The sequence below is a fragment of the Vanessa tameamea genome, chromosome 29, assembly GCF_037043105.1.
Source record: "Vanessa tameamea isolate UH-Manoa-2023 chromosome 29, ilVanTame1 primary haplotype, whole genome shotgun sequence".
In the NCBI taxonomy this organism is placed as follows: domain Eukaryota; kingdom Metazoa; phylum Arthropoda; class Insecta; order Lepidoptera; family Nymphalidae; genus Vanessa; species Vanessa tameamea.
The window spans coordinates 2,762,399-2,834,487 of record NC_087337.1 but is presented as its reverse complement, the minus strand read 5'-3'; the positions used below and the strand labels follow the sequence as shown (position 1 = coordinate 2,834,487).

The 72,089-nt window shown below is 35.6% G+C and overlaps 5 protein-coding genes across 6 annotated transcripts in view; 3 read left to right on the top strand and 2 right to left on the bottom strand.

The window, feature by feature from the left end:
- Positions 1-6,980: 6,980 nt before the first annotated feature.
- Positions 6,981-9,729, bottom strand: LOC113395268 (uncharacterized). Its single transcript, XM_026632835.2, has 2 exons — positions 9,572-9,729; positions 6,981-9,314 (listed from the first exon to the last, which is right to left on the bottom strand). The coding sequence occupies exon 2, from the start codon at positions 9,312-9,314 to the stop codon at positions 7,629-7,631; it is 1,686 nt and encodes a 561-aa protein (XP_026488620.2). The 5' UTR covers positions 9,572-9,729; the 3' UTR covers positions 6,981-7,628.
- A 21,525-nt stretch (positions 9,730-31,254) lies between these two features.
- LOC113395252 (uncharacterized) lies at positions 31,255-32,923 on the top strand. The gene has a single exon (XM_064219877.1). The coding sequence runs from the start codon at positions 31,817-31,819 to the stop codon at positions 32,891-32,893; it is 1,077 nt and encodes a 358-aa protein (XP_064075947.1). The 5' UTR covers positions 31,255-31,816; the 3' UTR covers positions 32,894-32,923.
- Positions 32,924-46,596: 13,673 nt separating this feature from the next.
- LOC113395250 (phosphate carrier protein, mitochondrial-like) lies at positions 46,597-58,045 on the bottom strand. The gene is made up of 9 exons (XM_026632816.2): positions 57,915-58,045; positions 55,899-56,001; positions 54,763-54,859; positions 50,606-50,775; positions 49,932-50,093; positions 49,332-49,511; positions 48,602-48,739; positions 47,743-47,874; positions 46,597-47,199 (listed from the first exon to the last, which is right to left on the bottom strand). The coding sequence occupies exons 2-9, from the start codon at positions 55,995-55,997 to the stop codon at positions 47,110-47,112; spliced, it is 1,068 nt and encodes a 355-aa protein (XP_026488601.1). The 5' UTR covers positions 55,998-56,001; positions 57,915-58,045; the 3' UTR covers positions 46,597-47,109.
- An 11,398-nt stretch (positions 58,046-69,443) lies between these two features.
- Positions 69,444-71,368, top strand: LOC113395271 (peroxynitrite isomerase THAP4-like). Of its 2 annotated transcripts, none has more exons than XM_026632842.2 (3): positions 69,444-69,471; positions 69,790-69,949; positions 70,591-71,368. In XM_026632842.2, exons 2-3 carry the CDS (start codon positions 69,805-69,807, stop codon positions 70,944-70,946), a joined length of 501 nt encoding a protein of 166 aa, XP_026488627.1. In that variant the 5' UTR covers positions 69,444-69,471; positions 69,790-69,804; the 3' UTR covers positions 70,947-71,368. The 2 variants fall into 2 exon arrangements, with proteins under 2 accessions (XP_026488627.1, XP_026488626.1); XM_026632841.2 differs by lacking the exon at positions 69,444-69,471 and adding an exon at positions 69,552-69,575.
- Positions 69,754-72,089, top strand: part of LOC113395270 (ADP,ATP carrier protein) — a 6,119-nt gene continuing 3,783 nt past the window's right edge. The window contains exon 1 of the mRNA XM_026632839.2: positions 69,754-69,765. Coding sequence (XP_026488624.1) covers positions 69,754-69,765 — 12 coding nt within the window. The remainder of the gene's footprint in view (positions 69,766-72,089) is intronic.

Here is a 72,089-nt window from a genome sequence, read left to right as displayed (position 1 = left end):
ATCATACTGTCCAGGTGAATAAGGCACCAACAAAGAGCTATACATACGTCGGAATGGAGAATCTACATTCCAAACCGGTGGTAGCTTCACTTCATATAGTTTGTTAAGGCCAGAAATCCCTTTGGAAGCGTGAAAAAAAGGTCTCTAGGATAGCATAGGTAGGTGGATAGGTTACGAGGATTTTTTTAGAGGGTAAAAAATTTAATAATTTTCAAATTTTAAAATAATTTTATTAAAGCATTCAAGGTGAGAAACTTTTTGTTGCGATCATACACAAAATGGCGGCATCATTAAGGGTCTTCGGACGCCCGTTTTTCGTGACATCGAAAAGTGCTGCGGTTGTCACTCTTTTGCTGTTGATCTGAAAAAGATTTAACAAGTGTTACTCGTTTACTGATAGTCCGTTCAAATTAGACATTCGAAGTTACATAAATTCCCAATAAGCTGAAAATCGGTGAAACTGTTCAAAATATAATTATAAGTAAAATTAGAAAGTTCCCCATCCCTCCCCTGTTTGGAAAAAATAATTATTTAAGGCGATTTTCAGCAAAACGGTAAGTTTTATCATAAAAATACCGCAGACAAAAATCTATAAAAAAAGGTATAAATACTTTTTTTCATACGAGCCACCGTTTCTGAGACAACGATTCAAAGAGTTGTAATCGTCATAATATGCATGAGTACGCCACGTATATACATCTCCAGAGTTGTAATATATGTTTAAATATTTTTCTATCGATTATTATAACTTACACTTAAAACAAAATGTGCAAATTAAAAATCAGTGAAATCTAAAAACCGTGAACAGGTTGGTTCGTCGCTAATTGGGTTAGGGAACTGTGTCGACTGTTCGGTTTCTTGAAGTTCACTTATATCTGGTTCTTGTGACTCCTCAGAAGTTTGCATGATTTTTCTATCTTCTTTCTTTTTTATAGTCTCTAAAATATACGGGGGATCTCTAATTGGCATATTTCGGGTATGACGTGGATCCAGCAGTTCTGGCAAAACACAGTTTAAATAAAAATTACTTAATTTTACTTTCATTTTATTTTCAAAAAAGTCATCATCTCTATTGAAGTATGCAACTTTTAAGGGCTTCAACTAATTGGCCCATACTCCAAATAAACATTAGCCATTCGAGTCACATGTAATTGACCTTGAACCTGGTAATACCAATTGTGGGTTTTATTGATCTGTAAAGCACCCGATTTATCTGCTACCCAAAAATTAACATTTTTTTTTGAATATGGCTTCAAGCCCTATCTTGAACGCCGATAGTGGACATTTCACTTCCAGTATCATATTTTCGCCAATAAGGCCATCTGGTGTAGTACCCAGGTACGGAATTTCGGGGTCAATAAAAAGTCAGCATAATCAACTTTTTCTTGTCTGGACAACTGATCCAGCGCTTTCTTTTCGCTTTCTCTGCCGTGCTGTAAAGGTGCAGCATCTATATTAATTTTATATAGCAGTTGTTTGACCAAAGTGGCACAACTAGAATCCGGCCTCATTTTAATTATCCTGCCAAAATTAGAGGCCGTCAATAAGGAGCATCGAAGTTCAAGCCACTCACTTGACTCGCTCTGCAAAATGGTCCGCCTTTCAATTTGTCTTCGTTGTTCAGTCGTTTTTTGTAAGTTAGCCAAAAACGTTTTCTCCATTTCTTATAAAATATCATCGCTCACATCTGGCTTAACACTGTGTTCGCCATAATCTTGTTCCGAATCTTTCGTAACGGCGTCTGCAAGTTTCTGCCGTTTTGAATAATGGAGACTTTTCACGCTTCTCCTCTTTTTCCGATATTTTCTGGTGTTCATTTTGCCCTTGGGACTTTCGCCAACTATTGTTTTGTATAATATGGTCATAGGTTTCCTTTTTGTGTTAAAACTAACAGCTGACGCTGAACATCGAGTGTTGTATCCACGCCGGCACGAGTAATTTACCCTTTTACCACCAACAAATTTCGCTACACCGCTGTGAAAACTTTCCACAATATTACTATCTACATCATGTACGAGACTTCTGGAATGTCCTGCAATAGTATTGATGTAGTAACATATTTTTTGCCAAAGGCACTTGTAAAAAAATCTTGTGGTATGTTTTCTTCGATTTGTGAGCTGTTGCAGAAATAACTTTTATACTTTGTGTGATTGTTAAAAGCATGTAAATGTACAGTCTGGATGTCTTCAAATATTTTTTGTGTGCTTCTCTCTATCTATATCTTCCGATGAGTTATTATAGTTTTTGCTACATTTTCGTATGGCTGACCTAATGGCCATAATGCGCTTTTTTGTTATGATTTTTCTGAACCTTATTTTGTGTCAGTGATCAAGTTTTCCATTTTATTGCAAAGGTTTCTTAAAAGGTGATTCCAACATTCTACTTTCTCAACAGTAAATTGAGGATAAGGTCTCGCTTCCAGTATTTTAGCGTAAGTGCTAGAGTCGCCGTCGGAAATGAGGCGACCATAAATTAATCCATACATTTCCACAGATGATTTGAAGCCTTCAACTATTATAGTTGATTCCATAGCGGTGGATGATCCTGTAAAATTTATAAAGCATTGATGACTTCTTGGGTTCTGATTTTTGCTTTGATCTTGCGCGCATATGCTGCAATATTTATTCTTGATGACAAGGAAAAAAATTTTTTTTGTTTGTCTGTCAATTATGGCTGCAGCTTCTGATAACGCTGAGTAATTCTTTCTGTAAGATCTTTTACTCTAGCATCCATCTACAACAACATCAATAATGGAAATACCATCGTTACTGACGTGACCTTTTTCTAAAGCGATGATTTTTTCTTCTTGGGCAGCTTCGTTCATAGATTTGATAAGTGCTTTATCAAAGGTGTCAGAAACTATATTGTAACGTTTCTGGTACACAGGCTCAGTCATCACGGGCAAGTCAAATGCTGATAAAAAATCTTCTAACTGTGAATATCCTATACCAACTGAAACTGCACCTGCGACCGTAGCAGTATTAATATCCATATCCCCAGTGACATTGCAAAGAGAAAATTTTTCTTTGCACATTAAACATTCTAATGTAAACTTAGAAGCAAGTCCAACGCGTTTGTCTCCTATTATTTTCAGACTTTGTATACCGCAGTTTAAAGCACTATGGCTGCCTATTTCTTGAATTTTAGAAAAAAAAAGTCAATGTCTATTACTCTTCTTCCGGATACAGTTTTTATTTCCGTCTGTGATTGTTCTTCCTCAACAATCCATGTTGGTAAAAGAGCTTCGTCTTGTTCAAGCTAAAACAAAATTCTTGTTAACAAAACGTTTGATGTCACAAATAAAAGTATACGTCACAGTATCTTATAAGTTTGTACAGCCTATACAGACTAAGTACCTAGCTAATTAATAAAAAGGTCAATATTCAATTTAATATGGCTAGGCTAGATAGTGAACTCCATTATTCAAAGCAGAAGTTAAGAATGATGATGGAAGATGCAATCGGGAATAACGGTAGGATCATTAGTTTACTTTACCATCTGGCACCTCAAACCTCTTATGATCAAGTTTTTCTAAAACCTAACCTAAAATCTAATTTTCATATCCAGAAATCGATAAATAAAATATAATAATAAAATAATGCAATAGGTTACCGGCACATTTTGCACTGTCTCCTCTTCAAATGGCTTATCAGACAGTTCACATATTGTCTTGTCGGATTCCGACAATTGTTGATTTTGTAATACAGATTTGTGCTGTTTTCTTAATTGCCTGGGAAAACGAACTTTAGTTATATATGGTTGGTATGTTTGTTCTTCACAGTCACCTAGGTCTCCTTGAGCTCTTTTAAATGAGTACAAACATGTTGGTTTATGTGTGCCATGATTGAGGTCTGCCTAACTTCGTAGTCCACCATCAGGTCAGTCAGTTCCTCACAGTCACCTAGGTCTCCTTGAGCTCTTTCAAATGAGTACAAACATGTTGGTTTATGTGTGCCATGATTGAGGTCTGCCTACCTTCGGAGTCCACCATCAGGTCAGTCAGTTCCTCACAGTCACCTAGGTCTCCGTGAGCTCTTTCAAATGAGTACAAATATGTTGGTTTACATGTGTTATGTCATCATAGTGGTTTTCCACCATCAAGGAGCTCAAGACATTCATATTATCTAAGCAAGCAACAAAGTCTTTAATATAGGATGAATACAAAAATCGTTAAAATATTCTACAAGGTACGAACTTACTATACATATATTTATAAAATAAAACTCGTACGGAGGTTTGCAACAGACTAAAAATATTTTATTCAGATACTATTTTACAATAGGTACACAGGTTTACTATATTATCCCAATAGATGGCGTTAGTAGTATGATATTTTGTTATAAAAGATACAATTTATTTTAACACCCTCTCTTAACAAAATATCTCTATTAGTAAGACACTAATGTTTCAGTTTATCACTAATGTTACAAGTATTTTAACAATAAAAACAATTCTCCAAACTGTATACTTATTTTATTTTACTTCCCCTATGCCGATCATATCAATGAATTTGTAATGTTTATTTGCACATAGTGCTTTTGTTAATATATCAGCGGGCATAGAAGAGGTTGGAACGTAACTAATTTTTATTTTATTATTCACAACACACTCTAGCAAAATGATGGCGTACATCTATATGCTTAGTACGTTTCTGGAACAGAGGATTAGAAGCCAATTTCAAAGAACTTTGACTGTCACTATATAAGCTTAAAGGTTTATTTTTGTTATACCTACCAAGTTCAGACATTAAACTTTTCAAATAGATTGCGTCTTTACAAGCTTCTGCAAGTGCCATATACTCGGCCTCAGTACTAGATAGGGCAACTGTTTGTTGCTTACGAGACTCATAACTTATCACACCCTGACAATACAAAACAATATCCTGTGTAAGACCTTCTGTCAATGTTACAAGATGCCCAGTCAGCATCAACATAACCATGTAAATCACTATTATTTTTCTTGAAGATTAAACCAAAATGCTTAGTTTTTTGCAAATATCTTAACAATCTTTTTAAATGCTTCCAGTGTGTTTCATTATAACATGTGTTAAATTGGCTCAGAAAGCTTACACTATACGAAATGTCTGGCCTAGTTAGAACTGACAGATACATCAGTGATCCAACTATTCTAGCAGCAAGATACGATGGCCGGTTTGACACATTAAAAAGTGATGTGAAATGTAAATTTATTATCGATATAATATATTCAAATCTTTGTTTTTTTGCAAGTAATTTAATTCAAGTTTTTGTTGCAAGTAGTATCTGATTAAAAAGGTTTAATAAAAAAAATATAAAATAAGTTTAAGTAATATATTCGAACGAAATCAATTTAAATCAAAAATTGGAATTAGAATGAATAACTTTATAAACACATTACATACAAGAAATAAATTGATACAAAAAAAGAAACCAAAAACACTAGTGGCTATATTTAATCGGAGTCGTCCATACTGTTGCTTTCACTCTCACTGCTGTCGTCACTCACATTAATTATAAGTTCATGTTCTAAAATATTATCTATTTTCACATTTATTTCATAATCGTCCTTTATTAATTTAATAGTTCTATTTACAACCTTTTCCCATTCTTCTTTAGTCACATGTTCACAAGCTTTTTCTAAAATTTTTAGCATTTTTGTTGTGGTAAATGGGGGTTCTGTATTCTGCCTTGCAGCATATCCCTTAATTTGGGCCCACACCAACTCAATTGCATTATATTCACAATGGTAAGGCGGTAACCGTATAAGTCTGTGTCCATGTTCTAACGCTATTTCATCAATGACGTATCGGATCTTGGTTGGTTTGTTATTTTTTGAAAGACATAATAATTCCGCCTTTAACATTGTTATGTTTGCATCTACGCCATTTTTTTTAAGCCATGCGACGATATCAGCTTTTTTTTGGGTTTGGGCAGGTGGCTTGTTAATTTGCATCGAGTGGTATGGGGCATTGTCCATAATTATAATAGATGGTTCAGGGAGCCTACACAACATTGAGGTACATTCCTGTCACGGTACTCGTGTACGTCGCACGCGCCGACCGATTATTACGAGTATAATTAACGTATTCTTATCTTAGTTGTTTACGTTTATTAAGGCGGGTCTGCTATGCAGGTTTCCGCAAAGATTGTAAGGTATGGATCCGGATGATTGTCAGTGTGAGCAGAAGGAGAAAAACTCAGACATGAGTCAGGACGAAGAATTACGTGGTTGGATATCGCCAATTCTAATGGATCACAATAAGAAAAATTATGAGCATGTATTCATGAAGGAGGACGTTAAAGAGAAAGAAAATATCACTTTAGATAGACCGATAAAGCGAAGCAGAGAGGAAGATGATAATGGATGGACAAAGGTGGAAAAGAAGATTAGGAAACAAGGCCAAATTAGAACTGAAATTTTTATATCGAGTAGAGAAAAATTACCAAAACAATTTGCTATTGCCAAGTTATTTACATCACTCAATTTTATCGAAATAATAAAAATAAAATATATTAATCCGTATAGAATTAAGTTGGAAGTTCCAAATGATGACTACGCTAGCAAAGTTATAAGTTGCCCGGATTTTGAAAAGAAAGGCTGGAGAGTGTATCGAGAGTCAGAAGTTAACGTTACTCATGGAATTATAAGAAATTCATTCCGTTTGAAAAAATAATTCATCCACATCTTTCCTGGTCTTCCGTTTATGAAAGGATTGGGCCTGCCATCTTCGATCATCATTTGTTGAACAGAATTTAGTAGGTTGTCTGGTTTTTTGGGAAAACCGCACATCGCAAGATCTTTAAGCCAGGTTGCAACTTCGGCTTCTTTATATTTGTTGAGAATTGATTCGGGACCCATTCTTCTAGGACCCCCCGGAACTCGAAGATGAATTCTATCTTGAAGTGTTCCTCGGGGAACGCCATAAATTCTACTAGCTGCCTTGATTGTCATAAAAATACTTAGGGGAAGGTCGAGCAAAGTGGATACCTTAAGGTATTTAAGGTTATAGCAGAAAAGGTATACAATACAAAAACAAAATAATTATCACAAATCAGTCTTTATTTATTGCTCTTGCAAATACGTACACCAGTTAACATTAATATTTAAACAATAATCAACTGCAATTAAAATTTAAAAAAAGTACGAAAGTATTCGCTTTGCCCGGTACCCCGGGTAAAGTGAACACAGTACTTGGGCAAAGTGAATACCCATATTCAATCTCTGAAATAACTTTGATAAACTGAAAAAAAAACCATAACTTGACCATAAAATTAGAAAATTAAGATTGGCAATTATCACAGGTATACCCTTGAGTGCCATCAAAAGCAGAACAATCTTCGTGACACCATTGTTGACAAATGTCACATTGAATCCAGTTTTCAATTGGTTTACCGTCTTCTTCAATATATATTTCACCGCAAAAAAAAACATAAAATATCCTTAAATTCTTTCATTTTCTCTCGCTGTTTAACCTTTTTAGCAGTTCTTTTGTCTTTCTTCTCTGTATTAGTCTTCTTTGTATTAGTCTTCTTAGGAACATTTTTTGACTTATCATTCAGTCTTTTAGTAATATTCTTAACTTTATTTTTGTCATATTTCTGCTTTTGATCTTCCTTGATCGGGGTACTGGTTAATATTTCCGATTTTTGTTATTTCCGTTTACGCGTGGTCATTGGTTTGGCAGGATTTGGAATAAGTCTTAACATCAAGGGACTGCAGTGGGAGGCTGAGCATCCCGGTTTCGGATCAAGTGAGTTGTCACGGCTAGTATTTAGTCGAATATTTACTTCAGTTTCCGGCAGCACTGCGTCACCTTTCTGAGTAGCTATATCTGGCCCAAAAGCGGAGTCAATTCGAGAACATCTAGGTTCTGGTTCAGGTGTACACCCGTCGCTACGATTTTTTTCAGGCGTGTTAACAATGGGCGCAACAAAGTCTTGAAACTCACAAGAGGGAGTTCTGGTTCGAGATGGAAATATTTCTGATAAAGGATCTACTGAATTTGATGGAATCAGTTCTTGAAGAAGTGAAGGCGATGGAGTTGAAGAAGTGTCTGCAAAAGGTCTGGGAATATCGATCGTTTCTATTGAGTTTGTAATTTCTGTGCCAATATTCATAATAGACGTGCCTGCAATCACAGCGGCTGGTTCGTAAGCTTCGTCACCAAAAGCATATTTATTCACTGGCCAAATACCAGGTCTTTCAAATCCATGAACTGCATTTTGAGCTACTTCACTTTTCAGAAAAGCTGGTGATAACAGTCTGGCTACATCGTATTGATTTATAATGCGTCCTGGGTGCGATTTTTGGAAGAAATTTACCTCCCTTTCAAAGTAAGTTTTCAGTGGGCCGTAGACCGCTACATCCATGGACTGCATTATATGAGTTGTGTGTGGGGCCAAGGATAAAATTACGACATTGTTCTTGCTGGCGTAATCTAAAGCTGGGTAATACTTGTGGCTCTCGTGGTTATCCAATAATAGAAGTATTTTTTTCTCAGGGGTAGGTCGAACATGTTCCACAAAAAAATGCATCCGATCAAAGAACACCTCACCTGAAGTCCAGCTATTTGGAGTACAGGTTCCTTGAGTGCCGGGAGGCGCACCATCCAGTAGTCTGGGTTGCATCTTTTTTCTGGCGAAAATTAAGAATGGTGGAAGAAATGAACCAGCGGCATTACAACAACCTATGACTGTCGTTAGTTGACCACGTCCTGCACTGGCGATTATGCCCACTTGTTTTTTTCCTTTCGTTGATAGCACTTTAGGCGGCTTATTTGTGGTTGTAGATATACCAGTTTCATCCATGTTATATAATCTGGATGCATCAATATCATGTTTTACTGTTAAAGCTTCAAGGTTTTCATAAAAACGTCCAATTTCACGTCTGTTAAATCCTTTTGCCCTTGCAACCGATGTTGCCTCTGGAGTCCTGAGGGATATTTGATCGTGACGAGACAAAAATGACGATAACCAATCATCTTCAGCTTTTTCGTACTTGTCCCAGTTTTTCGGGTAGTTCAAATTTTTCTTGGCGTAGATGAAAGCTAAATGTTTAAATTCATCTCGAGTCAAGCCAAAAAATACAGAATCCATATCTTTGAGATATGTCACCAACTCTATTTCCTGATCTTCAGTAAAAACAGGACGGAATCTACCAAGTTTTGAAGTAGCGATGCCGGTTTTTACATGCCTATACAGGGTTGCATAAGCCAAACCATACTTTTTAGCTGTGCTTTTTATTGATTCTCCAGCTTTGCACAAACTGATAGCCGTTTGCATAGCATTTTCCTCCCACGTCCCTTGCTTAGTTTTTTTTTTATATTTATTTACCATCTGAAACAAATAAAAGACATTTTTAGATAATAAGTAAGCAATGAGATATAGCGGGCAAAGTGGATACCATATCCACTTTGCCCTATTCACTTTGCCCGACTAGGTAAGTTTTGAGGTTAACAGATTTCAAACAAAAACTAATAATTCTGACTCTCTGTTAAATATACCAGAAAAACCTACTTTGATATGCTACTGAATTAAGACATTCCTTTAAAATCAAGAACTAGTAATACAGGAGAAATGATCAATGTACTTACCGCGTAAAATCAATCTTTTATTTACGAAAACACAAATCTTCGTTCCGCGGACGGGACGCGACGCGGCCCCTCGCTTCGATGTTTGCCGCGTACTAAATCAAGATGGCCGAACGTAACAGTAGTTGCGTGTTGAATGACAAACTAATAATTTAGGAGTAGTGGGGAGTATTCACTTTGCCCGGCCTTCCCTATATAATAATTAAGTAAACTTTGGATCATTAGAGAAAATTGTCAATAATATTGGCGATCACGTTTCAGGTTATGTTCCATTCCTTTATTACTCCTGTAATACTCTTATGTATTTTAGAACTTCCTAAAACTTTTATTCTTGTTTCAGTTACCAAACGATATGGAAAATTATATTCAGTATCTTGTGATGGGTGCAGTGCATCGCAAATGCGCATGAACTCAGGGTGTATGCCCACAAGATTTGAATGCCAATCGGACAGAAGAAAACGAACTTCTAATACTACAGAGCGACCCTATGTTCTTAAGAAACAAAGAAGGATACTAATTGAAGAAAGTGAAAAAGATTTTGCAGAGAAAAGTACACCTGGGTCATTGTCAAATTTAGCGCAGGTAATCGTGACTAAAAATGATAAAATTATAAAAAAATAAAAATACGTATACTTGAGTTTTCTTTTCGTCAATGCCTGTGAAAACAATTGAACATGGTCTATTACTGTTGGCCGCGAGGTTTAAGTAATAATTAATAATTTATTCCAGATTTTGTGGCTTAGAGTGTAAAAAAAATACAACTCTGTTATCACAACGTATTAATTTTTATTATGAAATTAAAACAACTCAGTCGCAATAATTTTAGCATTAATGGAAACTACAGTATTTTTTCTTATAAATACACTTGAAATAACATTTTTTTTTTCTAATTTAACAATCATTAAGTTATATTCTAAACAACTTTGTTACTTTTTAAACGTTTGCAACCATTAAATTGTATCGAAATACTACAAATATTTATATATTAATTGCTAACTGAAACATATGACTGTAAAAATATCTAACAAGTTAAAGTATTTATATAATAACATACTATGACAACTATTTTTTTATAAAAATCTTAATTAAGTCCTTTAATTTTTGGGACTGAAAAGTAACAGAGTTGTAGCGCAGTAACATAGTTGTTATTTTTTTTTTCTTACTTTACTAATCAGACTCTTTATGATTGAGATCATAATTATTAACATAAACTTTAATATTAATAACAAGGTTATCGACGGTAAGTTTTTACCAATGTATACTTAACTTTACGAAAACAAAAATAAAAAAAATCTAAAACATAACTGAAAAGTGAAAGTTTCTTAATACTCAAATATGTCTATAGGACTATCAAATTGGTAGTATGATATTCTTGTACCTTTACATACTTTTTTAGGCTCTGGAACAATAGTAATTAAATTATCAAAAGGCACATAAGATAAATCAGACTCAACTAATTTAAATTTGGTTGCAGTATGATCCATTGACTTAAAAAACACAATTTTAACCTCACCATCATCTTCTACTTCAGATAAGGCCTTACCCAAATATATGTAGTCTTGTTTTGAGCTAGAAATTTTAACCAAGACACAAACACCTTGTTTTATCTTATTAACATGAATATTCTCCTTCTCAATCAAAACATCATGACTTTGCTTTGATGTGCTGGGTTGTTCTGTCAAATAAGCGTTGGAAGATTTTTCTTTTAATGACATTAGAGGAACATCATCTTCGGAATCTGAACTGTAGACAATGCTGTAAAACCCTTTTACTCGCTTTTGGCACAGGTTGCTTATATCAGACAGATAACCGTTGTAGCAAGCGGAAGGAATTGAATTTTCTATGGTATTTTGGAATGGAACATACCGTTTGGGTTTCATGCAAGAGCAAAAGCCACGCTGACAAAAACAACTCAAATTCCTATATTTGAGAACTCCAAACTCGTCAGTGAAAACTTGATGGACTTTCATGATACCTACTAACGGTACGATATGCTCCGGGATCTGCTTTGAACTTTGCTCAATATCTTCATTGGTTATCAGATGTAATCTAACTTTACTAACGTCTTTCAAATTAAGATAGAATTTTGTAGCATCAGAGATGTCAGTTCCACGTGCAACAAGTTGGTCAGCAGTACGTTTCAAAAATCCGCCTATCCCATCTGCTGCACCTTTGCCATGGCCCGCTTCAAAAAAATTCCACGTAACTTTAGTGATCTTGTACTCGGAGAATAGTTTTGTGCAAATCAGATAAAAGTTTTGTTTTTGGCGGTATTGAGTAGCTGGGCCGTCTGAAAATACATGCAGAATATTAACTTCAGGAAATTTGTCACGAATTGAAGCGAAGATGGGGTGAAGATGAGCCCAGATTGCAGCTGGGTTGTGTGAAAGGTTTCCAGAGAGGGTACAAAACGATGATATATCTATTTTATTATTTGAGCAACGACTATAAATCACTCCCGTATGTAAGGATATTTGATTTCGGGAGCCTCTAAAATGATGAGATTGCACTTCTTCGAAAAATTTGCAACTATAATTTTCGCTGAAATCAATATGCAGCGCAATTTCATTTTTGCCCAAGTCATCTATACATTTTCTGTAGTTTCTGTATTGTGTCTTTATGTAATATATGTGTCTTTTAAATTCCTTTAGTGTAGCTTCAAACTTATCTATTAAATCTTTTCCTGTACTCTCTTTCTCCTCTTTGATACTTTTTGTAACTTTGATTTTCTTTCCTGACTTCTCTATCACTTCAGTTTTAGTTAACCACTAAGGATATTTTATTACTATTTCATCTTTGGATGTATCATAATTTGTTGTATTTGATTGACATACAGAGCAAATGCTTGTCATGCACGCTGGTGAATCAAAGTCGCACACTTGGTTTGCAATAATCCTGTTTAAATCTGAGATTGGTATCATTTTGTTTTTGCACAAAGCAATTGCTAAGAATTGGATATTAGTGTGGATTCGGCATAAACATGTCTCTCTGGCAGCAACAGTCGGAAGCAAAACATAAAATGGTCGATATCTTGTAAAAGTTTTGTAGTTGCATTTCAATGCAGGATTTTCACGTTTAAATGATAGGTAATGGTTCTTCATATAATCAAGTACGTAGCGCTTCTGCATCTTATTTTTCTTAAGAGAAACGGTTTCCTTTTTGCCAGCAGTCGCTCTTGATATGTCGTCACGTTCAAAAAAATCCTTAATTTTGGTACTTAAAACTTTTTTTTTAAGCAAAGGTTGTGTTTGTCGTATGTAGCCTTGGTCCACGGCAAGACATTCTTGAATTAGTTGTTTCTTTTGTCTAGAGAATTTAACAGCCTGTTCTTCAAATATCTTCTGAATAGCATATTTCTCCTTCCGGCTTTTTATATTTCCATAACGTTTTTTAATAGCTTTTGATAAAATTTCGTATTTCTTTTGATTTTCTTGACTACCTTCAATATTAGATCTTTTACGTTTTTCTCTATTGTACCTTTTTTTATAATTTTCGTATCTCTTGTTTATTGCTTCTAATTGTTCCTTTAATTTTATATTGTCTCTGAATAACTTGGATCTATTTCTATGCACTTTCTTTCTGCCGCGAGAAGCTGCCGATGTGATAGAGCTGGGAGTTAATTCACGGGAATCAGATGGCTGTGGCGTAGACAAACGATGATCAGCATTTGGAATAAGCTCATGTTGATCTGAAGGGGCTGGGCTATTGAAACGGGAGGGTGACGACTCAGGAGTGTGCATAACAATACGAAGTGCTCTGACCCTATTTTTACGTCTAGCATTTGCAGATCGCCATTTCTTTTTTATCGCTCTATGTTCACGAGCTGATCTCTCGATCTTTTTTTTTAGATTCCTCTTCCTTTTCAGGATTATTTTTACGCCTTTCACGGTATTGTCGCCGTTTCTCAGCAGGCGTGAGAGGCATTTTGAAATGTCTCAAAAGTAAAAAATGAAAGAAACACAGTACTTAACCTGAAACAAGATTTTTGAATTTATTTAAATAATATACATGTCATTTATACTACTAATGCAAATAAAATAATACAAAAAATCAATTTATTAAAAAAAAAAACCTTTTAAGCATGGAATTTAAGTGCAAAGTTATAGAATTTAGTTATAATTCCACTCTGTTATTTTGTTAACAACTCTGTTACCGTGCGGTAGTAACAGAGTTGCATAGTAACAGAGTAGTAAATTTTACATATTATAAAACATATATCATAAAAAAAGGATTAAAACAAAAATAGTTTATTCATATTTAGATTAATTGCCACTTTGGAAACATACTCAACATAAAATAAATAAAAAATACGTTCATCTACTTACGTAAATAGTAGGTAACAAAGTGGATACACAATAAAAACACGCGGTGTGATCCACGCCTCGCGGTCGACTAACACCTTCCGTACCCCGGCAACCGATCTCCCGATCATCCACAATGAATGCCCACTTCCCGCCCAATCTAGTACAAAATCTAAGCAGCGCCATCTCTATTTTGCGTTTCAAATTAGTTGGTAACATAACATTCCAGTCGATTCACACCATACGCGGGACAAAGTTTTAGAAAATAATTAATAATTAGAATTGTACTGCTTACCGGTTTTGAGAAATATTTTGTAATATTAACCATAATCTGTTAGTAGTTATAATTTATTTAAAGTGTGTTCATATAATAGAAATAACATTACTTTAAACTTTTTGTAACAGAGTCCTACTAGGGACACGTTGATTTTGTAAGGAAAACCGCTCTGTTACCAGAAACAACCACACTGTTACTTAAAAAAAAACTAATAATATCAAAGTTAATCTTAATTTTATTAAACAGCGTTTATTTATGTGACGTATTGTGTTTTTAATGTATTTTTATACGATGATGTGTATTATATAATCCTAATTAAAAAATTACACGACTCAGGGACTAGTTTACCTGCGCAAAATTTGACGACGACCCACCTACAAAACATTTAGAACCTGCAAGCATTTCATCAGAAAGTTCAGGTACTGACCAACACTATAATGTCAGCGAATAAGTTTCTGTTTTATTGGGTTTGGTATGGATTTTATGAGCGGGTGACTGAGCCTAACGCTGCACAACAGTTCTAGCGACGATCTTGAATCGCTGAGGATGTTGACATTCGTGTTAGTATTGTGCATTGCTCTGGTCACCGCTCTGTGGAGTGCATATAGCTCTGACTGGAATACTGTACACGAGGGGTCAAGGCTGAAGACTTCATTGAGTTTCTCCTTGCCGTCTTCCCACCATGTGAGCGCGGTTCCCACCTTGCCTTCCATTGTACTACCGTCGGTGTATATTTGAGGGCCCGAGATGTTAAGGGCTGCCTGAGTAGCTTCCGACGTGTCTTCGAGGAGACTATACTCTAGTTAGAGGCGAGTTGCTGGGTGTGGTAGTCGTAGCTTTAACTATCTCCTCGAGTCTGCGATTTGGTGGTAAGTAGACGGTGGAGAAACCCTTCTTCGCCTCGTAGAGAGACGACACCTCCCTTATCCTCAGATCTAACGGTAGGATACCGGCTAGGACCAGTGCCGCATTCAGTGATGTTGTTCTGTATGCTTTACTGATCCTTTGTGCGATGCCCCTCTGGAGTGAGTCTAATGCCCTCCTGTTGGTTTGTAGCTCAGACGCTTTTGCCCACGCGGACGCTCCGTAGGTGATGATAGGTTCTACGGCTGCGATGTAGATTGTTCTGGTGATTTCTCCGTTCAGTTCCCAGGAGACTTTTGCTGCGCAAGCCAGCTGCTTATAAATGCTGGCTGCCTTAGTACAGATGTTGCGTACGTGTTTATTGAAATTTAGTCTCCAGTCGATGGTTAGTCCGAGAAGTTTGATCTCATCAACGAGGGCCAGTGGGGTACCAGACATGGTGAGGTGCGGGGGGGTATATTTTAGTTTTTTAGTTAGCAGCATGGCGTGTGTTTTGGCTGCTGCGAATTTAAGTTTATTGTCCTCCCCCCAGTTTACTGTTACCTCCAGCACTCTGTTGATGCGATCTTCCATCTCTTCTATGGACTTTCCGGAGAACACCAGAACGCAGTCGTCCGCGAATGCCTGACAGTGTACCTCCTCTACCGATAGTCTGTACCGCGCTGTGGCAGGAAACCGTACTGTCTCGAGTTGAGAGTTGGGAGTAGGTGCCACTGTAGTCTTCTCACAAAAAGTTTCTCTACCGTTTTCCCTAGCACTGAGAGTAGGCCTATAGGGCGGTAGGACTTTAGGCTGGTTTAGTCGTCTTTGCCAGGTTTGTTCAGAATGACTACATGGGCTACTTTCCACCGTTTCGGGAAGTAAGAGATAGCCAAGCATTTGTTGGCTATCTTTAGGAATACTTCCCGCGCGCAGCGGAAAGCCGTGGCACAGATGTCCGATGTGAATCCGTCCGGTCCCGGAGCTTTCTTTGGATTCTGCTCTGCTAGAACAGCTTCCACTTCGGCTCCGGTGAACGGTGGGTCATTTTCTCCCATTTGCTCTTCAGGTAGGTCCTCCTCCAGACGGCGCAGTTGAGTGTGGTGCAGGGTGTCGTTTTCCACCGTGTCTTCAGGGTAGAATGTATTAGCTAAGAGGTCGGCTGACTCCTTGGGGCTTAGTGTCCTACCGTCGTTACCTCTTAGCAGAAGGTCTTCTCTTCTACCTGCTGTTTTTCTGAGTACACGGTAAATTCCATCCCACACACTCTCTGTCCTGCCTGATACAGAACTCCTTCCAACTCTGAGTTTGTGCCTCCAAGGATTTTTGTATGTAATTGTCCTTGGCCTCAAGGTATTCTTGCAGTACTGATTCCCTCCGGTGGGGTGCAGCATTTTTGATCCTCCTCTTTTTGGTCAAGACGTTCTTTCTGAGGAGATCAATCTCTTCGGACCACCAGGGAAGGACGGTGCCCTTACGCCTTCTGCCTAACTTCGGAATAGTGATTTCGCATGCTATCCGAATGGATGTTGTGTAGGCTTCGATCAGGATCTCCATTTCCTCTCCGGACTCAATGGCATCTATCCTCTCTGACGTAACGTTCGTCTCTGTGAGTGAAGAAAGGAATGTCTCTGAACGCTGACCAGTCCGCCTTCTTGGTGTTGTACACCCTGGTCGTTGGAATGGGTGCTGGTTGCAGCCCCCCGCCTAGAACCAGTGTGTATGTTATGGCGTTATGGTCTGATGTGATCAGCGTTGCATCCACCTTCCAGTCCTTTATCTTCCCCAGCAGAGACGAACTACAGGCGGTTACGTCCACAATGCTGGTGCAGTGCCTATTATCTCTCCAAACCTCGAAGGTCGGAGTTCGTCCGGTATTGAGGATGTGGTAGTCCATCTCGTTAAGGAAGGCGCAGTATTCCGTCCCTCTCTGGTCCTCTGAGGCGCTACCCCACCAGTCGCTCCAAGCGTTGATGTCTCCCGCTACAAGGGTATTTGGCGTGTTCAAGGTGTGCGCTATTGCTTTTGTTCTTTCTATGTAGGGCCCGATGTCAACATTCCCGTAGAAGTAGACCGAGATTGCTCCGAGTCTGAAGCTTCCGATCTCCAGTATCGCTGCTGCCTCTGTTTCGGAAACCAGCTGAGGGTCATGGATAACTCTCAACCGGTCGTCGAAAACGATTATAGCAGCTTTCACTGGGTTACGGCTGTGGATGTTTTGAGTGCACTGGATGACTCTTGTGCCGGGGTATTGTTTGACACTACCGCAGGAACCCGTATATGGTTCCTGTACCAGTGCCATGGCTATACCCCTTACCTCATTAAGTTTCAGAAGCTCAGCCGTTGCTTGTTTCGAGCGCTGGAGATTACATTGTATAATCTCCAGTCTCGTTCCACTTCTCCTGTCGACTTTTGTTGGGGCCCTCATGTCGTCGTGGCTGACCTTAGCAATAGCTTATCTTGGAACGCGCTAATCTGTCCCACATTAAGCGTTGAGGGCACTCATTACTGAATGCCATGTATGGGAAGGAGTCTTGAACCTTCGCGTCCTTGCAATTGCTATTGCTATTGCTTAAGTTATTACTTAAGTTATTATTACTTAAGTTATACTATTGCTTAAGTGACTCCCATTACCCACTCCTCCCTGGGAATCTGAGTTAGGTATACCTTTAGTAAGAGAGACTATGACCGTGAATCATTTTGAGAAGATAAGACAGTTCCTGCACTTTTACGACAATTCCTTACAAGTACCATCATGTCATCCAGGACATGATCGCCTCCATTAAATAAGGCCAATACTCGAAAGTCTAAAAAAGAAATGCCAGAGTATACCTAAGAGGGAGACTTTATCAGTAGACGAACAGATGTGCGCAACGAAAGCTGCAAATTTCTTACGTCAATATCTTCCCAACAAACCGCACAAATGGGGATATAAGCTTCTCGTGCTACGTGACGATAGAGGCATGGCATACGACTTCGAGATATACTCTGGAATGGAAAATAATTCTGCCTTGAGATATGCTAATGAGCCTGACTTGGGTGCAAGTAGTAATATAGTAGTCAGCTTAGCACGAACTATTCCGAGATATCAAAAATATAAATTATTTTTCGATAATTACTACACTTCAGCTGAACTTATTTCTTTCCTTTCGAAACAAGGTATCCAGTTACTGGGAACGGTCAACAAAGGTCGACTAGGCAAAGATTTGAAAATCCCATCCCTGAAAGACTTGTAGAGTACTAAAACAGAACGAGGGCATTCAGAAGAATGGGTAGCTGATGTAGATGGCACGGAAGTTGGCACAGTGATGTGGTATGATAATAAGCCTGTCGTTTTGTCCTCGTCCTTTGTAGGTCAACAGCCCATTGAAAAGGTTAGCAGATAATGCAAAAAACAAAAAAAAATATTGAAGTGGATTGTCCTAAAATAGTCAAAATCTATAATCAGCATATGGGGGGAGTGGATTTATTGGACTCCTTTCTTGGGAAGTACAAAATAAAAATGCGCACTAAAAAATTGTATCTGCGTTTGTTTTACCATTTTCTAGATATTGCCACTATAAATAGCTGGCTACTGCACAAGAGGGTGGGAGAACAAAAAAATGAACCAACTGTGATTAAATTGAAAGATTTTAAACTGGAAATCGCTAAAAGTCTTTGTATGTGTGGTCCATCATTACAAAGAAAAAGAGGAAGACCGTCTTCTGCCATAGAAGATATGATTGAGAAGAATAATAAAAGAAATGCAGCAATCCTTCCCCCTCGAGATGTCAGATTGGACAAATTTGATCATCTTCCTATATGGAGCGAGAAGAGACAACGCTGTAAATATCCACAATGCAAGGGAAAAACTTACATATTATGCGAAAAGTGTCGTGTTGAGTTGTGTTTGAACAAAGACAACAATTGTTTTTATAAATTTCATCAATAAGTAGAGATATTGTTATCATGAATCTAAATATAAGATTATTTTCATTGTTCCTAATTAAGAGCCAAATATTAATGTTAATGCATACTGTACCACATAAGGAACGGAATTTAAAAAATAAATATCTTCAAAATTAATAAAGTTTAATTGTTATTGTTACCATTTATTATCTCTAGACACTATATAAAACCACATATATTTTATTGACAACATTTAAAAAAATCATGCATTGTAGGGTTAAAAATCGAAACGATCGACGACCCCCCTCCCGTTTTTTATTATAATAGTTGCATATCCACTAGACTAATAATTTTCCAAAATATAAGATTTTTCCACAATTTTAAGAGTTAAAAACCGTTTAAAATTTTTAAATACATCTAAAGACCTCGGGGCTGCAACCGTTTAAGTGGTTTTAAACTTTTTCCAGGTTTCCCGGAGGCATTTGGAACCTATCTAGGGTAAATCGTGACGAAAAGACCTTTCTGGTGATACCAAACTCGTTACTCCTGGGTCATCTGGTCGCCGTGATAACATAGTGCAGTCAATTTTGACATTTACAAATTGTTATTAATCTCGGACTCGAAGCGGGCTGTTTTTTGCTCGCTTTTGTTCTATTGTGTGACCGGCGTCGTCTATTGTTCGCTCGCTCGCTTAGAACTTATGACTAAGCTTATCGCATAGTCATCTTTCAATATTCACAACATTTTAAAAAATTATAAATACATTTACTTTTTATAAATTTATATTTTATAATTAAAGGACAATGGGCGGTTTCGTCCCAAGTGTTGTAACATTTTTCTACCTACATCATTTGAAAGATCTCAACGAGTGTTATGTTTTTTTGTATCGGCATAACTCCGTATCGTGTGCAGGGAAACTGTTATAGTGGTATTATTAATTTCACAAAAATGTTAAATATAACTTAATTAATTCGTTTTTTAATAACTATAGGACTAAAGCGATTTAAAAAAAAGTGGAAAAAAACACACGATCGACCAGGTAGTGCCTATTTCGACCCAACAGCCCCTCTACCACCCCGCGCGCCACGCGCTGCCATTGTTTTTCATTGTAAGCACAGGAGAAGCGGCAACGAACGATATTTCATGAGACAGCGCTACATGTTGGAAAGAGATGGATCCCGGCGATCCTTCTAGATGCCATTATTTACTTAGTGGCAGTGTAGTTTTGTAGCTGTGCTGTACTATCGTCTTTCAAAATTGTTACTCCGCTATTAATTTTTGACGACTTACGCATTGATAAAGGACCCCTGCTTCTACGTTTACAACGATCGGCTTTGGTTTGTTTTGTGGACTTTGATATTGTTGTAATTATTACTAACTATGGAACATTTGTGTGTGACCTGTACTCGGTCTTTGAGACGGCAGCGAGTGAGACATGAAGTGTCAAGACCCATATTAGAAGCAAGACCACGTTTTGCTGAATATATTTTGGAGCATATGAGAATAGACCAGGTATGTTTAATGTAAATATATATAACACATACAACTGTATATTTATAACAATCTTATCTATATCAATAGCAACAATTATTTATGCACTATTATCTTCTGATTTTATGTGATAGCAACGAGTGTTATCACTAGGATATTATTTAATCTCTATAAAGCGAATCGAAGGATTATCATCTATCATTATCAGCATTTTTATTTTTTTGCAGGCCCTATTGAATGATCGGCAACACATTTGCCATCGTTGCTGGGTGGCTGCTACTCGACATGAGGCGAGATTAAACGAACTTGACATGGAACCTCAAGATTTACCCCACAATCCGGAACAACCGTCAGTTGATGTTATGTCTATAACTGGTTACAAAAGATCTGCAAATACATCCAACAGCTGTCTTTTCCCGAATTGCAGGGCAGATAATCCAGTAAGAGTACCACGTTTTATAAAATCTCGGATGTTAGTGGAATATAAGTTATATATTCCACCAAGTGCCCTCATCTGTCACATTCATTTTACTTTGAACGAATGGAATGAGTTAGAGGAGCTGAATAATTCGTCTTTTACGGCTGAACATTTAAAGGACATGCTAGATATGTAAAGAAATGCCTGCCAACAATCTCGATTTAATTTCGACAATATTGAATCTATAACAACATCTGAGCTTCATTTTTGTACGGGTCTAAATCATGAAGAATTCAACAGACTTCTTGAGCAGACGCCTTCTATATCCCAACGCTCGCAACGTCCTAAAACTGTTCTCGGAGCTTATTTAATGAAAATAAGAACGGGAGAACCAAATGAACGATTATCAAGCCGTTTAGACATGAGCCGGCGTAGTTTGGAGCGAAAATTGGAGTTAGCACGTGAATGTTTAACAAATGAGTTTGTTCCTCGTCATCTCGGATGGGACCACATTAGCCGTGAAGAAATTGTAGCAAGAAACTCAACAATTCCAAATGCTATATTTGGTGTTGACAATGAAGTGCCACCAGCCATTTTGATATGCGACGGAACCTACATTTACATCCAGAAAAGTAGTAATTGTTTATTTCAGAAGCAATCATATAGTCTGTACAAATTCAGAAACCTGCTAAAACCTTTTCTATTAATATGCACAGATGGCTACATAGTAGATGTGACTGGCCCTCATGCTGCTACGACTTCAGATGCGACGATAATGAATGCCTATATTGAAAATGAAATGAATCCAATTCATTATGCCCTTCATAATAATGATGTATTTGTATTAAACAGAGGTTTCAGAGACGCAATTTCAACCTTACAGACTTGGGGCTATCAAGCCCACATGCCTCCAACAAAACTTAGAAGTGAAAGCCAACTGAGTACAGTAGAAGCTAATAAATCAAGATTAGTTACAATCGTGAGATGGGTTGTAGAGGTAGTGAATGGGTGGATTAAACGCGATTTTAAAATATTCAGACAAGAATATTTTAATCGGGCAATGACGCATTTATTCGTTGATATACGCATTGCTGCTGCTCTTTTAAATACTTTTAGAGAGCCTGTAAAAGACCATCCTCGAGCTCATGAAATAATAGAAGTGCTAAATAAGAGAATTCATATGGCCAACAGTCTAAGTGACTATGTTATCGAAGAGAATATAAATCGACAGCGAGTATCTTTTTGTGCTATCACCGCAGATGACAATCAATTACTGCAATTTCCATTACTAACAGAAGAAGAACTTTTATTGATTTCATTAGGAACTTATCAAATAAAACTTGCACGGTCTTATTTGAGCGAACACATTAGAAACGGCATATACACAATAGAAATATGCATAGGAGCTATTCCAAACCTTGTGCGATACAATATAAACATTGTAGATGGTATTCTTTTAAGGGGGCGGATAAAATCGCGACACGTATCTGGTAGAATTTATTATTCGTACATTTTGATCAACAATAGAGCAGAAACAGCGAGAGAGTCAATTTCCCATTATTATTGCTCTTGTTTGACTGGGAAGAGAACAGTAGGTACTTGCGCTCACATAATGAGTATCATTTGGTACCTTGGCTGGGCAAGACACCAGCCAAGCATATTGTTACCGGCGACCTATTTGGACGACATTGTTGTAGATAATGTCCATTATTAAAAGATAGGTACTGTATATTAACATAAATAAATATAAATACTGTGATACGATAAAGAATCTGATTGTTGTAGCACAAGTACCAGTGTATAAAGTGGATTCTTTAAGTTATATAAGAGAATTATTCAGCTATAATTGTACTATTTTCAACTGTGTTTATTAATAACTGTCTAAAATTACGATTACTGACTCTGCAATTATTATGAACGTAAAAAGTATATGAGTACGTAGCACAAAATGTAAAAAAATATGATTAAAGCATTATTCAATACAAAAATTCTTTTTTCATTTGCACCCCAGAACCTTTGACCTGCACGCAATCATAATAAAAACTTGAATTATTTATAAAAATAAAACTTAAGTGAACATGTTTAAACTAGTCGCAACATGTTACAAGGGTTGGGACGCAACCCATACAATAATGCCCATTGTTATTTACTGATTAAAGGATTGTTCGGATGCCAAAATTGTGTTGAGCGGCGTTGTGTGTTCATTGGACAGTGTGTCCGTCGTTGTTACTATACTATATTTTTCTGTACTTCATATTGTAAAAATTGGTTGTACTGACTACTGATTGTTGTTGTCTTCGATATAATATTATTATCAAAAACTAATTTATTGCTTCAAAAAAAGTTTTTTTTTTTTCTTGTTGTATTGGCTATTTATTTATTTATTATAACTGAATAGATACCGAGAGAAGACACGGCAAATATAAGACTTGGACGAGGGAAACTTTTTAAACAAATTTGAACATAGACCTGGGTACCTATACATACCCTAATTAATAAAATAAGTTGACCTTATTTTGACAAGGAAGGAGCCATCTACACCCTTCCCAACCGTTTTAAAAATTTAAATAAGAAAAAAAGAATACGACATCTTGGTACCGTTATACAGTACCAAGAAAACATAAAGGTAACAAATTATAAATAATATATTTGACCAATTGTTAATATCTTACAAACACGACATTTGGTGCCGCTTTACAGCACCAAGAAAACATAAAGGTTATTACTTTAATTATTAAATTATTTTGACCTGGTACTAATTATATAATAAAAACAGTTTTAGAATCTAAATATTTATATTGTAATTGTTTAATTTTAACTTTAATAACCATTATTATTTAAAATTTATATATATTTAGAACACTTTTAAATACCGGTTTTAACACCAGTTCTTTAAGTTTAAGTTCATTAGTTCTAAAATCCCGACTGAATTTTCTTGTCAATTAAAAAAAAAGTTTTTTTTTTTTAAATCTTTAAGACATTTCAAATTATATTTATTCTTGTCTTAACTAAGGAGCTTTATCACTCCTGTTTTTTTAAATATTGACGATTTTATTTTATTGACGGAAAGCAGAAAAAGATTTTTGGTTAAAAATCTTGGCTTGCTCTCCAAAAAAGAACAAAACTTTTATATAATTATTTATTAATCTTAAATTTGACATACACGACAACTCGGCACCGCTTTACAGTGCCAAGAAATACAATTTTATTTATTAAAATATTATTATTTAAGCGTTGTCCACCTTGATGTTGTCTTAACAAGGAAATTGAAATACGATGCACCACCAATATAAATATAACAGATAACATCAAAATTTTAGGACTAATAATAGATAATTGACTTTCAATCCCCACATCCAATATATAAGCAAGAAAGCAATAAATTTGTACAAGCCACTAGTCAGAACAGCAAAAATTCAATGGGGATTGAGCGCCGAGATAACAAGAACAATGTACGTAGCTGTCATAGAACCAATCATTCTGTATGCTGCCAGCGTGTGGGCACCAGCAGCGGAGAAAATATCGACGCAGAAACATCTGAACAGCGTCCAGTTTGTAAATCTTATAGGACAGTTTCATTGAACGCAGCGTTAACCCTCTCCGGCCTTCTCCCGCTGGACTTACGAATAAAAGAGGCAGCTACACTATACGAAGCGAAACGCGGAAAGCCACAGGAGCTGCTTAGGGGGCGTGAGGTGGAGGGGAGAGCAAGCTACCTCGAGACACCGCATCCGGCGGAAGAACAAAGAATCACTTTCTCACATTTCGGCGATAACAAAACGGGAGATGCCGATGGCGAGGAGCTGATGATCTTCACAGATGGCAGCAAAATCGAGGGACGGGTAGGAGCAGCGCTGACGTCTTGGTGCGGAGGTAAGGAGGTAGCAGCGAGGAAATAGTATTGGCTCCTTACTGCTCAGTGTACCAGGCGGAATTGCACGCGCTCTACCAGGCAACGAACCTCGCGGCCCAACAAAGAAAAAAATCTGTGAGGATCATTAGTGACTCGAGATCGGCACTGCAGACGCTAGAGGATCAGACCACCACCAACAAGATCGCAGTGGTGATAAAGCGAAACGTCAAGGACCTAGCCGAAAGCGGTATAACAACAAGTTTCTTCTGGGTTAAAGCCCACGTCGGAGTGTGGGGAAATGAAAGAGCGGATGAATTGGCGAAGGAGGCAGCACTAAGAACGAAAAAGGCTGCCAACTACGACAGATGCCCCCTGTCATACATAAAATGGCACATAAGACAGGAAACGATTAAGGAATGGGACAAAAGGTACATAAACTCAGAAAAAGCAGAGGTCACAAAAACCTACCTAACATCGAGAAGATAATTAAGATTAAAATAAGAAGATAATCCTACAAGATAATTAGAAAAGTAAAAATAACAAACTACACAGCACAAGTAATGACTGGAAACGGAGGATACGGGCATTATCTCCACTGCTTTAAATGCAAAGAAAACCCAGCGTGCTCCTGCGACGACGAATCTCCAGAAACCATCATACATCTATTAACCGAATGTCCAAAATACGATATAATAAGATATGACATGGAAAGGCAAATAAACAGCGTAATAAACAAAAACACCATAAGCAAAATACTAGAAGATAAATTAACAAGAGGAAAATTCTTAGAAATCTGCATACACATAACAAAGAAAACGAATAAATTAAATAGCACGAATATATAAGGAAAGAAAGAAAGAAGACATCAAAAATAAATACAAAGAGAATAAAAATAGAAATCAAGGTCTCCGACCACCACGTCGGAGGAGGTTTCTGGAAGTTCCTTTGCGCAATCAGCAAAAGGAGCATAAAAAAAAAAAACCTAACCTGACCATAAAGTCACCACCACCACACGCCAATTATGCCAAATAAATACAAGAGAAAAGCGGTAGCTATTAGAGGGAAGTGGAGTGAAGAATCGTTAAAAGCTGCCATCATCGCTTTGAAAAATGCTGAAATATCAGTTTATGTTGCTGCGAAAATGTACCAGATTCCAAGAAAAACTTTAGAAAGGCGTTTTAAACAAAACAACTACAAGAAAGGACCTATAGGTCCAAGCTCCTTATTTGGCGAAGAAAATGAAAATAAACTGGCAAACCATATCAAATCAATGCAAGCAAAAGGTTTTCCTTTAACGATTGATCACGTTAGAAAAATAGCATATCAGCTAGCTGAACAGTTACATTTAAAACACAGGTTCAACAAGGAAACTGAAAAAGCAGGCTACGACGTTGTTAAATTATTTGTAGGGAAACATCCAGACTTTACAATAAGAAAATCAGAAGGTGTTCCTTATCGCGATCAAATGCGATGAATAGACAGTCCAGATCATGTACTTGCTGCGAAAGGATTACATAGTATGCTGTAATGCTGAAGGTACATTTTTACCTCCAGCTTGTATTATGAAAGGTAAAAATAAAAAAAAACCTGAGTTTGAAGATGGTATGACTCCTGGATCAAAGGTTTTTATGTCCCCTGAGTCTGCATATATAACGTCAGCTATATTTTTAGAATGGATCATCCAAAGGAAACCTGCAGGAAAAGTCCTTCTCTTGTTAGATGGCCATTCTACTCATTGTAATTCCGATGAAATGTTAGAATACGTAGAACAAAAAACAGTGTTACTGTCAATGCCTAGTCACACATCTTGGATCAGTTCAGCAGATCAGCAATTGGATCGTGCTGTTTTTAAGTCACTAAAAACCCATTTATACGAATAATGTCATAATCAGCCTGTAAATTTCTCACTGCTGGGCTAAGGCCTCCTCTCCCGTTGAGGAGAAGGTATGGAGCATATTCCACCACGCTGCTCCAATGCGGGTTGGTGGAATACACATGTGGCAGAATTTCGTTGAAATTAGACACATGCAGGTTTCCTCACGATGTTTTCCTTCACCGCCGAGCACAAGATGAATTATAAACAAATTAAGGACATGTAAATTCAGTGGTGCCTACCTGGGTTTGAACCCGAAATCATCGGTTAAGATGCACGCGTTCTAACCACTGGGCCATCTCGGCTCGTCAGTCGAAAGTGACTACCACCGCCCATGGACATCTGCAACACCGGGGGGCTTGCAGGTGCGTTGCCGGCCTTTCAGGAAAGAGTACGCTCTTTTCTTGAAGGTTCCCAAGTCGTATCGGTTCGGAAAAACCGCCGGCGAAAGCTTCTATAAGATCCTGACACGTGTCTCGACAAACTCAGTCTAAAGTATTTTAGACGGAGCGTGTATAAATAAAACGCTCATGAAAAACAGATCTAGAGGCAATCCACCCTCACCGAGTTTGGTGTCCATAAAAAAACACAAACCTGAAGTTCCTAGATCTGTTCGCCAAACCGTCGCAAATCATCAGCCAGTTCGAGGAACTTCCAGGTGTTGCAGTAGATGCAGCACGAAAAAAGAGCCCGTGCGAACAATTTGGGTCTGCAAAATATGCAAAGTTCGAGTATACTACCGAGAGGGCAAATCTTATTTTTAGGACCACCTTAATTCTTAGCGGCACAGATTTTTATATTTAGAGTAAAACTAATATTTTTGTGTATTCTTTATTACTTAGACTTACTTTTAAGTAGATTTTGCGGTTTTTCATATGTGGGTTGATGAGGGGGGTCAGATAGGGTAGGTTGGTGTAAGACGGCGCGGGCGACAAGATGGCGCATTCGCGATTGGTTGGGTCTGGTGTGACGTAAGCATCCAACTTCAGTCGCGTTTTGTTTACCACTTGTGCCGGTATATGCTCGCAAAAAAATAAACAATTTGCTTACAAAACAATCGTTGTAGGTAAGTCAAAAGATTTTGGCCACTTTTGATCTAATTTCACTATCATTTGGAAGTAGTGTCGTTCGCAAACTTAGTATATATTTACTGTTTCGAATGATTTATTGATTGAATACATACTTCATCTTAGCGTAACAAACGAAATAATTCCGACTATTCATAACAGATGGCGTATGTGTATCGATTTCTACATTGTAGTGAAGTATGTAAGATGGCGCACTGCGTGGGTGTACAAGATGGCGCGCGCCAACTTACAATACTCAATTCCATCGTTTAGGGATTGGACTACTTTTTAATTTTTTCTTCATTTTGCGATTTCAGAATGTCAAGGCGCGAAAGAAAAAGTAACAGACAAACATGGGCGCCTTCTATTATCGAAGAAGCACGCAAACTTCTGGACCAAGGAAAAAGTAAAAGATTTATTGCAAAATCTTTAGGTATGCCTGAATCTTCATTAAGGAGATTATTGCAAAAAACTGAATGTCCCAAAAAACTTGGGAGATATGATAATACCTTCTCAACCGAGGTCGAAAAAGGTTTCTGCGATTATTTGACGACTTTAGATGCAATGTTTTTTGGCATGACCACGAAGGATTAAAGGACACTTGCTTATGAATTCGCCGAAAAAAACAATATTCCACACAGATTTAATCGAGAAGCAAAGACTGCAGGTAAAGGTGCGTGGGTTTTTAAGAAGGCACCCGGATTTGTCCATTAGGCAACCCACATCAACAAGTATTGCACGTGCTATTGGTTTTAATAGACCACAATGCGAACGCTTCTACATCAACATCATATAACTTTCCTCCTCACCGTATATACAATATGGATGAAACAGGGTTGTCTACCGTACCGAACAGGCCCACCCAAAGTTCTTACAACTAAAGGCAAACGAGCTGTTAATAAAATAGCTAGCGCTGAGAGAGGCATAAATGTTACTGTTATAAATGCTATATCTGCGAGTGGCCACTTTGTTCCACAAGCTTTTATATTCGGCAGAAAACGTATGAAAGCTGAATTATTCGACGGAGCACCAGTTGGATCAATAGGAATGATCTCTGATTCTAGCTTTATTAATACGGATCTCTTTATTGATTGGCTAAGTCATTTCAAAGATCATACGAAGCCCACTGAAAACGACCCCATTCTCCTCGTGTTAGACAATCACTCGTCACACTGCTCTATTAAAGCCGTGGATTTTTTCCGGGAAAATAATATTGTTGCACTTACTATACCACCACATAGCCTCGATCAAGGGGCTCCTTGATCGAGGTTTTCACGGCATCCTGAAGAAGTACTACTCTGGGAAGTGTGAAAAGTGGTTGAGGAGTCATCCAGGAAGGGCAATAACAGTATTCCAGGTGACATCGATATTTGCATCTGCCTACAACAGAGCTGCGAATATTCAATGTGCTGTAGACAGTTTCAGAGTCACAGGAATTTGGCCTTGGAATCCAGATGTTTTTAGCGAAGCCGATTTTATGGCGAGTACTGTCACAGAACAAGAAAATCCGGATGAGTTCGCAGGAAATTCGACACAATCAATTAGCCAATCGCAAGATTCCCATCCAAATGAAAAAATCACAAGTCAGACAACCACTGTTGATGCTCAACCGCCCCAACCGAAACTGTGTACGATTCCTGATAATGTTCCCAGGGCAAATACGGACTTAATAAAACCTTCTACATCAAAAGAAGATATCAAAGAAGCAAGTGTTGATTGTTCACATGATATGTCGATTTCTGATAAAATTCTAAATATCAAACCTTTCCCTAAATCTCAGACAAAAAGATACACCCAATGTAAACGTAAAAAATCTGAAATTATTAGCAGTTCACCTTATAAAACCCAATTAGAAGCAGCAAGTAAGCAAAAAGCTGAACCAAAGCCCAAAAAACCTAAAAAATCTCTGAAAACACCGAATAAATGTAATAGAGAGAAGATTTGGACATGTCCTGGGTGTCAAGAAATATATGAGGAACCTATCAAAGAAGATTGGACTGAATGCTCAGTGTGTCAAGAATGGTGGCATGAGAGGTGTACAGGATATCTTGGATTTGGTGTATTTAAATGCGACGTTTGCCTTCCATAATTGATTTAAAAATAACATAGCATCACGTGCGCCAACTTACCCAGCAGGTTGTGTAAAAGGGTGCATTTCTACTTTTTTAAGTTTTGTTGAAAATTAACCGAAAGATAAAAGGTGTGATTTTGATTTAAGTTTTCTTTTGTTACCAATTAATCAAAGATTTAAAATACATATATTTGTTTTTTATACGTCGACTTTTAATTTTTTTATAATCGATTGTTTCAAAAGTGCGTCATCTTACACCACCCTACCCTATGGGGTAGCTACCCCATATCTGACCCTGACTGTGAAGAAAATAAATAAATTGAATAATAAAATAGTAAGATTTTTTTATTATTATAAAGTACAAATCTAGTAATAAAAACACATACATACATACTAAAACATGAGTATTACAAAGTATTCTAAACAAATATTATTGTTTGTGGTGGTCCTCAAAACAAGATTTGCCCTCTGACGGGTAAACATTTCAACAGATGACGGGATAAACATTACAAATAGATGAAGTATTCCGAGGACTAGACTATGCGTTCCCATTATTGACGATGTTTTTAGTGCCTCATCTAACGAGAACGAACATAGCTAACACTTACGAACAGTATTGAAAAGGTTAGAGGAGAACGACATTAAAATATATATATATACGGATCACCGGCATTAACATATATATATATATATATATACGGATCACCGGCATCGAACTATATTGTGGAACTTCAACATCTTATATTCGTCCATATATATACTTACAGAGTACCGAAGAGAAGTATACAAGAGTATACACAACATAAATCATCCCGGAACACGAACAACTCGAAAAATGGACAAAAACTTGTATTCATTGCCAGAAAAGCAAAATATAACGTCACACATTCAGCCCGGTTCATTCATTCCCGCCAACCGAACGTTTTCAACACGTACACGTCGATATAACCGCTCAAGGTTATCGGTATCTAATAATTATGATAGACCGACGCACGAGATGGCCCGAAGCAATCCCGACCGCCAATATATCAGCTGAGACAGTCACACAAATTATTTACAATCGTTGGATAACAAGACTTGGAACCCCCCTTAACTTGGTTATTAATACCAATTTATTTAATAACCTTATGAAACTTCTGGGAATTAATAAAACATATCGATTATAAAATGAATTACATTATAAAATGAACAGAAAAAGTTTTTGGGTCATTCCGTAGTTTCGTGCAAAAATCATTTCCAGGCGAATATGCTTATGAATATTAGTATTAATTTTAAATATTAGTAGCTCATCGATTTAGAACATAATCATTTTAAAAGTAGTATTTGTTATTTTACACTTTTATTAATTAGATTATTATAAAAATAGGAAAAATACCCCTAAAAAATCATTCCTCTCTGTTTCCAACTAGGAACCCTAGATGGTATTTCAATAAAAAAATCTTAATCTTCCATAAAAAACCTATAATGACTATCAAATAATATTAATAAACTCATGACATATTAATAAATTATTTTAGTAACACTGTTAACGTAGTACAATTAACGAAATAAATATTTTTTGATTTGTCACAAAAAAAAATTCATTACCATCTATACCTTAAAACTTAACACTTGTATAGTTCTTGCAATCTACGAGCGCGCGTGGCCTTTATTTGTGTTTGTAACCGTAAACACATAATTGCGTTAGTGTGTGTAACCGACGGAGCGATCAGTAGCGAGTGAGCCTTCGCTCGGGTAACTTGTCCTTATTGTTTCCGCGTCGCTATTGTTCACGAAGTACGGTCAGCATGTCAAACCTCAAATGTGAAAGGAAACGTAAAATAATTCATAGCGAGGTAAGTTTTTTTATTTTTATACTTGTTTTTTGATATTGTTGTAGTTACCAATATGTAACTTTACTACTATTTGCAGGGACGCGCCATTATTGACCGCGTGTACCACTTTCTTCAAGAAGAGTATAATTTTATGAAAGTGAACAATATGGATCATTGCGATTTGAGTCCTTTGGCTAATATACGGAAACGTACCGCTGAAGCTACAGGGTTTAGTGAACGAACTGTAACTACAATTTTAAAAGAAGAAAAAGAGCTGCCATCTTCTTCTGCAAGTTTTACTTCACCTATGAAAAAACGACGCAAATGAAATAATAAATTTAATTTAGACAACATGAACCTTGAAATCATTCGAACTACTGTGCAAAATTTCCATATTGTAGAAAAGCAATTACTAACATTATCAAAATTGCGATCAGTTTTGAGAGAAAAGATTGGGTTTGATGGATGCTTAAACACATTACGTTCGATATTAAAGAAATTAGGCTACAAATGGAGAAAAATTGGGAACAACAGAGAAGCATTACAAGAAAGACATGAAATTCAACTTTGGCGTTTAAATTTTTTAAAAAAGATCTTTCAATACCGTTCGGAAGGTCGTCCTATTGTATACACTGACGAAACATATGTTTTGACTTCTCACGTGCGGCAAAACATCTGGTTGCGTCAAAACAATGACCCCAAAGGCAATAAACAGTTTTCAAAGAAACTGAGCACAGGAAGCCGCTTTATTGTAGTGCATGCAGGCAGAAGCGACGGTTTTGTGCCTAATGCTTCGCTAGTCTACATAGCTGCCTCTACATCAGGAGATTATCACTCAAATATGAATCATGATAATTATACAAAATGGCTTAATGAAAAGTTATTGCCAAACTTACCTGAGAAGTCAGTTATTGTTATGGACAACGCTTCTTATCACAATACTCGGAGCAGCAAAATACCGACCTCTAATTCCAGTAAAGGGGAAATGCAAAAGTGGCTGACAGAGAATGGCATCTCATTTGATAATCGTTTTAAAAAAGTAGAACTGTATGATTTAATTAAAAAGAACAAGGACCGTTTTATAACATTTAAAATAGATGACTCTATAAGAAAAAAAGGTTTCGAAATCTTAAGACTCCCTCCGTATCACCCAGAGCTTAACCCGACTGAAAATATATGGGGTATTATAAAAAACCAAATTGCCTCAAAAAATATAGGCCAAACCATGACCGTTGTTCAAAGTTTAATAGATGAGTGCATAAATAATATAGACCAAACCACCTGGCGAAATACATGCAAGCACGTTGAAAAAATTGAAAAAGACTACATGAAATATTTCGACTATGATTTCCAGTTTATTATAAATGTGAGTGAAAATGATGACAGCGACAGGGTAGAAATGTTTGATGAAAATAGTAATATAATTTAAATTCTTTTGTTATTAATAATAACTGAACGAACTTTTTATTTTGTGTATATTTTAATTTTCTACCTGTAATTATTTATTATTACTAATGTAAATTAGTAGTTACTTTAACGCTTTTGTTTATTTTTTCATTTTGACCACTCCTAATAAATAAATAAATAAAAAATATTTAAAATATAAAAATAGGTGAAATCCATAAATTAATTTAATGAATTTTTGGTTGCTAACCGTACGCACGATTGCTTTTACGCCTACATTGACGCGTATACAGATTGGTCACTCATACAACTAAGGGCGACGCGCGCTCGTAGGTTGCAAGAACTATACGTGATCTAAACGTCTTTGAGAGCGGTACAAGTCACGTGTTTATACCGATCAGTCAGCCGAGGCCACTGAGTGAGGTAGACGTACTCCTAGCGCTGTTAAAATTGTTTACGATATTTATATAATTATAAATGCTTCGTCCATAAATCACTTCATCACATTCCTTCGATTTAACAAGGTACAGTAACATAAAAAGTATTATTTTTTAAAAAAAAAACATGCATTTTTATTCAATTTAGATATTGTTTTACAATTGATTGTCTTAATATATAAACCTACGACGTACCACCGTAAAAAGTTGTAACTTTTCATTCATCTCCATGTCATTCCCATCCGTACCGTCCATTTTTTACTGGAAGGTAATGAACTTATTTGGAAGGAAATGAAAATATAAGTGTAAAGGAAAGCTACGAATAGTATTTGAGTTTTTGAACGTATATTTGTATCAATTATTTTCTCGATTATCGTGTTTGTACCATACGTTATCCATTTCAGTAATATAATGGCAAAAACTCGTAAAAAATTAACAAGAGAAGAAAAAATGGCAAAAGACAGGCTACGTAAGAGAGAAATATATGAAAATAAAAAATGACCCAGAGCTGTATTCTATACAGAAAGAGAAAAAGAGAAATAGATATCTAGAAAGAAAAGAAAAGAAAAAAGTTTGTAGTATTAAAGAAATGATTCCTAAAGGACAAAGAGAACAAAGAAGACGGTGGAGAAAAAACACACAAACCTATTTAAAAAAGAAGGAAGAACAGAAAAAAATACAAAAAATAATAATAGAAAACTCACCTCCAGAAAGTGACTCGGAGACCACTGTTAATCCAGGCCTATCAAGACCGGATCCCTTGATTTTTGCTGAACCAGGACCGTCTTCAAATCCAAATAAATCTAAATATTAGACTACCTAAGTTCAACAATGCAATAAGGCGCATGCGCTACAATCACATGAAGACGGTAAAAAAGCTGAAAGAAGAAATTAGTAAATTAAAAAGAGAAAAGGATGCTTTGCGTAAACAAAGTAACATAGCTCAACCGGAATTTGATTCTATTGAAAAAAAAGTTGGGGAAGTTTTAATTTATATACAACCAGAACAGAAAGAAGTAGTAAAAAAACAACTGCTTTTTAATGAAAGTATATTGCAACAAGTACAAGACATATACAAAACGATTTCTAAAAAGAAAAAGAGACATTTCGCTGAACAGATTATAAATGAAGAAAGATTGAGAAAATATAAGCTGCTTCATAAATTGCCATTTGTTCGAAGAAATAAGGACATTAAAATAGAAAAAAAACAGTCATTCATAAATCATATTCATTATTTTTTTGTAGAAGACGTAAATAGTATAGTTGCTGCGGGGAAGAAAGGGAGGGGTGAAGAAACAGAAGCGGTACCTGACAGATAATTTAAAAAATTTGCATAAAAAGTTTTTGAAAGAACAAAGTAGTATAAGCTATTCAACATTTTGCAAACATAGACCCTTTTGGGTGGTTTTTCCTAATATCGATCGAGACACATGTCACTGCAAACTACATTCCAACGTAAATCTTCTAATTAAGTCTTTAAAAATTCACGGCTCTTTATTAAGATGGTGTGAGTCGTACTTAAAAAATCGATCGCAGTTAGTGTCGCTATTTGGAGTTAAGTCCGATATTCTTCACGTCCCATGTGGGGTTCCACAAGGTTCCCACTTGGGGCCTATATTTTTCTTAATATTTATAAACGATCTCAGTTATGTTATTAATTCTAAATTCAAATTTTACGCTGATGACCTAAAAGTATATCGTGTAATTAATGATGACAAAGATCCGTTGATATTACAAAAAGATCTCGGAAATATTGAACTATGGTGTAAAAACAATTTAATGGCGTTAAATACTGATAAATGTGTTTTTATCAGATTTTCAAGGAAAAAAAATGTATTTGATAAAACTTATTACATCAATAAATTTCTACTTAAACAAGTATATGTTATCAAAGATTTAGGTGTATTATTTGATCATACCCTATCTTTTCGTGATCATATTGACAGCAATAATCAAAAGAGCTTCTAAACTATCAGGTTTCATAAATCGCCAAATGAAACTTTTTAATGATCCTCATCTAATTATTACGGTATATAACTCTTTGGTTCGAAGCATCATAGAATATTGCAGCACTGTTTGGAATCCTAGCTATAATATTCATTCAATGAGATTAGAATCTGTGCAAAAACGTTTTTTGTATCATCTAGCATATACGGGTCATAGGTGTCAGACTTTGGATTCATATGAGTCTAGATTACAATTTCATCACATGAAGTCTCTGAGTGACCGTCGAAAATTTATTGACATATTATTTTTATATAAAATTATTCATAATTATATTGAGTCACCAGATATGCTTGAGCGCCTTAAATTTAGTGTACACCGCCCCAGTAGTAGGCTACATAACAGAACAACCTTTACCCACATGTCGAATATATTCCAACACGCGCCCTTGTATCGCATTTGTTCAACAATAAATGCCCACTTAAATGAGTGTGATATATTCTGTGGTTCTTTAGCCTCTTTTAAAAAACAAATTCTTACATTGTAAATATTTAGCTAAGTAGTTTTCTCTCTCTTATTTTATTATTGCAGTTGTATTATTATTTTTAGTTAAATGCCAAATTTTTATATAAATGCCTAGTTTCGCTTTAGTTATTTAAAATTTTGATTGTACACCACATGATACTTATATATATACGCACGCTGTGTTCATATCAAGAAAGTTTCAATCTATGTTCATGTTTATATTAAGTTTAACATTTTAAGGATTGTAACCAGTTTTATGAACCAATAAAAAAAAAAATCTTCAGAAATCATCACTGAAACTACTGGAACAGACGTTATTAAAAGTGTCTGTTGTGATATAAAGCAAACATGTCTTGAACGTACGTGCACAGTATGCGTATGTAAAATTTCAAAATACCAAAAAAATTAAGTTTTATCAGTGGATTGTAGATAAAAAACCATATTTAGCAAAAAATGGAGTCCAAAAAATTAAAAAAGTTACTACAAAAAAAAGTTTGAAAATTCTCCGCGCGATATCATTTATAAATTAGAGTCAATGTTAGTTCCATTCCTCAAACACAATCTAAACATTACAGTACAGTATGAAGTTATTAAACAATTAAAAGAAAATTTAAAAGACAACGAGATACTAGGTCATATAGATTTCAGTGAGAATTACAGCTTAAAATATAATCAAGAGATACAATCCTTTCACTTTGGAGGAAGTCGTGAACAAGTGTCCTTACATACAGGAGTTCTCTACTATAAAAACAGACAGGGTACCTTTCAAACAAAATCTTTTTGTACAATGAGTGACTGTTTAAAACATGACGCTGGAGCCGTATGGGCTCACTTATGTCCTATTTTAAAGATGGCTTATGGGCTAGTGACATATAATGTTGTCCATTTTTTATCTGATTCACCGTCTAGCCAATACAGAAATAAAAATATTTTTTATATGATAACAAAGTTAAAAGATACTATTCCAACTATTAATAAAGTGACGTGGAATTTTCAAGAATCTGGCCATGGCAAAGGTGCCCCAGGTGGCATAGGCGCAATTATCAAACGGAATGCAGACAATTTTGTAAAATATGGTGGAGATGTTGGTTCATTCAAAGATTTTGCGACTGTTATAATTAAAAATATACAAAACGTACATTTTGACATAATAACAGAGAATGACATCATACAAAAGAAGTTCCCCCATAATGTTCCTAGATTTAAGGAAACGCTGCAAGTTCATCAAGTCATGTGGACTGCTGATCAAAGAAAAATAATAGCTTTACGAAGTCTTAGTTGCTTTGAATGTCAAGACTGCAGAATGCCTTGTGTGCATAATAAACATTAAGGCATTCTTAATTTTCATAATTACGGTGAAGCACTGGTAGATCAATTTAATTCTAATGAAGCCGATAACGATCAGTCACAAAGCATAGATATGTCCATGATTTTAAATAATCTATATAAATCTGATATTTTAGAGAACTTGAAACCTCTCTCAGGCCCAATAGATTTACAGCTTTCGCCTTTGTCAAATACAGCTTCAACGTCAACAAAAGCGAGATCCCCAAAAGTCAAAATTTTATCCGACGTCTGTTTAAATTGGGAAAACCGCAAATTCTATGTAGCCCCAAGTAAGGGCTCCCACACAAAACTGCGAATTCACATCGCATCGCAAATATCTGCGAATTCGCACGAACGCACCGCAAGAATTTCCGATCTGCTTCGCATCGCACATTCCTGCGATATACGTCATCCTTGGTAACGCCATTTTAGTCCGCTCTGAGACAGCTTTAGAGAAAGACGCGCGGCGCCTGCGCCGCCTTCTTTGTTTATAAAAAAATGGCGGAATATGATATAGATTTTTTAATTTCTTTAATTGAGGAGCGTCCCGTCCTTTGGGACACAAGTGATGAACATTATAAAAATAAATTTATTAAGCAAGATGCGTGGAAGAGCGTCTGTGAAAGTTTGTTTCCAAATTTCCAAGACAAAGAAAACAGCGAAAAAACAAAACTTGGTAAGTACTTTTATCTCTACAACAATACAATCAATGCATATAAGTATAAATTAAATAGAGTGCGCGCGTGTAAGAGGGCTTCCAGAATCTGGCGCGCTATTCGTACTTCTATGAATAAATGTAATTCAGTGGAATAAAGTGTACGACAAGGTAAATAATGAGCATCGACTAATGTCGTGTTTCTGACCTATTTTGATTTTCTTATAAATGACTGACAATTACTTTGTTTGCTTATAAAGTTGAATTATGTTTTTTTTAATAACGTTTTAAAATTGTTATTACTTATTTCTGATGTTTTCCTATGCCCATTATTTATCTTGAAGTACCTACTGTATATCTACAGTATATTTTGTAAACGAGATTTCGACTTTAATAAAAAAAAAAAATTAATAAAATTTTATTTTCTTGGTTGAAAAACATGATTTAGTTAAATATCAAGTATTTATAAGCTTCTATACAAATAACGACTATTTGAGAATATTTTAAACCTCCATAGAAAATTGAATATAAATATATTTTTATTACTTAATTCAAATCGATTTGAAGAAAAATCGATTAAACAACACACTCAGACACGCGTATTGGACATCTCTCTTTAGTAACTTCGTAAAGCTTCGTGCTTATTCGGCAATGTTCGGGTCCCGGTAATATATCTCACTCACACGTTAGCATTGGTGTCATTTTCGTGTTGCTATCTCTGTCTTGAGCACAGACGGTGACAAAAGTTTTCGTTGGTTGTTATTATTAAATTGTTAAGTTTTTTTTGTAGTGTTAGTTTTATTCTTTAATTCAGAAGTTATTTTTGTAGCTTTCCATCTCAAAGTGTTTAAATATTTATTTTATTGGTACTTGGTCCCTGTATTAGTAGATTTTCATTCGTATTTTGGTTTAAAAAAATAAATGTCAATAACAGTTTTTTACGAGTGTACATGCGCTAAAGTTCGCAGAGCCTATGTTCAGGCTCGCCAAGTTATTTCGGACGTACTGTATTTAGGACTAAGCAAGTACTTCTACAATTTCAAATTTTTTTTAATTGCCACTTCAAGGCTCCAAAGTCACTAGAAAAATAATTCGAAAACTTGTCTCTTATTACATTTACACTCATTGTTCTTGCATTCAACGTCTGTAGGCTTTGTAGTTCAGAATCATCTATGATCATTTCTACGGGAGATTGTAATCCATCGCGGTTCAGTACAAAGTTGTGTAATATACAACAAGCTTTGATAATATCGACTGCAAAATCAATTGAGACGTTAAGGGGTCGATGAAATACTCGCCATTTGTTGGCTAGTATGCCGAAAGCACACTCGACATATCGCCTCGCCCGACTCAAACGGTAGTTAAATATTCTTTGTTTAACGGTTAAATGCTTGCCAGAATAAGGGCGCATAACGTTATTTGAAATAGAAAAAGCTTCGTCTCCTATGAAAACAAACGGGACCGGTTCTTGAAAGCCTCGCAACGGCTTCGATATTGGTATGGGCAAGCTACCTTTCATCAGTGAGTCATAAAGTTTCGAGTTGTGGAAAATCGTGGAGTCGCTTTCTTTTCCATATGCTCCTATATCCACGTAGATGAATCTGTATTTAGAGTCAGTAATAGCCAACAAAACAATTGAATTATAACCTTTGTAATTGTAAAACAGTGATCCACTATTTGCGGGATTACGGATACGAATATGTTTGCCGTCAATGGCTCCTAAACAGTTAGGGAAATTGGCTTTCTTGTCAAAATCTGCACTAATTTCTTCAAACAGCTGTTGTGTTATTTCAGGCATGTTTTGACATAAACAGCGATCCCATATTGCGTTACACACCAATCGTATTGTTTTCGCTATTGTACTTGCACCTCTATAATAGTTTAAATGCATATCGTTGAATTCTTCTCCGGTTGCTAAAAATCTGAAATTAAAATAGAAAATTTAACAAAAAATAGTGGAGACAATTAAAAACTTACCCTAATATGACATTAAATACATACATAAAATATTTTTAAACATATGAATGGTTTCTTTATATTTAATTTCATAGGGATACCCCTACTTTAATGTATTTTTATTGATTAATTTTGTATAATTTACAGGTAATGAAGCATTAAAAAAATGGAGAGGGATCAGCGATACCTTTAAAAAGTACGTAAAGAAACTTAAAGACGAAAAGCGATCTGGAACAGGAGCAAAATCTACCAAAGAATACCATCTGTACAAGCAGTTATTATTTCTTAAAAAAAAATTACAAAATGAGACAACAGATAGCATTAATGAAACGGAAATGCAAGCACCACCTGGAAAAGAGAATCAAGCAAGATCTGAAAAATCTCCAAGACGATACCAGCAGAAGTCGCGAAAAAGAAAGGCAAACGAGTTTGAAGATGAAATTATAAAGGAACCGGAAAATAGGCACTTGTCTTTTTTTAAGGGAATTCTACCGTCTCTGGAAAAATTGGATGAGAACAAAACACTTATTTTTCAAAGTCGTGTTCTCCAAACTTTAACAGACTTACTTCAACCGGCATATCAAGGCTACCCACCCTATAGTTCCTCCTATCGGCCTAGCAACTACCAGAGCTACACAGGCTATCAAACTTAACATTTTGCAAACCAAACACCACTGACACGCCCACATTTATCACACGAACAATCATCAAACACAGGGGAAAATCAAATTCATTCACCTAGTGATAATTATTCTACCTATAGCGCTTTGTCGACGGAAGAAGAGTTTGATTTTACATAACATTAATTACTATTAACTGCTGATAATCACAAATTTGATTTTACTGTTTGTTTTACTTTACCTGATAGTCAGTCCCAGCATTTCCAAAGGCATAACAGGAATTCTTCCTTTGTACGATCGTTTTTGAAGGCATGGTGATAATAAACTCAAAAGCTCTTCAAATGAAGATATGCTCATTCTAAAATAATCAAAAAAATTATCTTCTTCAGTTCTCAACGCATAGTAATTTTGAGTAAAATAGTTCCCATCAGAGTTCATAATCGTAATAAATGGGTGAACCCAGAATGTTCTTTTTCTTTTATATCTATTTAACAATAACAGCAGTGCAATAATCTTTTTGCGATCCATCTTATGCTTCCTAAAAACACGTCCAGTACGGCTGACTACACTTGAAGGAATGGTCGCCCTACCAACGGTTTGCCGCACTAAATCGTATCGCATCGCATCGCAGTTTTGTGTGGGAACCCTAAGAGTCCGGCACTGCCTGGGCCCTCCATTCCCAGGCGTCCATGAGGGATTTTCCCCGTTTGTCTTAACGTAAATTTCGCAAAAAATTAGAGGGAGCAAAGATTTAAAAAAAAAAACCTATGATCACCGTAATAGCTGATGCATGCTGGTGTAAAAAACCATATAGAAAAAACAACACGGCTCGATTAGGTGCTGCTGTAAACATCGGTTACAAAACCAAACAAGTACTGTACATGGCAGTGAAAAATAAGTACTGCATGATCCGTGCTAGACCACTAAATCAGGATTGCCCAGATCACGTTTGTTTTAAAAACAAAAATGGTTCCTCAAGCGGAATAGAAGCTCGTGCAAAAACATAACGTTTCAAGAACTTTTTAGTTCTTATCTTATGTATGACATTATATATTCTAAATTAATTGCTGATGGAGATGCAAGTACTTACAAAAATATAATAGGCGCTAATCCGTCCCCAAGGTAAAGTAAAATAGTCCGTAAAGTTGTTAAAAAATTTAATTCAGAAGCCATTTGCTTTGCAACTACTGCACTGAACTGGATGAAACTTACCGAGACTACCATACAACCCTTACCATTCCGAAAAATTCTCTCTCAAATTATTATATGCGTTTAAGGCGGTCAGTAACTGGTGCTGTTCAGTATTACAATTCCGAAACGGAAAAAACAATTGATCAAAGAATTGTAGATCACAAAACCGACTTATTGAATAGACCAAATTATGTGTTTGGTAATCAAGCAACTTTTAAGCCGTACTTTTGTTAGCATCTGGATTTCACAAATGAAAATGGGACGAGTAATCATAGAAACTTAGTGCCGAAAATGAAAGCTTGCACCTTTTACAATGCTATCACGAAGATTGTGTCAATATTAGTAAATAATGCAAAGAGTTTGATCTACAAAATCAACAGTAACATTCCGATTCAGTCCGACGTGGTATTTAACAAAAAGCAGTCACATACGTACCTCTGCAATAAAATACTTTTCAAAACCCCAAACGATTTCATAAATCGTCTAGAGTTAAAAAAAGGAACTACAATTAAAATCAAAATCCAGCCGCAAAATAAAATCAAAATGGCTATGGTTATTTTTGTCAAAAGCCAGATTTAAATAAAGTAGACTACGATTTCGCAAAATTTGATCATTTAAAAAAAAAAACTCACAGAAGCTGAACGAAAAGCTCTTGAAAGGAGAACTATTTTGCAATCAGATTCCATGGCATAGACCTAAGAAAGAGGACAACGATGGAACGCTTTGGCTAGTTTTCAAAAAGTTTGCAAAAGAGGTCTCATTAAATGTGCAACTCTAGTGAAAAGTTTGCTTCGTGAAGCAAATTTAGAAAATGTGAAATCAATCCAACATGGCAAAGATCATGAACAGATTGCGGTAGAGCAGTTAGAAGCCTTGAAAAGTATTGAAGGTTCTCTTTGCAACATACAAAAATGCGGTTTATTTGTAGATGCAGAAATAGGCTACTTAGGAGCAACTCTCAATGGAATACTGGATAACGATAAATTATCGAAATTAAGTGTCATGTTCATGGATTACCATAAATGAAATGAAATTAAGATGAAAGAATCCATTTTTGGAAACGCAATCGTGACTGGTATTATTAGGTCCAAGGGCAACTGCATATAACCCAAAAAAACGAATGCAATTTTATGGTTTGAACCTACGTAGACATGAAAATTGAAATAATGAAAAAAGATGACGTCTTCTGGGAAATAAAATATGAAAGAAATTTTAATCCATTGACTGCCGAAATTTTTATTCTCACAAAATTTTTGGCCACCATACATTCATCACTTTACGTATATATTCGTACATGGCACCTGCGAATACTATTAAATACCAGGATGCCAGCTACGGTTAAATACGTATACGTATAACTACGTACACACAGCATCAGATATATAATAAACCACCCCAGGTGCCAACTACGTATAAATATGTATCATTCGTCACATCTCACTCAAGCGTACTTGCGCTCCCCACGACCTCGCTAATTTGTTGCACGACTCGCACGCGCCGAGTACGCAGTAATGCGCAAGCGATTGCTGGTGCACGTCGCGTCATTTCCGCATTTCGTCAATGAAGATGTCTCGTAATTTCCAACGGCAGCGTCGTCAACTTCTTAGTGACGAAGAGATTCTTTATGCAATAGAATCGGATTGGGAGGACGACGGTGATTTTTCTTCGGGTTCCGGCGAAGAATATCGACCAGAAAATGAGACTGAAAGCACTTCGTCTTCTTCAATCTCCAACGGTGAAAATGAAAATGTGGCTGAAGGACCGTCATGTGATCAAAACCCAGTATATCAATGGATGCACAGGTATTCAAGACCACGTCAGTTTTCATTTGTAGGTGAATCAGGGATAAAAATTCATGTTAACTTTACGCCTGCGTCATTAGCAGATTTATTTTTCTCGGAAGAGTTCATCAAAACTTTAGTTGATGCTACAAATGAGTATGCTAACCGCACTACAGGGCCATTAGAAAAACATGCGCGATTCCGATATTGGAAAGATACCAATATTCACGAAATGAGGAGGTTTATTGGGATGTTACTTTATATGGGTATTCTTCAGTTACCTGTTGTTATTTCTTACTACTGGCGCATGGATAAATTATACAACTTGCCATTATTTCGATCCCTTATGAGTAGAAATAGATTTCAGTTATTGCTACGATATCTCCACTTTTCGAAAGGTGACGACAAAAACAATAAAAATCGCCTACATAAAATAAATCCTGTCTTAGAAATATTCAATTCATTGATGTCGAAAACATATTATCCTGAGAGTCGAATCCATGGTATTATGGAGAGGGCGGTTGATCTTCAGGCAGTATATAAAAAACAAAAAAAATAAATATGGAATCAAACTTTACGAATTGTGCGAGTCTTCTGGTTTAGTAATGAAAATACGTGTCTATAGGGGCAAGAGTGAAAAACCACAACCTGGTACATTGCACAGTACAGAGGTTGTTCTTGATCTTCTCGATGGGTATGTACGCAAAGGTCGTGTTGTTTACGCAGACAATTATTACAACTCTGTAGATTTGACACGGAATCTTGGTCAAAAAAAGACGTATGTTTGTGGTACATTACGAAGTAACCGTAAAGGAAATCCGTCGGAAGTGACTTCAGCAAAACTGAAACAAGGTGAGCTGGCCTTTCAATCGTGTGACGACATAACTGTATGTAAGTGGAAGGATAAACGAGACGTTTTGGTTATTACAAATAAACATAAACTAGAAATTGTAAACGTAAGAAACCAGAATGGAAAAATTTCACGTAAGCCTAACATAGTCGTTGAATATAATTTAGGCATGTCTGGAATTGACCGAGGTGACCAAATGGTCTCTTATTATTCCTGTCTAAGAAAGACATTGCGTTGGCACAAAAAGTTGGCTTTGCATGTATTTGATGTTTACGTGCAAAACGCGTACCGACTATTGCGTAAGCAAGATCGCACTTCTAAGATGAGATTACTAAAATTTCGCGAGGATTTTATTACACACTTACTTGGAATGTCGGACTCCGATACACAGATTTCAACTTCACGAGCATCCACGTCATTTCAATCAAACCAACCAGCAAATCAACTGTATCGAGTTTCTACAGATAACTTCCATTACTTGGAAAAAATACCTCCCACCGAAAAAAAGATCCCAGGAAAGCCGTGTAGAGTTTGTACAAAAGAAAAAAAACGCAAAGAAACCTCTTATTTTTGTCCTGTAAAAAACCAGCTTTTTTTGTTCTCAATTGCTTCAAAATATATCACACTGATCCCCGATTTGTTTCATAATCTGATTTTATATATATTTTTTAGTTTTATGAATGCCAAAAATTCACCTGAACAGCTGAATGTATTTATAATTGTGACCAAAACAAAATCTAAAATAATTGCCAAAAAAGGACGAGAGCAAGTAGGAGCCATAACATCCGGAGAGAGAGGTACAACAATAACAGTTGAAATATGTTTCAGCGCTAGTGGCCAGTTCATGCCACCAATTATGGTGTATCCTAGGAAGAGAATGGACCCACAACTTGTGTTCAATTCTGCACCTGGAGCTTGGGCCGTTTGCAATGATTCTGGTTGGATGACAACAGACTTAATCCTTGGATGGCTTAAGAAGTTCATAGAATTCAATGGAGCAACAGTCGAGTGACCTGTTTTGTTACTCTTAGACGGGCATAGTACTCACACGCAGAATATTGAACTTATAAATAAGAATATTGAAGCTCTAACCCACGGGGTTATTATTTTATGTTTTCCCCCACATACCACTCACTATCTTCAAGTCGCTGACGTTGCCTACATGCGACCATTAAGTACGTACTACGACCAACAAATCACAGCCTGGCTTCGTAGCAATTTAGGAATGGTTGTAACAATCCGACAAGTGGCTGAGATTTTTGGCAAGGCTTATACAAGCATCAACAACCAGGTAGTGCCGACTGATTAAACTGACAGCTGAGGCCTGAGATAGCACAATACAGATTATAAAACAAATAACAGAATTCAATTCACAGATAACTAACGACATCACTATAATCAGTAGTTACAGAATAAAAATAATTGAAGTCAATATTTAGTGCTGCCATATCAGTCTACTGAAAATAAATTTATAATCGTCGTAAAAAATACCATATCAGTGGCTTGATATATGTAGAATCACCCTTTTTTTCAATCGAAGCAAAATATAACCGAACTTTGTGAAGGTTATTGCCTAGTTTAAAAAAATAACGTAGAAACTCTGATCTTATCTATCGTAGCTGTCTACTACGTCACCTCACCCACAGCAGCTCCTCAGTCCCCAGTGCTATGCCTGAGACAGCAATTTGAACTTTGAAGTTCAATAATGTGCATTTAACTAGGTTTTCATTCCTTATTTTCTCAAAAATAATATAGGAATTTATCAATACACAACCTCTTCCTTTATGTAGTGTTTACAGAAATAACTTAAAATTCTTCTTTATAGTTAAAGTAGCGTTCAAATTATACTGAATTATAAAATTTTTGAAAATATACATTTTTAACAAATAATTTGTCAAATATGAACAATGTTTATTTAGATTTTTTTCAAAAGCTTAATAAGAGACTAAACTTTATTAGTATTTTTTGTTTGAGTAACTGATAAATATTTCACTCAAAATCCGTCACAAAATTCACGAAAACGGCTAATACGGCGGATAAACGCTCTTAAGGGTAAATACACGTCACCACCATACACATGTAGTGGAATTAGAAGAAATCATCCCTTAAAGAGTCACTTATCTTGGGAACTAAGATGGTATGTCTATTGTGTCTGTTACACTGACACACTCTTCAAGCCGAAACCGAACAACGATGCATATAAGTATTTAGCAGTAGATAAGACATCACGTATTCTACTGCGGATAAGGTTTATGTGGTTGATACTAGTGTTGCATATAGATAGTCTATCGATAGTATTTATCAAAACTATACTATCGATAGTACTATCGATATCCTGTATAGTTTTCGAGTACAACTACCGATAGTCAAACTATCAATAGTTCTGCAACATTGGTTGATACCTACCAGGTTTCAAAACAAACATCTTATAAACAAAACAAAATTTAGTATCTAGTGTTTTAATTCCACCAACGGGTTACACTTTCAACTCATACATATAATAAACAAATAAATAAATCATAAAATGTATTATATAATAATAAATAGCGATGATATAACACTAACATACTGCATCACATTTGAAATCTATAATACATACAATGTTGCACGTAGTTGTAGTCCTCATTTTAATTTTAACTCCTCGGGCTTAGACGGTGTTACATAACGATACAGAATCATCAACAGAATTACTGTTTGTGACGTGATGATGTAAATCACTAATGGAATATATGATACAGTACAAAACAGTTTATTTTCAAACATCAATCAATTCAACAGGTTTCAATCGAATTGAATCAACAAAAGTTGAATGATGGAAAACTTTTATTGATCAATTAAAGTTGAACGGTGTGAACCTGGTTTGATTGAGGTTAAGATTAATTATTAGTTTCAACGTTGACCAGTATGTATTTCGTCTAAGCCCGATGGTGTTACTTTCCTATGCAATTGAACTAATTCACTTAGACTTCGCTTCTTCAGCTTCGAGGCGCCTCTTCATGGATTCGGGCATTTCTGGGGGTGGTGGTCGGGGCATCCTCAGCCATACCTGTCACGGATGTTGTGTTGAAATGTTGCCATATACATTACTGTTAATATTATCGAGTCTATTCTCATACTAATTTCTTAAATCCACATGTTTCTATTTTCGGTAGGAACAATTGATTTGCTAATAATCATTGAATATTATATATATTTAAATAAATAGGCAGACTGGCTATTGGGCGACATGATGGTAAGTGGTCACCACCACCCATAGACAGGGGAAAAGTAAGGGTTTTTTCCCTTACATCGTCAATGTGCCAACAACGTTGGGAATTAAGACGGTATGTCTAACGTGCCCTTAGATACAAGTTACATTTAAGTATACATTTCTCACAGCTAGGCTTTTCTCATTATGAGAAGGATTTATTTCACCGTAGTGCTTTTATTCGGATTTTGGTTAGGAATTAATCTGTCGTATGTACCTCAAGTACTGCGTATGTCACGAATCTCCTTAAGAGAGGTCTTTGCATATAAATGAGGTGCATTTCACGACTATTATTGTATTTTATTTAACTATTGTACAGAGAGACTGTTGCAACGGGTTTACCTTGACGGCATCGTAGATGAACCATTGCAGCGCGGTGAGGGTACCAATCATGACGATCCTAGGTCCGAGACCCTTCCAGACTCCAGCCATACCCAGCTTGCCGATAATGGAACCGATAGTCGCTGTCTTGTCCTGCAATTATACATAACACTTGTATATGGAGCACTATATTTGAAAAATATATATTCTTAAGCCGTAGATGAGTTCGTTTGTTGGTTACGTTATAACGCTTTAATTAATCAAATGATCATTGTGACATTTTGCATACACCTTGTCAGGGGTACAGAAAAGGCCAAATGACAACCCTCCCCCTTCACACGAGGGAGGAAAATTATATGTTGTACAACACCAATTTTTAAAATCTTATTTTTTCTATGTCTATGATGATAATGTATTTTTTGTCCAATGGTTTATAGTCAGGTCAAAATAGACATTCACAATTTCATATATTCCCAAGAACGTTAGAGATACGATTTTAATGAAATTGTATAAAATCCTCATCAATCGCAGGTGTATAAAACTTTATATGCAAAGTCTAAGTTTTTTTTTTGGATTTCTTGCGAAACAGTTTTATGAAGAAAATAGCTCTGACAATAACTCTAGATCATGCAATCAACTACAACAGTAATTGTCCTAACACTTTTTGCAATAAGATTCGATATTTCTGAGAAATATATTCAAAATGTTGAAATATGTCGATTATTGTTGAAGATGTCGGAAAAAATCATGGCGACTGGCATGGTCGCGTCAACATAGAATATATGTATCTGTTTTGCAGTTTCACCCGCTTTAAAGTAGGACTATATAGGACGTGACTCGAGAATTACATGGTCCTGTAAATGATATAGAGGCGGTTTACCTGGTTAAGCTTGGAGACGACGGTGTCGGCGGGGTGGGACACGATGGCGCAGAACACGCCGGCGATGTAACCCGCGGCGAACGTCACCACCAGCTGCTCGCCCTTCGTGCACTGCTCGCGGGGCTTCGGCACTACGTACTGCACACAAACAACACTTCATCTTACATATCATCCTTTAGTATAGTTACATGTATGTTTGTTTGTGTGTGAATTAACGAATCTGATTTTAATTGTCAAATTCTTGTGTATTTTGTGAGTACATTTGTTCATTTGTTTTTCTTAAATGTATTTTTTTTAATTATGCATGTATTTTTGCGTGGTTGTGTGAATTCTCTGCTATATTTTTTAGTCTATATACAATCAAACCAAACAATATAATAAGTATTCCCTATTCCAATCGAGGAGGGAGTAAAGACAAACAAACCTTAAATTTACGTAATCCATGTGATTTACTAATAGCTCTGCTATACTATATTATGCACTGCAAACATTTCTTGATTACTTGTATCCACTTTAATTTTACTTTCAAAATTTCGATAATAAGGGCGACATTCAACAGGACATTTTTTCGGTAAACCATAAGAGATCAAGACTAATTATATCGCGTAAATTCGAAGCCAGTTGTTAATTTATGTTTACTCCTCCTGTGGTTGGAATAGACTGTTAATGCTATAATATCAAGACTCAGAATCTAAGCTATTAATTTGAGGTGAATTGTTTTAATCATTACCTTGTAGAGCAATTCGACGGTTTTCTCGAAGCACGCGAACTTCATCATGGTGTAGGGGATCTGGCGACCCCAGAGAGGCGCTAGCCCCTTGTAGAAAGTACCGTAGCCTTCATTCTGGACCATCTTGGGCCACGCCTCGCGGAGCGTGTTCGCGAATCCAGGCATAGTTTGAATTCGGACCTGTTTAATTAAATAATTTTTAACATTACTAATAATTACTTATTATATTTATTACCCGACATTCCTTAAATATTACTGTATTAGATAACCCTCAAATCTCATAATCTTAAGTCACTGGGATCGCGTACGGGAGACATGGACACACTGCAAACGAATGTTCACAGAGTGACATGAGTGACGTCACGAACATATCTCCCTACGATTCCCTCCAGGCGCTTTTTTCATCATCGGGTATCTTTAGTATGTAAGAAATTAGACTTTTGAAATTGGTCTTGGTATGTAGCAATATTGAACCCCAAGGTTCAAGGACATGGACTACTATTTTATACTTCACCCCCCCCCAATATCTATGGGCAATGATTACCACATACCAACATGTGGCCCATTTATCAGTGTGGGTTACCTATTTTAAATAATTACCTTAGCGGCCTCTAGTGGTGACAAGGCAATATCCGCGAAGAATTCAGCAGATGCTGAAGCGGCCAGGTACACGAAGGTACGGTATGTGTACGCCGTCTCTTCGTCCAGCATACCCGAGTAGCCCACTTTGAACACCTCGTATAGACCGAACTTGCAGAGACCCTGGACAAATTAATTGTATTACAATCTTTATGTTTGTAGGTTTGTTAGTGTATTTATGAAACATAATCATAAATATTGTATCTTCAAAGAACTCGGATGGAACAATTGGATTTTTGTTTTAATCATATGTAATTTAATTAATCAAGAACCCTCATTGTAGCAGATTGATATACTATGCTTCAAATGATCTGTTCAGGACAGGAAGCTGTAGCCCAACAGTGGAATATTAATAGGTTGTGTGTTGAAACAAGAAGGATCCTTGAAATGTGCTGATTAAGAACTTTCATTTGCGCCCAACATGGTATTTTTTTTTTCATTTTATAAGATTTTCTTGTCCCCCAAAAATCTCATATTTAATTGAAAATGACGCCACAAAGCCTCTTACCATGTAATTATTTTTTATTTAACAAATTCATTAGATAATGGGTAGTTTAGAAGTTATCCAGGAACAGGTGAATGTATATACTATATACACAGCTGGTTGGAATCATAAATATCTGATATAAACTGACCTGAAGTGAGTATCCGATGAAAGTGGGCGCCCATCCCTTGGCCAGTCCTCTCATGCCCTCCTCCTTCACTGACACCTTGAAACCAGTGACGACATTCTTGTACTTATCAGGGTCTACTTGGAGACGGCATTTCACCAAGTCGAGTGGCACGACTGCGGTGTGTGTGATACCTGCAACAAACTTTTATTTATAAATCTCTTCTGGTAGAATGTATATCATAACACCCATTCTTATGGTAGTACTACTGCATAGGAGATATTGTAGTGATAAGGTCTTTGGTGGTAATTCACCTCGCCCTACAGACATTCGAGCCGAGATGGCCCAGTGGTTAGACGATTACTTAACAAATCGCATCGATCACATAGACACACATTTTTACGTTGACTCGATATATTACCAAAGAAGACTTGGGAAAATTGTTAAAATAATATGAATTCTCTGATTGATTTATTACGAGTATTATTGTGACGTAATCCAGGACGTTTTTCGCTCTTTATTTTACTGATATACCCTGTACAAGTTAGCTTGATCTTTTTGACCGACGGGCTAGTGATGGGAAACAGAAAATATTTAGTAGTTCAAAAAATAACGTTTTAAAATTCTTGTAACTGTATAAGCTGGTGTGGATGTATTATGTGTGAAATTATTTATTGCAGTAGACATAATTTATTGCGTATTTCAAATTAAAATTCAATTAATTTTTTACCGTGTTTTTTTAAAAAGAGTTATACCAGCGAAAGAGACCCCAACCACTAGCCAAAGATACCCCAACCAAAGACCCCCGTTCGTAACAATAACTTAACAATGATCTTTAATAATGTTTTTTTGTAATCGATATTTGTAACATACATAACAAAACATATATAACACATAACATGAAGCAATGAAAAGTCTTAAAATTTTCGGATAACGCTTGAATCTTTGGGGAATTTTGTGTTATATGTACATTTTTTAAATAATTAAACTAAGAAAATAATATGTTAAATATAAGTTATTTCGATCAGAAAAATTTACATCTGTCAAAAAGATCAAGCTTACTTATACAGGGGTATAACATAATATACTTGATAGAAATAATAATAATATTATTAAATTAGATGCCCATTTGCTCTAACTTAAATTATTTTTATGATTTACAAGTTAGTTCAGAAAACTGATACTAACTCTATGGTTTAGGTAGAGTTAGCAATCATTATTGAAAGTGTACTGTTAATTATAACGTCATATATTTTTTAAATTTCATTAAATTGAAAGCATTGTATGAATTTACTCACGCATATAATGTGACCGAAAAAATTGGCGGAATATTTTCTTGCATATGCCTTATATGCACAAAAAAAAAATCAACTAGCGTTGCAAAATTAATACCAAAATTGTTTTTCTAAATTCGAATTCGAATTTGAAAAAATCAGAAGTGGTTCTTATTTCAAATTTAAATCTTAATTGGATTTATTCTAGAAAAAAATAAATGAAATAAAAATAAATCCTATCAAAGTGTAACGACCTAGACCTTGTTACTAAACCTCGGTCAAGGCGTTGTCACGCTGGCTGCAAAGGTGATCGGGTCGGAATGACAATGTTGGCTATAAATAAGCCAACGTGCTTAACATTGGTGCCAATTCTAGTACACGATCTAAACTAAAACCAATTTAATAATCCTAACTAATATTATTGACTCATCAGATATTCTACCGCCAAAGAGCAATACTTTGTATTGTGGTGTTCAATGTAAGTCTAAACTACAGACACAAGGGATAGAACATCTAACTTTTAATTTAATGGTGGTAGCGCATGGCGATGCATGGGCCTTTTTAATTTCTCTCTCATGTCTATGGGCGGGGTTGACCATTTCCATCTGGTAGCCCATGTAACCGTCCGCCTACCTAGGCTCGTAGTTTTGGCTGCGCGTCGACAGTTAGGACTGACGATTTCATAAGTACAATATGGCATTGGAAATCTTCCAAAACTGTCATACATACGTCATTTAAATAAAAAAATATTTGAAGTTCTTGCATAATAATGACGAGGAGGCAAGGAGGATTTGTTTTAATTTTTTTTTTATATTTAGAAATATACAGTTTTGCATAATACTGTTGGTATTAATGTATAGTTTATATTGTTTAGCATAAATAAATTTATTCATTTTAAAAACGATTCGGAAAATGCCGAAATGTAGTTTAGTCTACTAAAAACAAAGGTACTCTGGTCCTTTTAGTACTAAGACACAAACTAATTTTGGGGAATCCCTGAACATGATCTTCGATTTCGAATCATTATTAAATGTTAAACAATAACGTTATACAATTAATTATATTGCATAATAATTATATTAAAGGCGAGTTTTATAAAGTATGTTTGATAAGATAAGACAATCTGACCTTGTCCGAGATTGAGGACTATAGATGATTGAGCGATGGGCGTATTAAATCCGACAAAGCGGTGTTTTGCCTGAAATTTATATGTTTCTTATGGAAATAGGTAGGCAGACTGTCAGGGTGCACAGACACAGTAACAAATGCTAACCATTCTTTTCCAATTTCGGAAACTTGATGTTATGTTTCTTTTTGCCTGTTACACTGGCTCAATCATCCTTCAACCGGGACACCATTTTTTTTAATATTGTGTTTGGTAGAAAATGTGATAAAGGTGGTTGTTGAAGTCATTAAAGTAACAAATGTCCTACTATTTACTACTGAGGCCCTCTACTTTTTTATTTTTGGAGTCTACTCCACATTGATCAAAGATTTACAAACGACACATGTATGTTTCCTTAGGATTTAAATTAAATATGATAATTCACGGGTTTTTTTAGTTATTTACCTTCTAACCACTGGACAAAGGCGGCTCCACATTTATAATATTTTTAGCAAAAGAAGGATCGGCTGCAGCCTACATATGATCTACACCTCTTCAAGGGAGGTGTAACCCTTGGGTTGTCAACATTATTGTCTGATATTAATATTATTTATTAAAATATTAAATATAGTGTTTTATTAAAAATTCAAGAAATATATGATATGTCATTTTTTTTTTCAGTAATGATACTTTCTTGCATCTTTTACCGTGACACAACAAGTACGATAAGATGCTTTATTTTATACTAGTTATCGTTCGTGGATTCGCTCGCGTTTTAAGGGATGGTGGTCAAGTGTCAGACCTAAAAAATAGCCTATATCCTTCCTTGGGTTCAAGCTTGTTCCTTGCGAATTGCATCAAATTCAGTTCAATTGTTTGAAACAGACAGACATAACTTTCGCATTTATAATATTGGAATAGATTACGGTTACGGCAACAATAAATTACTGAGATAAACAAATTTGATTGAACGCGTCCAAATATGTTTTTATGTATATGTTTACTTGGTGGTAGGACTTTGTGCAAGCCCGTCTGGGTAGGTACCACCACGCATCAGATATTCTACCGCCAAACAACGGTACGCTAGTGTAACTACAGGCACGTGGGACATAACATTTTAGTTCCCAAGGTTGATGGCGCATTGGCGCTTGTCTATGGGCGGTGGTGACCACGTACCATCGGGTGGCCCATATGCTCGTCCGCGAACTTACGTCATAAAAAGTGAATATGTTTATGTATGTGTGTGTATATAGTTTATGTAATGCATTGTGTTACAATGAATTTATTAAGATTATTTGATAATTTTGTGACTAGGGATTATTTCGTTACAACCATATCTATCTGGCATTATAAAATATGATGAATCTATTTATATGAACGCGCTAATCCACATATGTGTACAAATTCAATGAATGAATAAATATTTTTATTATTAATAATTGAAATATTTCTGACATCATTGATGTAAGGAATGGTTAATATTCCTTTCAGCGCCAATATCCGAGGGCGGTGGTGACCACTTACCACCACAGGCCCAATATGACACCTATTACATAAAACGAGAAGTTCGTGTGCGTCAATGCGCTCGAAACGTATAAACTTTATACATTCATAAATTGAAATCGTTTAATCGACATAACGTACAAATACTTTAATTTGGAAAAGAGTAGCTACTGAGTTTCTCGAAGGTTCTGCTCAATGGAATCAACATTTAAGTTTACAATTAATACAATGTTGTAAAATTAAATCATTCGAAAGTGTCTATAAATAAAGTAGATTTTGATTAATATACTTTTCCTTACCGCAAGACAGGATTCCACCTAAACCGCAAAGTGCGAAGTATTTGGTGGAGCCGAACTCGCAGGAGTCTCCTGTGGCCACGGCCGCGGCGGCCATACCCTGACAACACACAAACATTCGTCAAAATCCTTATTCAACATCACCTGGACGTCCTGGCTTAATACGGGTAAAATTCATTTCCAATAACCCCCCCCCCCTCTTTAACTGTGATTTCTCACGACAAAAATTAATTTCCCCTTCTCCCTTAAAGTTGAAATTTCTAAAAATCCTGTCTTAGCAGATGCACACATAAAGAAATATACCTTCCAAATTTTTAGGTTTATATAAACATATTCTAGAAGAATGTAAGTTTTGAATTTCAAATGTATGCGATCAAGCCCTCAGATCTCATAATCTGTTAGTCACTGGGCACTCGTGCCACAGGCCGCCACGCTGCGCACGATGTGTACGCAGTGGTGGTACCACCACGCCCGACCAGCGGCACACCCCTCCATTATAATTTCTCATCATCGGGCTATACATACATTTATAAAGTATATTTTTGTGTTGGTGCTAGAAGGACTGAAGTATGTTTAAGAAAAAAATGTATTTTTAAATGATGGAAAAGAGTAACTACTGTGTTTCTTGCCGGTTCTTCTCGACAGAATCTGCATTCCGACCTATGGTAGCTTCACTTAATATAGTTTGACGATTCAAAAGAGCTCGTAAAAGCCTACCTGAATAAAGTATATTTTGATTTAAATTTTTTTGAATGCAAACCACATTTTGCAATTCGTCAAATCATTTAAAGAATAATTAATATATTTATGCTGAATTGGTACATGAACATACAAACAGTATTATTTAAAAATACTTATCTATATTAATATTACAAATGCAAAAGTAACTCAGTCTGTCCTGTTACGTTTTTACAACTAAACTACTGAACTGAATTTGATAAAATTTTTGTATGAAGCAAGCTTGAAGAACGCTTGAAAGACTCTAACTGGCTACTTGTTCATACCTAGAAAACCTGGGGCGATAACTAGTTATATAAAGAAGCAACATCAGTTCATTGTTTTTCTCATTAGCGAGAGTAGGAGCTGATAGGTCCTTTTAGCACCAGGCCACAGATATGTTATATATGTTAAAATGTCACCTGTGTCTCAGCAGCTGGTAGCGCTGGCTCACAATGAGTGGTCGACAGCGGCCCGCGGAACGGCGAGTTCCGCGCCGCTTCCAGAAGGGATGAGAACATGTTACTGTAACAAATGAATATACATATAAAATCACAGAACACGAATCATAAAAGGTAGACAAACAACATTGAACTGAACCTGTCATGTGCTTTGTGTTTATAATTCTTCCGATGTTTGGTGTTGAAGGAAAACATTATGAGGAAACCTACATTTGAGTAGTTGTGTAATAACTACTGATACATTTAACACAATATATTTATAACATTAATAGACAAGATATTTTGTTTACTTGTTTTATATTTATGGCTTTGGTAGGTGGACAAGCAAAAGGTCCATATGGTAAGTGGTCACTGCTCATAGACACTGCACCATAAGAAATATTAACCATTCCTTACATCATACCAAGCCACCAATACTGTGAACTGAGATGTTATCCCTTGTGCCGTAGTTTTACTGACTCAACAATAGTAAGTATTACTTTTTGGCAATGGAAAACATGATAAGTAGGTGGTACCTACCCAGACGAACTTGCACAGAGTCTTAAAACCAAGAGATACAAAATTATATGAAAAATTGTGGATTTATTTATTCATTTTTTTAATGTCATCACTTTCTTGATTGGTGTAAGAGTAATGGCCGGTTTGACACTGTGGAAACGACAAACCCATGGTAGGGTTACTAGTGCAGGAGCATGAGATATTAGACTCTCTTCGTGACAAGACTTAGTACATAGCAAAGAAACTTGGAAAATATAAGTAAGTATAGAATTTTACTCTGTGGTAAGGTTTTGTGCAAGCATATCTGGCTAAGTACAAACCAGTCATTATGTATTACAGTTAGTAGTCTGTAGTTTGAAATCTAAGTGAGCCAGTATAACTACAGGCACAAGGAAGATAACAGCTTTCGAAGGTTGTTATGCCGATGACCACATAGGGTGGTGACCACTTATCAGGTAGCCCATTTGCTAGTCTGCCAACCAATGGTTAATTATAAAAAAAAATATAGATTTCCACAGCTTATAAAATGTTGCTATTGGGTAAACTAAGTTGTAGATTTTAAAGTCTATTAACTACATAGTAGTAAATTACAAAGTACATCTACATTTCATTCTTAAATTTGCAACTTTATACATTGTTCAACATTAATTATTATACTCATATTTATCAACATATAGAATCAACCTTACATAATAATCTGCAATGCAGTAACTGAGCATTATCCTTTAGCCTTTAAACTAATGCATTTTAATATTTTAGCCAATCATAGTAACAGACACGTAGATTAACACACGTAATTAGTACATTACTCGTATTAAAAGAAAAAAAACTTAATTCGAAGAAAAAACAATAGAAGTTTTTTTTTTTAAATATTCACTGCATCAAATTTTCAACTTCAATAACCACAGCTAAATAATAAATCAAAATAACATGGAATTCTTAAAAAAAAAATACAGGCTTATTCTTAATTTAAAACTATTAGAAGTTGTACATAACAATACCATGGAAATGCCATTAGTGTGGGTTCATATCAACAAAAATTGTTAGATAATAGTAAATAAAAAACTTACTCCCATTTTATTTAAAACGTTTCGAATACATAATTAACTACTGAGACAGTTCTTTAAGACCTAAATTGTAACTGGTTCGATCCAATCAATACTTCATCCGACAGGGCGAGAACCATGGACAGATAATTTATGATGTCAAAAAAAATCAGCCTTCGAGTTTTTTTACTAGCCAAATCGAATTCAATTTAAGAAGCAATATTATCCTATTATTTAACTCAGAATACTCGCTATCATAAGTTTATAGAGCAAGGTCACGTGCAAACATAATTTCATTAAACGTTACGTAAGGTAAAATTTACGTGATAACCGAAAGTTATTGTATAACTATTTGTGTTTTATTTTAATAAAATTAAAATAGATTTAAACGTTTTATTAATAATGATGTATATTATAATAAATATAAACTTACATGTCTAAAATCCGATGGTAACCGTTCCACACACCGCACCGCGCTTGACGCACAGTGTTAAAGGAAACAAGGCAGGCGATACCAGCGCCTTAACGGAAGTTACCTAACCACGTCGAATTAGACAAGCGCGGCGTTACTACGATAAAAAATATTATCATGTTTAACTCACTGTTATTTCGCCTTAAAATAATAATTGTGAGAAACTCTTATAAGTAAGTACACTTATGCTATTGTGTAAGAACTGACAACGTATCTCACTTGTGTAATATTAAAAATTGATTTATGCTATATTGATGCTTATATCCTTTAAAATTTATAGTAAGTATAGTCAATTTCGTGTAACAATTTCTTATCAAAAATTTTTTTTCATGCTATGTGGTGAGTTTTGAGTTTTTCTGACATAACAGCTTTACAATTAAAAAAATAATTTATTTAATGAATGATCAATATTTGTTTTTTTTCTCTTTTATTGTCAAAATTGTATCTCCTTCTCCATATTGTCTGTGCCTTTGGTATCTTATTTATTGCTACTATTAGTGACCTTAATAATAAATCTTTTATTTGTATTTTTTTTTTCGTGTGTCTGCATATTTTTTTACCAGGCAGGTGCACAATTTAAGTTTACTGATGGAATATAATAAAGTTTACCAACTTAACTTTAAACCTTATTTCCCAAAAGCACCATTTTAAAACTTAAGTTTGTTTATTCCTTTTCACTAACGGTTAACATTATATCTTATTGCGATAGTAGTTCTTCTCTAACATTATGGTCTTCAGACCCATTTCAGACATGGCGGTTCTCTCAACGTATAACGCAATAGAGCAAATCTTGGGCATAATTGTATGCGCAAGCACAGGTACACTCTCTATTCCAATTGATCATGTCATTATTCTATGTTCGGATTGAGATCATCCAGATCCTCAGGCCTCAATCTAGCCTTTGAGCAACAGAGACATGTCGAGACGAGACGAGAACTCCATGAAGGCACTCACTCTCGGCCTGCCTCATAATGTTTCCGCGAGAGTGTACAATTTGTATAATACATACTACTGTGCACCATTAATATCGAATATGATAATTAAATAAAGTATTTTTAGTACTTATACTTAGATTATTATTATTATTAATTATATTTATGGCTTCTGTCAATAGGTTGACAATTCTGCCAGTGTCAGGGTCAGGCTAACTTTACTATCTAAGTGTGCGTTACAGCAACGCTTGACACTCGTGAAACGTCATTGTATCATGCTAGTGTGCGTGCACATTCAAGAGTTGGTCACTATATATATAAATACTTACATAACAAAGGAATATTATATTATCATATATATATATATATATATCGTTTATTGCAAATATTAATGACATTTTGCAAGTGTTAATGAGGTTTATGTACCGAAATAAATCATAACTTATAGCTCTTTCAGGTCGGAATATTTATGACTGTTGAACAACTTCACGGAAGGGTTAATTGCCGATTTGGGGTTTTTTGGATACTATAAACCTGCAGGTAACAGCGCAGGTATCCTTGGGTGATTAGGGTACGCGCAGGTAGCCACATACACTACGAATGGGTACGCAGGTACAGGTGCAGATGGGGACAGTGATCTTAATGATAAATCGTTTAAAGCGTGAATATAATTTGTAAAGTAAGTAGGCTTATATGAAAACATTGAACCGAGATGGCCCAGTGGTTAGAACGCGTGCATCTTTACCGATGATCTCGGGTTCAAACCAGGCAGGCACCACTGAATTTTCATGTGCTTAATTTGTGTTTATAATTCATCTCGTGCTCTGCGGTGAAGGAAAACATCGTGAGGAAACCTGCATGTGTCTAATTTCAACGAAATTCTGCCACATGTGTATTCCGCCAACCCGCATTGGAGCAGCGTGGTGGAATATTCTCCAAACCTTCTTCTCAAAGGGAGAGGAAGCCTTTAGTCCAACAGTGGGAAAATTTACAGGCAGCTAAAGCTAAACTTATATGAATTGCATTAAACCCTTTTTTTTGGTTCTTGTAAAAATATACATACGAGTACTTATTTAAGTTTTTGCTTATTATTGCTGGAAAAATGCTCTTATGCATTTCCCCCACTTGTAGCGGGTTGGGGTGATGGGGATGCTGTTGCGCCATAGCTCACTGGAGTACCCACTAAAAACAGCGGTAGTCCATCCCTTCGGGACGCATCACGTGATCGCTTACGCATGCTAACGTGAAGTTAAGTTAACTTACATAGTTTTTGATATTTACTCTTCGTTTAAAAATCATTCAGAAACAATAACAAGTAATAGACATAAATAAACAAAGATACTCTGTTTTCGTAATTATTCTCTAATTTTCCCCGAAACTACGTGTAGTATATGCATATGTATGTATAAATATAAATAAATAAATATTGGTCAACATCACATACATTACTCTGATCCCAATGTAAGTAGCTAAGGCACTTGTGTTATGGAAAATCAGAAGTAACGACGGTACCACAGACACCCAGACCCAAGACAACATAGAAAACTAATGTACTTTTTCTACATCGACTCGGCCGGGAATCGAACCCGGGACCTCAGAGCGGCGTATCCATGAAAACCGGTGTACACACTTCTCGACCACGGAGGTCGTCGTATGATATAATATCGTGCGATATTCAATTATATTATGATAACGTGTAAATTTGTTAAGAGAGTTGGGCCCTGACCTGTGACTCTGTGGCTTTAGATAAATTAAATGAAGGAAGATACGGTACTTTATCACAGCGCGTGGCCCCACAAAACTACGTCCAATGGACGCGGCCACACTTACTCACATTTGGACCATCGTGTAAACAGTGCATGTCGCCAAAACACAATAATTTTAGGTTTGCTACATAAATACGCATTAAAATCCCTTCTCGTATACTTCATAGATTTTATAATCACTCAAATAATATAAACAACACGCACGGGATAAATTATCACGTGTGATTTCATCCTGAAATGTAAATAGGTTGAAATTTAGAATTCTATTTGTTGTTTATTTCACCATTTTTGTGATAGCGAGATAGAATCTAATGAAACATAAATAAAATATATAAAAACTCGGTAATGGTTTCGGGATTTTATCTGCGGCGGAATCGCCATCTTTGATTAATTTTTAGTAACCCTCTACCTGTCATGATCTTTTAGTATTTAATATTATTTATTCAGTGATATCCTTTCATTGTTAAAGTTATTTATTATATTTATAAAAAAAATGTACAGAGTAAACGTCTGAGAGATGTACAATAGTAATTACGCTTGACGTATGAAATGAAATGCAACTCGCTGATTGGTGGTGGAGTTTATCGGCTTGATGCTGGCGATACCGAATAATAATCACACAGTCGCATAAAACAGCGTGCGTTTGTTACCCACGCTCAGTTTGGCATTAGCTAGCTTGCTGTGCAGATGTCTTGTTTGCACTCTGTGAGTCAACGAACATGTTAAACCTGTTACTAATGAGTGTTGTGATTAATTTATATTTTTGTTGATGAATATATTATAGTGTATAGTGAAAAAAGGATCGTAGTGTTTAATTTTCGAAAAAGGACCAGTACAACAATGTATTTCTCCTGAGGATAAATTTGAACCAGTTCAATTATGGATCCGTCCAAACAAATATCGCTAGAGATGCTTTTTCAGATTCTTTACAAGAATTTTCCTTACGCTCTCGAGCGACTAGATCTGCTAGCTTCCATGATAGTGCTACCTAACACTGCTAACACTCACGAAGATTCAGCAGTTGTGAAAGAAGCTGCAGTTGCACCGACATCACCAGCTCATACCAACACTGCCGGAATGATAGTCGATAAGAGGAGTGATGTGGCAGGCATTAGTAATGTTCAGACGCGCACAGACACTTCTAATTTGAACAAAAAGACAAAAATTTCTAGACCTATTTACTTGAAGACAGTTAAGTGGAAACCAGAATTCACGCCGAAAATAAATAATACTCTACCTCCAAAGCGGGTCACTTCATTGCGGGAACTATTTCTAGCTGTAAGGGCTCTACAAATACCCACTTCCAACAATACTCCAACAACACCACCCGTAGTACAGTCACCAAACATATACCATGAAAATGAAGTATCTACAGCTAACAATTCAACCAGAATTCAAACTTCTTATTGTTCCACTGAAGCTTCTCAGGAGCTGAACAATAGCGAGTCCAATTCACAGACAAAAGAAGCAAACGCTATACGATCAATGGGCTATAGCCTGATGGAGTTATTTGACTTCTTTAAGTCATTTGACATTAATGAGCTTAGAATCCTCAATGATAAACTAAAAGGCTCTCCCGAAGAACGCGTGCAGGGTGTTATAGATCATATAAATGTTATTGATAATATTAATAATTACGAGTTTCCGACTAAAGCCGACGCAGAACCTACTCATTGAATGTGTTCCGACTTAAAGACTGACTTGAAGAATGTACTTAATAATATATGTCTTAATGATAATGTCTCTTCGCCCCCTTGTTTGTACGGTGCCTGTGTATATAGCAACGAAGCGAACGAAAGCTTTGTTTGATAAACGATATATTTATATTATTATAATAATACTTAGAATGTATGTATTTTATTAACTAAACTTGTATTTTCTATTAATAATAAACGATTTTATTTAACTTGATCGTGGTTTGAATCAAATTTATTAATTAAAATTTTACTCCCTTTCAGTCGATTCATTGTGAATTCAAAATGGCCGCCATCACAAAATGGCGGAATTCAAATTGTTCCTTTTAATTCCCTAAATACAAGAACGGGTATCAAATGTAAAGGCTTTACAAATATAACATTAAAACGGAATCCTAGACATCTAGTAAAAACAAAGAACTTCATCCATTTTAAATCGAGTTGTCGAGGTTGATGATTCGTTGATAGCAGTATACCACGCAAGATAAGCTAAAAGATAAAGATTGCCGAGGACTGTGTGGCATTTCCCCTCAAGACTTGAGCACATATTGTATTAAAGCTCTCATATTATTTTTTATGAATTTTATTATTTATTTATTTATGATATATACATCAAAGAGACCCTATATCCCTAAACTAGATGACACCGTATCTTAGAAACCAGTGACTTCTCAGTCAGTGCTTACATTGTTAGACTTATTATTAAGTGTAAAATTTAATTTATTTATAAAAAAAGAGTTGTGTCATGGGACACCCAGTCAAACGAAGTTGCTCTTGCTATGTATTTTGTATTAAATAGCAGACAATGAAATTTATTAATAACGTTTCAGAATAAATAAATGATATGTCGGTGCCGCTTAGTAAAAATCTGTTTAATATTAATGGCCAATTAAGTTAGTTATTTGCGACACTTATACTAAAAGTAATATCATGTAATTATATATGTATTTATACTTTTATATTCTGTTTAATATTGACAGCTGAGAAGTTAAAACTCTTTAGACAGTTCTGTCAATTCACAATGTTTACTACAAATGAGCAATCTCTTTGAAATGTATAATAAAATTTCAATCGATAATTTCTTGAAAGTAATTAATTTAAATTTAACAACATAATATAATGTGAGAATTTAAAACAATGCAACAGAAAATTCATTAATAATTACAATACAAAACTTGCAACAATTCCATCGAATTATGAGAGGTACCGAGTTACAATTATTATTGAATTCGCAAATATGCTTGGATGAATATAAAAATTACCTAATGTTTTGTTCGATATTTGATTGACATGAGATCAAGTTTTAAAAATAAAAAAAATGCCAGAAGACCATGCGTCGAAAGCTTACGTTTGCCGATTCCAAGGCCTTCCTTGTTCCAAACAGGACCAAAGAATGCTCACATTTTACCCCATCCCCAATCTAGCGCTATAAATCGTCCAGTATGTCATTGCCTGCAAGACCAATGTTCTGGACAATTTTGTGACAGCTTTAATGATTGTATGATATCGGATTCCTTTAATGAATCCGAAAATGAGGATGATATACATAGGGAATGTTTAAATGAATCCGAAAAAAGAGAAACCAACGGGGAAGGCAATGAAATCAATGAAATATTTCGCTTAGGTGATCGCTTGGGTCGTGAAACTAATTCGGCACTAAATAACAGCAGGATAGGGAAAACACCAGTGACAGTCTTGCCATCGAATACTAATAACAATGAATATGACAATTTATTCCATCAACAAGCTAACCAAACATCTTCTCAAATGCCATTAAATAGAGATGCTGTACAAGATTTGGAATCCACGGAAAACAATAGCATTCCAATTTCCCACTCCCCTCCAATCCACTTCAGAAATAAAGACTACATACCTGTAAACACTTTAGACAATACAGGTGTATCAGAACAAGAAGGTCATAGAACTGCAAATATAAATAGTTTCGGTATTAATTTTGACACAACCAATAATGATAGACAAGCTTATGATAAAATTAACCGCAATGAAAATCAAGTTATGTTTCATAAGGATGTAAAAGAATACAATCGATCTCAATTACAACAAAATTTAGATCGTACTTATAATATTGATAAAGGATCATCACAACCTAAAATACAAGATATTAAAGATACTTCGACAATACCACGACCTGATAATAACAAATCACTTCATAACGACTATTTTAAAAGAGACGTACATCCTGCGATTGATGTATCAAATCATTATTGTCTACCTTCGTACATTCAAGTTCAGACCGCGACTGACGTACAAAAGGAAGTAAGTCATATAAGAAACGCTACAAATCCACAAAAACAATTAGCAAGTTTGACAGAATACAATTCAAATAACAAAAAGGAACACCATGAAAACGATTCACACCAAGCTCAATATAAATCTATGGCTGAAACTCACAATGAACAAAATATAAATAATAATATTTCGCCTGACGAAAAAATTGACGAAGGAATACGTTCAGGTCGACGTCACGTGTCGAATAAATCAACGCAATCGTCGAATTTATACCAATCACTTCAAATTAATCCATTTGAAGATACTCCGAGTCATTTCACTCATAATAACAATTCTGCTCTACAAGAATCTTCAACAGTACCCGAACGTTTTAATCATAGCACGTATTCTCAAGAAGACTCTAGGAAAAACCATTGTCAAAATAAAAGTAAATTAATAAGTCGTAACCCCCAATCGTCAAATTCTAATAATAGAATCGACTTCCACAATTCTAGTTCTGGGCTTTCGAATCGACAGGGACCTGATTGCTGTCGTGGAAAACCAATATTAAAGAAAAAGGAATCACGATACAAAACACACAAAATCAGTTTCGAAAAAGTTTCAAATGTAGATTGCGCTTGTTCTAAGTATTACGGAAGAAGTAAGTCGAGTTACGAAAAGGATTTACTTAAAAAAACATCCTGCACTCGCAAAGTTGGTTCGTCAACTTGCTCTTCACAGTCTTGTATTATGAATCAAAATCCGGGATGCCTTTGTCGCTACCCGCCTTCGTACAAACATCTCAGCTGTGCAGGAAATATCACTGGCACTTGTTATTGTAGTAGGAATAACCAAAAATAAACGACTAGATAAATATTTTTGATAACAAGCTTTTGTAAATAAAATGAGCCAATCCTTGGCTTTAGACAACCCATTCTTGACATATTTTCTAATATACTAAATATCTTATAAAATATTTTTCATTCTATTATAAGTTCGGTGAAGGTCGTTTTAAGTACGGATCTTCTACTGGTATAATTAAATTGGCAACATTGTGCCATGCCGTGAGTATATTTTGTTGGAAATTAAAAGTATATTAAACTGAAATCTACACGGACATCACTGTATAAAATTTTTTAGGTCAGTTGAATTAAACACTGTACTAACTTTCGTGAATTGTATATTTTATTACACTTTATGATTCTGTCCTCGTTAAACGCCCAAGCCAGACTCCATTAGCAACAGTAAAGTAGTCGCTGTGATTGGCCAACGCTTCTGATTGGTTCAGATTTAGTCAAATTACCGCCTAATAATGGAAACATTAATTGATCGGGAAAAAATCAACCTAAATTACTAACAAAACATTTTTTAATAGAAAAACACCTTAAATAATTTGCAACTATTTATTTACACATTCAAATCCATAATTACGTCTAGAAACAGTGAACTTTGGGAGATTTAGGATACATGTGTAGATAATATAAGATCATCACAGCAATAAAAGAAGGATGAACAGGTAGAAAAAGAACAAAGGCACTCTGTCTTGTTGTTTAACGTCATTCATTGGTTAACAGAATTAGCCTCTCCTTTCCACCGGTGCGGGGTAACTCTAGCAACTGGTCAATAAAAAGTCACAGCGTCACTTATTATTTAGTCTTACTCTGGCTTCCGAACAGTACAGCCGTTTCTATAACGCTCGTCCTTTTCACTGGTGTTTAGAAAATTAAATAGTGCACGTTCGAAATACTTGTGTATGTGCGTGTGAGTTCTTGTACTCGTGTGCGTTTTTACCCGCTTCTTTAAATCAAAATTGAAGATAGCTATCGCGTTTATCATCTTAGGGCAGCTTAAAAAAATACACAATGGAGCAGCTCGGGTCTCTCGCGCCCCGATCCACGAATCGTAAGGCGAAAAACAATAGGGACCAATCGCAACCTAAAAGATCTAATGCTCGGGTAGATCCTGCTTTGCTTAATTCCGTTACCCCTGCTTCTTCCACGTTACTTGCGACCGCTAATATGCATCCGTGTGTCAAACTTCTTCCACCCATAATTATACCTGAAAAGTGTTGTTGGGCTCGTATTTCTAAAAAGTTTAAAATGGCTTGTATTCGTCATACATACGGGCGGTCAACCAAAGATGGTATTGTAGTTCAACCTAAGGACTTAATTACACAACAGAGACTAACATGGTTATTGAGCATAGAGCAAGTAGGTTTCTACTTCGCGCAGGAACTGAAAGTGATGATCCGTGGCCTTCCGGTAGAACTGAATTGCGAAAGCATTTTTGAGGACTTAAAGTCGCAGAGACTTCCAGTACGTGAGGTACATAGGATTTACCATCCTATTTCAGGATCGCCTTACAAATTAGTGCTGATTGTACTTGACCAGTCTTCTGAGGGAAAGCTAATTTTTAAATTGAATGCAGTTTGCGGTATATCAAACATAAAGTTTGAAGAACCTCGGAACCTTGGGCAATGTCGACGATGCGATTCCGCTAGTTACTCTGAGCGTATCTCCCTAGACTCACCTCGAGAAACAACGATGTCAACTCAAAACTCCTCCGTGGTTCTTCAAGAACCAGTTACAGCCCGTCAGACGTCCTCCACACCCCTTCATGCACCCGATCAAGGCCCTGAACTGTTGCTGGCATCTTCTACGGATCTTCAAATGCTCGATATAAGGCCTCAGACGTCGTCCTCTATGGACTATCAGAATCCCGAATGTAATTCCGAAACGCCATCAGCAATGGTTAACAATACTGCTGATGAAATTGATCGAATACCCGCTCTTTGGTCTAATTTAAAAGCTTTGTTTGATCTCATCGACCCGAGAAACTTACAAGAAATCCCAGATTTCATAGGCCAATTAAAAGCTAACCCCAAAAATCGATTTGCAATCATGGCACAAAACACGGACCTGATAGATCGTCTTCATAAATTTCAATTCTAATTGAACAGTTACCAATATTTTGATCTTCTTGGCTAAATAAATCTATGAATGTCGAAAAAATAGCTAAATTGAATTTTCATGTATTTAATTTGTGTATCGTACTCGTAAAGCTTAGCTCGTGCTCGGCGGTGAGAGGACCTGCACGTGTATGGTGAAAATCTCATAGGTATCTCAACAGATACCTATAGTTCGGCTCAACAGCCATACTTTCGAAGAACAAAGAGCCGAGATGGCCCATATCTTGGCTTATTATATTATCTAATTGTTTATTTTCTTATTTTATTGTTATTATTATAATTCTTTAGGTTTTTATCTCTTAACACTGTATACATATTAATTCAAGATATTAAAATAAGTAATAACATGTAAAATAGTAAGTAATAAATAAAATTAAAATAACTGTTTATTTTATTTTCTGCTGACGCTACAATACCACAGATGTATAGAAAATATAGCGTGAGCACCGCTGTTTCTGTTTTTCTCTTTTTAGTAAGTATTTCGGTTTGCAAGGGCGTTCTAAGCACTGATGAAATAAAAAAAGGCACTATCATCATGGGAGCATCCGCAGCTTTCATTTACGACATCTCGTAGAACGAGCTATCTCCATTCAATCCTCACATAATTGTGAGGAACTTCCGAGCGTGATAATTCACCGTCGGAAGCGAGAGCTTGTCACCGATTATGGCTGCCGAGGAAAGATCCAAGGGCACTCCATCAGCATGTGGCTTGTTATTAATTGCTAGAATGGCGCTACTTCAGTTAGGTATAAGGTATAATCATAAATTAATAATAATTATAGTGGATCATTTACTTTCAGTTCGTGTCAAAGTTACGCACAAAAACATCATATCCTTCAAACTCTGTATTGGTCGTCAACGTGATATCAAATCGAAACGACGCGATGTTGGAATACGTTTAGTAAGTAAGTAGCAAAACTATTTTCTCATCTGTGTATTTTTTTGTATCTCTAAGTGAATAAGGAATATAATAGCTTCTATTTTGTTTCAACCTTATCGTACCTTTAATAATCAAAAAGTCAAATAATAGGTAGTTTTGTCTTTGAGATAGATATTTTTTTATTAATATTTTTTCATACTTATCAGCCCCTTGGATTATTTCGTTTTGGGCCAGAGTGGAGCTAATAAAAGCAAGCCTGATGCGAGGGGCTAAAAAATCGTACTCTTTTTGGTCCAAATACCTACCAATCTCACTAAGGACTTAGTATTGGACCTCACATGGTAGACAGATGAGTAACGCTCTTTAACTAATATCGCCTGGTCAGGTGTTAAGCGAATCATCAAGTTGATGTGGAGCATCAACAAACTTATTACCCAATCTAGATAATGAAAATGGCTAATCATCGACAATAAAAGAGGTTCCATGTTTTGATAAAAAACAATCCAAGGTGACTGATGAATTTTAGCGAAGATCGTAATCAAATAAGTATTGTTCTATAGATCGACTTTTGAAGATAGAGTCGATGAATATGAAACGGTGGTAACATGAAACGAAGGTGATTTTATTATTATTTAGTTTTAATAAAACAAATTTAAAGGAGAAAATAGACATGATACTGAAGTCAGTTATTAGGAGTTCTGACGAAATTTCATTCAATATTAATCTTTGTTAAAATGTTATATGACTATTTTGGATTATTTAATAGAAGACAGTCCTGTAATACAAATAAATAGTAGTGCTATGGAAATTGAATGTTTGCTGGGTTTTTTTTTCGATAGATAGATGTTCATTTCTTCTTGGCAGGCGCCTTATAAATTCCATACATTTTAAGAAACGCTTTTAATACACAAAGGTACTTTTTCTTTTTTTTTGTGTCTTTTATTTGTACCAAAAAGACACAGATTAATTCGACAAGTACTTATTCTTACCTCTTCTTTATACTTCATAGTTTTAATTCAGTGTTGCTCTGTCTGTTGACCAAAAAAAACGTAAGTGACAACTGACAATATTATTCTTTTAATATTTATATTTTATTTTTATGTTAAATCATCAGTGAATGCGTTTTATTCATTTAATATATTTTAAATTACTGGTAAAAAATATTTTTTGTAAAAATAAGTACATACCTACTTATATACTTATGGTTTACGTAAGATGTTTTTTCAACTTAATTTAAATTTTAGGTATAAGAAGCATCATAAAGTGACTTGTTTTACTGATATTAGAAAACAACGATTAAATTGAAGTTAAAAGGTTAAAAAGAAAATTAAATGGCTACTGCTGTAATGTATTGAAATAATTTATAGTTATAGATAATAGTAATGCTGCAATCTAATGAAGAAATTCACGAGGCTCTTGCACCAATCTCTTGGCTTTCTGGACGTTGGGTCACTGAAGATGGAAAAGGACACTACCCAACCTTAAAAGATTTTCAATATCATGAAGAACTAGAATTCATATGTATTGGTAAGGGATTATCAATAATTTCTTAAAATTCATATGTATTTGGGTTGTGGTAACAACATACACTCTCCCTTCCCATTCAAAATAAAAAAAATAAGTATTCAAATTCTGGCAACTAGTTCAGGGCAGGAATGACTAAAAACAATAGTTTGTTCATATGCTATTCATCCAAACTGAAAAAAGCTTCAATTATAATGTTATTTAGACAAGGTTCCATTTTAAACACCTTTTAACCAATTTTAATCTTATTAGTTTTAGTTAAAAAACATAGTATATTATTATTAGTAGAATAGTATTTATAAAACAACACACAGCTATTATGGCCCAGCACTTTGAACATGTGAATCCAAATCAAAGATTACAGGTTAAAAACCTAGCAAACCACTGTTTTTCATTTGTTTAATTTTTGCTTATAATTCATTTATGTAAAGAAAGATCTGGAAGAGACCTGTGTGTATATGATGAAATGTAGGTGATAGTATGGCTCTACCTAAAACCCATTTCGAAAAGGAAGGGAAGCTTTAGCCTACCAAATAATCTAGGAATATCCCACATATTTCTTAAGTTATTTATTTTACTATTCTTAATACACCAATATTTTTAATTAAATTGATAATATTTAGTATACAAATCTTTAATTCCAGGACAGCCTATGTTCAATTACATCTCAACATCAAGACATCCTGAAACAAAGAAGCCTATGCATCAGGAAAGGGGCTTTCTCCGTATAAATCCTGGAACACATGATCTAGCCTTTCTTATCAGCCATAACTTTGGCCTCACGTCTCTTGAAGAAGGTGCCTGTGATCCAGAAAAGAAAGAAATAAAACTAGTCACAGCGAATGTATCAAGGGCTAGCTTTTCAAAACCACCCTACGTCAAAAACTTCAAAAGAGAACTACGGTTATTGCAGCCTGATACCTTAGAAGTTATACTTTATATGGAGACTGACAATACACCGCTGAGTGAACATTTAACAGCAATTTATAAAAAAGTCTGAGATCTATCTATTACTCTCTATTTCATATTCTACCACCACATAGAAATAATTTTAGCCTATTAAATTACAAGTAGAGTTAAGATAGAATCACAGCTTTAACATTGAATTGTCCTAATATAATATTTTCAATGGTTGAGATTTTGATATCTATGATATTTACTATGGATTTGTAAAATAATTGCACTATGAATGTTGATAATTTGCTATTAGAACTTAGAAGGAAATTTAAAGTGAATATTAGTAGTTAAGTGGAACAGTGATCAGGTGGCATTTGCTAGTTCCTCTAATATAAATTTTAAAAAAAGTATTTTAAGTTCTTGTGTTAAGAAGGAATTTCGGTTAATTTATTGAATTATGATTGCTGCGTGGGATGTGTGTATTTTGTGTATCAATAAAACTTATGATTTGTTATTAATTACATAGATTGTAGTTTCATTGTTCAAAACATATATAAGTACTTTTTTAATATGTTTTTCTAGATTGAATCAAAACGCCGAGTTTTCTTTTCGACTCACCTGCTTGTAATAGAAAATACTGAATAAACATAAAAAAATAGAAAAAGTTTAAGTAATTATATAATATGTAAATAAGACCTGTAGGACTATAATGGTTATAGCATAGCAACAGTTGCAATGCTATAAGCGTCATAGTACCACTATAGGGCCATTCTGAAATAAGAAACTCGAAACTCGATAATTAGCGTGAGAAACAGAGTGAATTCTTACAGAATCGCACTGATGAAGGTAGGTCTACGATAGTTCAGTTTACTGCCATTAAAAAAAAATCAATTAAAACAATACAAGGAATTTATAAGATCAAGGTCGCGACCTATGATGTCGCGTTTATTAAATAACATAATTGTGGACTTTGCTTTACTGCCTCTGAGGGTAGATCGTAGTAAAATCTTTTGGGTCCGAATTTGGTGAAGGCTATAATCGTTATAGTATTGTCACTTTATTTATTATCAAGTTTTTAACTTTTATATTTTAATAATTGAATATTTCGACTTCAGATACCGATGCTTGCCTTTTGTTCCATTATCCAAACAAGTAAATTTTTGCAAGTTGCTTTGGACATATTTTTTGTATTTTATAATTGCTAATTTAATAGTTAACGAAATAAAAATAACAAATAGATTTACCT

Coding starts and splice junctions, on each gene's coding strand:
- LOC113395250 (XM_026632816.2), bottom strand. CDS start 55,997: ATGTTCTCATCCCTTCTGGAAGCGGCGCGGAACTCGCCGTTCCGCGGG. Junction 54,860..55,898: donor TACCAGCTGCTGAGACACAG/GTGACATTTTAA, acceptor GTGTGTTGTCAG/GGTATGGCCGCCGCGGCCGT. Junction 47,875..48,601: donor TCGTCTCCAAGCTTAACCAG/GTAAACCGCCTC, acceptor GTATAATTGCAG/GACAAGACAGCGACTATCGG.
- LOC113395268 (XM_026632835.2), bottom strand. CDS start 9,314: ATGGTAAATAAATATAAAAAAAAAACTAAGCAAGGGACGTGGGAGGAA.
- LOC113395252 (XM_064219877.1), top strand. CDS start 31,817: ATGAACCTTGAAATCATTCGAACTACTGTGCAAAATTTCCATATTGTA.
- LOC113395271 (XM_026632842.2), top strand. CDS start 69,805: ATGCTGCAATCTAATGAAGAAATTCACGAGGCTCTTGCACCAATCTCT. Junction 69,950..70,590: donor ACTAGAATTCATATGTATTG/GTAAGGGATTAT, acceptor CTTTAATTCCAG/GACAGCCTATGTTCAATTAC.